This window comes from Strix uralensis, chromosome Z, assembly GCF_047716275.1.
Source record: "Strix uralensis isolate ZFMK-TIS-50842 chromosome Z, bStrUra1, whole genome shotgun sequence".
In the NCBI taxonomy this organism is placed as follows: domain Eukaryota; kingdom Metazoa; phylum Chordata; class Aves; order Strigiformes; family Strigidae; genus Strix; species Strix uralensis.
In genome coordinates, this window is record NC_134012.1 from 46,058,080 (window position 1) to 46,120,203 (window position 62,124).

Below are 62,124 nucleotides of genomic sequence, written 5' to 3' on the forward strand. Positions count from 1 at the left end.
CTGTTGAGGCTCATGAAACAATTAACAGAGTAGAAGGTTGTTTAAAAAAGGCAGCTGTTTGACAAGGGTGGACGGCGTGGGGGCGGGGGGGGGGGGGAATAGGGAACAGGAAGTATTAAAACTTAAGTGCAAACACCAGTATATCTTCCTTGGCAATGAATAAGAATGTAGGTGCAGAGTCTTTCAGATCCCACTTCCTGCTGCCCCACTTGGGGACTGATACATATTCCTAACATAAATGGCTAACTCCCATGGTACTGCCAGTCACAGTCAGTTTTAATACAGTGGAATTAAAATGCTTTGAGACAAAGAGTCCATCTTCTATAATGTCTAAATACAAGCCATTCATAAAGCTGCTGTCATTTGCTCTTTCAGTTTAAAGTGACAGAGCTACAAATAGTATACCTGTCTTCCAAGAAAGAAACATGATTTCTTCACATGACACTGATCCTCATTTAATGTTTGGTTGTTAGACAGAGATGTTCTTAAACTGTTCTGGGAAGAGTGTTCCTCTGTCTTGAACAAGTTTACCAGGTGATGTGGACTTTCTTTAGTTAGGGAACAAAAAGGAACATACAAATGAGTAAATGCAAGCTGCTAGGTGATTAAAAACTTTGGTAATCTTCAATCTGTGAAATACTTGCCGAGCTAGTGTTATGGTTGTGCAATACTATGTTCTACAGGACTCTGTGCAAACTTCTGACAGCCATTAGCTGTTGAACTTGAAATCTGGAGTATAATGATCTTTCTGTGGTGTTTCCAACCTGTTGCTGTCAGGCTGATGACTTGGTTGGTTGTGGTGCATAAGGATGCCATGGGGTTAAGAAGCCCTCACTATCTTCCTGGTACTTAGTCCTTTGAAAACTTGCTTCTGATAATTAATTACTCTGCCACATGTTTTGGAAGATCATTATTTGAAAGTGTAAGGGCATGTCTTAGACATCTGCTTGTATTTGTCATGTCTCTTAGTCTCAAGTCAATCAAAGGATACTTAAGGATTTGACTCATGTCCGATGCCTATAATGCATCTGTTAGTTTCTCGGTGTTCCTAAGCAGCTCTACAGTATCATCCAGTACATATGCTTGAAGGAGGAAATGCACAGCAAATAAGGAAATTAGTTTGTTTCAGGTATCCAGGTGTATTAGGTAGCAATGATTCAGTAAGAAAAGGAACTTTGCCCTCTGTATAGATGTGTGGTTTTTAAGTTTGTTTTATTAGTTTCTCAGCCAGCCAAACAATGAAAATGCATTTTCCCACAAATGACCTATTACTGACTCCCTTGATCATTCTCATAATTAAACACCCAGGAAATTTGATGGACTGTGTTCTGATTCAGGAAACACAAAGGGATCTGATAGTACACCTGAAAGTACCTGGATGCCATTGGAATTATTAATAAATAAACAGTTAACTGAGGGGAGCAGTTAGAAAACCTGAGCTGGAAAAATAATGAGAGTGACAACCTGTGGAAGTGTTAAAACATAGTCCGGGAGCAAAGTTCTCTCTGTGAGTGTGGTGAGGGTTAGTTATCACCCCAGTGAGGTCAATATCTAAGAAGACAAGTTTTAAATGCCATTTCACAGCCCTGATCTACTGTAAACACTTCAGCAGAATGTGCTTCAGCCTTTAAATTGCCTGTTGTAGTAGTAATTTAGTGATGGCCAAAGAAGAAGAGGGGTTGGTTGGGGTTTTTTTGCTAGACTGAAGAAAATACAGAGCCTGTTCCTGGTTGAAAGGGCACATCAGCACAACGAAACAGAACCAAGGACCAGATATATAAAGAACTGAATTCAGCAGAAGAAGCAAGTCTTGGCATGTGGGATGCAAAAGAGCAGAGTATCAGCAGCCTATGATTTACATGAAATGAAAATAGAGGTGTAAAACTGTTAAAGATGGCAGTACTGAAATAAATGCAAGAATCAACGCCTACAATGGCAACCCAAAACACTGGCTTGACTGCTTATTTGTGTAGATACAGATCTGTACCATTAAAAAAAAAAGTGTTGATTATTGAAAGGACTAGAGTCACAGCTTCCTGAAGAAGCTGTGTCTCACTCTTGCCTTTTGTACTAGATGGTAAGATGTAGATGACAGATTTTTTTTTTTTAATGCCAATTTGCTTTCAGTGTATATTTCTCTCCTATAAGCTCATGGCTTGTATTGTAGCAATGTTGGAAGTTGGGTTTGTCATGGCAATGTTATTTTGGCTCGAGCCCCCTAAGTAAGATACCTGTATCTTTACTAAACCTACTTGTAGTCCTAGCTTTTTTCTCCCTGTATCTACAACCAGCTCGCAGGATTTATTCCCAAGTAGCAATAAGCCTGGTTATCACAAGCTGAGGTTTATTCATAATGGAGAGGAAATTCAAATAGGATAATTACATCTGGTCTTGCACCTGTGCATAAGCATGCAGGGTGGACTATATTGTATAACTAGTTCTGACCCAAGGCAGGCTAAATCTTGCACTTAACTGACCATATAGGCACCTGAGAGGGTTGTAGGGTGAAGTGCCCCCTTCTCTGCGGGTGTTTCAGTGAGATTACTCATGGTGCATGCCAAGTGAAGGTATTACCAGAGCCCCCTTCCTCCTTCTGAGTTCCCATTCGGATGCCTGTAATGCTAAATGACTACCATTGCAGCATGATGCTATTTTTAATCCATACACAGGTGACAACATTTCTCAATTACGTTACCGTGACTGTGGAGCAAGTTCTTACTGTGTTTTGTTTGCTTTTTTAATTGTTGTGCATGTATTATTTTTTTTTATGTATGTATAGGGCATTGTGTATGTATCAAGGAATTTTATATATAAAATATAAAATGCATTCATATTTTTAATTTTTGTTCCAGTTAACATTCTGCATTTGAAAGGATTCAACTGAACACAAGTCTGATGTTTGCAATGTCCTATACTGTAGCTATAAAGTGACCATCTCTGTATAAGACCAGCACGAATATCAGCGTAAGATGACCTTCCCTCATGTAGACCAGGGACGTGTTTTCTAAATGAACCACCAAGGCTCTGTTGCTAATGAAAAATGTTTAAATCCAAGAGAAGAGTTAAGTCACTGACTGTGTAATAGCTACTTAATGTAAATGTACTTACCTAACTGAACTCAAGACACTTCAGCTGCCTGTGGCTTCATTTGCTAAGCTGCTAAAATGCAACTGCATCTGAATTGGTTTTACTCTCGTCCATACGCACAGCCAGCCAGCCTCACCATGATTTGGTTTGCTGTTAGGGAAAAGCCAACAGTTTTAAACTGCTTTGTTTGGGGGTTTTGTTAGGTTTTTGAGGTTATTTTGACAGAGCTGTGAGCACTATTATGGTAAGTCACTTTCAACCTGCTCTTCCTGGTTCATGTGTTTCCAGGTTCTTCCTATAGCTCATTCTGATGGTACAATAATAAAATCAGTATAAATAGAGGCAACATGACCTAAAGGATAAACTGAAGCCACAGTTCAGTATGAGGTCCTGCTCGCAGCAGAACTGTTCTCCCAGCTTCATTTTCCTCACTGCAACCATAGGTATCTCAGTCCCTTTATCCAGTGTCTGAAAGTTGACATTAACTGTTAGCCAGGCATATTTAGAGGTGTGTGTTTGGATTTCTCTATATTGGTTAATATTATTTTCAGGTTTCATTGACAGTGGTCTTCATGTGTAGTTAATTTGTTTTCTGAATGCATTTTGGTGGTGATGTTTATCAGCTTGTTGGTGTACTTTTTTGTGAGAGAGGTGTTAGAAGCACAAGGTGTTTGCCAAGCCTAGTGCATGGCAAACATGTAGGTAGAAAACTGCTCCCTACAGCTCAGACCTTTCATCTTCAGAGACATACAGTGCCCCTCTCTAATATTTTTGCCTGATTGGTGATTTTGCGATATAGCAAGACAGGATGAAGTTCTGCTTCAGTGGAATCTGCACTTGTAATCACCAAGATTGTAGCACAGATCAGAGGAAAAGCACTGTTTATCTACTCTTTGCCATAGTGTATGTTGATATTTATATTATTTAAAATCCACCCAACCTGCCTCATTTGCTGATGAGGATTTTCCTTGAGTGGACAGCATTTTTACTGCAGATTTGACTGAAGTTACTTTAGTAGGTCAGCGAGAAGTTGGGCATATGATGAGTATGGCCTGAGTTCCCTAGGGAGCCTGTGAAACGGTTTGCACACAGGACTGTTTGACTTTGATAATGCTCTGGGAGACCAGGTCAGACTAGGTTTAAACAGGATTAGGCTAAAGTAGATTATCTTTGGTTGTATTTTAAGTAGCATGGGATTTATGAGGGGAAAGTAGGTTTATGACCCTGGAAAAATCTTGATCCCTTTCAGTCTATTTACACTCTTCAGAGTGAGACTGAGCTGGCTCTTTTGGTTGCTATACTGGACTCATCTGACAGGTAATATCCATACAGATTTGTGTATTTCTACTAGAAGCTCACCTTTTCATTGACCTTATAGGACCAAAGACTTGGATATTTTGCTGCCAGTTCAGCTGCCACAGCAGCTCATGGAAAGTTCACCAAGTACAGGATTTAGTGAAAGAAGGAGGCAGGGACAGGGAGGAGAGGTGAGACCACCACACACAGATTTGCACAGGCTGCTGAGGAATTGCAGTTTTAGTCGTGGTGCCAAGACTAATTAGCTGGTAGCTTCAAGCATGCAGCAGTGATGCAAAGGTTGGCATTTGCCATCACAGCTTCAAAGTTTGCTTGCTGAGTCTGACCCCTTAACCTGCAGGTTGTAGAAATAAATTTACATTTGATTTAAGGTGATATTAGTAATTTAGTCTCTAACATGTAAGCACCTGGCAATAAAGGACCAGCAGTGGCTGTGACCAGTTCACTGGCTCCTCAGTAAGATTTTCTAAGTCAGAGTTTGGAAATCATACTATGTTAGGAAATTGTCTTGAGGTACAAGTTAATTTACTCAGTGTTTCATGTAAGCAGAGGTTGTTAATGGTTTGTCATCCGGTGAGGGTGAATCACAGGTCAGCACATGAGTCATTTCTGTGTCAACCTGCCTTCAGTAAATAGAGGCATTTAACACTCATCTGCAAATAGCTGCTGGAGACCAAAGGTTGTATCAGTGAATAATAACATTAGGACTTTTACAGCCCTCTTCCTCTTTGTTTCCCAGAGCCCTTCATGATGGTGGTGAGGGTTGCTCTTCCCAATGCACAGACACGAGGATGAAGTGTAGAAGGGGTCAGCAAGGACACAAACCTGCAGTCCTGCCTCCAGCTAAGCCATATTACCAGGCTACTGCCACCAGCTGCTTGACTCTCCTACAGCCCTAGTTTTTCACCCCCTTCACCCTAACATAGGCAATTGCTCCCTGCTTTTTGTCCAAGTGATCCAAGTTAAAAAGCCACATTTTAAAGAGCAATACCACAGATCACAGTGAGGGTGGGTGAGTTACACTGCTGGGAGCAGAGGTACAACATCTGGGGATGCCCCAAGTGCAGACCAAACCCATCTTTCAGCAAGAGGAAGCACATCATCCATGTCCTAAACTGCCCCTGGATGCATAAAGCAGCAGTGACAGTGCCAGGTTCCAGACACAGTTCTTGCTTCTTCAAGAGTGCCTCTGCCGCATCCCTGCTTCCCCTGAGCTCTGGGGAGGCAACAGCTTCTCCCCCTCCCCGAGGGCAGGAAGGACTAGGGGAGGTGCAGCAGCCCTTTGGTTGGGGCCTGAGCAGGCACAACATAAGCCACTCCATCACGTTGTGCTAGTAGGCAAAAACAGACAAAGCCCAAAGGTAACCATTCCTATTTTTACCCTACGGCAAACACTGCCCCAAAATATCTATGTACTCCAGTATGCTTCTATGAAGGCTAAAATCCACCCACCACCACATTTTGTCCTCATTTAGGCTATTAAAAATCTTCAATTGCTGGCACTTCAGCTCACGAAATAACTGTGTCGCACCCATGCCAAACAATAAAAGGAGCAATAGGCAAGTATACCCTTACCCTGTTGCACTTCTGCTCTCAGACCTCAGGAAAACCCTTATTCCATAACTAACTCCTGCAGCAGCTTCGTTTGGCCTTTGCTTTCCTCTTTCATTTCATCCCCCTCCTGGTAGCACTTTAACACTGAAGCAAACCTGTCTGTGATTTTCTTAAAGCAGTTCACATAATTTGGAAAGCTGCGGACAGGGTGTTATTTTTTAACTAACCATGGTAAAAGGTTATACCAAGAACATATCTTTGCAGAGCTTACTAGTACTGGAGAAAGAAAGTTAATATATGCACAGCCTGCTTCTGAATATAAGTAGTATGCTGTTTTCGGCTACAAATAGAGGGCTATTTTTAAAAAAGCTGACACAAGAATGTCACTATTGACTGCAAATCCTAAGCAGTCAGGGTAACTTCCACTTTATTTCTGCTAACTATGCCTTTTTTTAGGGAATGTTTTACTAGCATCAATTAAGTTGCTGACTTCTGCTTATTTTTTTAACCAAATACAATTTAGTTAGATGGAATACAGGCAAAGGGATAGTATGAAATCCTGTGTTTTCCCAAACCTGGTCATTGTGGGTTTTTTAAAAGTCTGTTGTTCAAACACACCTCGTTGGTGCACAGCTCTCTTCTAGATGAGAGCTGGATCTGAAAATCCCTGCCCCTCTCTCCCACCCAAGTTGTCTGAGTGCTGTGTGTAGAGAAGCAAAATCTTGTGTTTTTCATCAATCAGATGCATGCTTTTACTTTTTTAAAACCTTTTGTGTATGCAGGGTTACATCATGAGCATTGTGTATAGCTTTTTTGTTTCCAACTTCAAGGAAAGAGCTGTTCTCAGCCCACAAAGGTAGTAACACAACAAGCTCAGGAGTCTGATGCAGCTTAAAATAACCTCTGGCTAACCACCATCTTCCCTGTGCCTCAGCTCCCTGCTGACATGGCCAAAAGTGATTGGAGGGTAGGTCCCAGCACTTCACAAAATCTGCTGGAGAGAAAGAGTGGCCAGGACAGCCCAGCAACATCTCCCTGCTGCAGGTTGAGCCCTGACACTGCCATCCCTGTGTGAGTGGGAGTCCCAGCTGCCATCCCTCACAACAGCCCAGTTTGGGCTGCCCATGCCCCTCCAGCAGTCCCTGGCTGGCTGGCAGGGCAGTGGGAGTCCTAGCCATACCTGCTGCCATGCCACCCCCAGCCTATTCTGTCCCATCCTGGCAATGACTTCTCCTGCCACAGCAAGACTCACTTCAGTGACTCAGCATCTGAATAACAGCCTTTTTTTTTTTGCTCCCCCCCATGCATTTACAAGAAATTTCAATATAAGGAAGTTGCATTCAGAAGAAAATTAAAAGAAACTATCTGGCATCTTAAGGGTTCCCCTTTCCCAGGGCTACAAACTAAGGACAAAGCTACCCCATTTGTTCAGTTAAAGAAATCAGGCACATCAGCTACCCCATTTGCTTAGTTAAATAAATCATCAGGCACATCATCTAGTCCCAGAACAAGGCTTCAGGGCTAAGTAAATATTTTGGGCAGGCATGTTTATTTTATCTGTGCTGATAGCACCAAGCTCCAGCACCATGAAATGGGACAGTTTTGACCAGATGCTGCTGAGCACTACTAGAGTTCAGAGGGACTTTGAGTAGCCCAAAAGGCTATCCAAAGGGCAAGGTTTTTCACAGCACCGCAGGGGCCATCTATACCACACCACCATTGTGATGCTGGATGCAGAGTTTCAGCAGTGTGTGGGTGCCATGAGCTGCCAGGCCCTGCCTAGACCAATCCAGACCCTGGCAGGTGCACCACATGTGTCTCACTGCCTCTGCTGGTCCAGAATGCTGGGGAAAGTGACTAAAAGAGAAAAATGCTTGAAGTCAGCCAGGCATAGCTGAGCCTGCAAAGGGGCAGGACAGTATCCCATCCACCAGCATTGCTCCAGCAAAAGTAGTCTCATACCCTGCCACTTGCTGCAAGTGCCAGGGAAGCTTGAATTTCCCCAAGGGATGCTGACCTCACTTTTACTTGTGCTCAGAGGCAAGGCACAAAAGTGCCATCAAAGCTCAGAAAAGCTTTGCAAGCTGCTATGTGAATCACTCCAGAGAAGGAGTGTTGTGTCTCAGGTCCCTTTTTTGATTTTCAAAGTGCTGTTTTTCCTTTAAAAGTGTTGAAGATGGAATTTCTGCAATATGGAACTGTCCTTTATAGGGCCTCCACATTAATTTTACCCATACCTGACCTCACTTGTGAGATTTTACAGCAAAGGTTTTGCTGATTGCCCATGCAAACTGCAAGGAAACACCATCAAAAAATAAGGGAAAATGAAAATGAAATTATTTCTTGGCAGGAAAAGGGGGGAGTAGTATTTTTTCCTTTCTGTTTTATGATTTTGTAGATGTTTGGAACCAGGAATTTGATGTCATGCTTAGGTCATCTGACATGGAAGCAGCAATAAATAAATGCATTTATTCTATTTTTACAATGATACAATAACATGACAAAATAAGAGTCTCAAAGTCCAGTGTACAAATATTGTAACTTCTGGTGTCATGTTCAAGTGTTATTTTAGTATTGAAAAGGCCGTGGTTCCCTACAGGTGATCAGTCTCCGCACAGTAAGTGGACCAAGGGAAATACAGAGGGGAATGTGGGAGCTATTTATGACAGTGAGAGACACCACATAAATCATGCTCATACTTAATTTTGACTGATTATTAGTATGCATTTCTGTGGGCAGTGGAAGAATCTGCTTATTAAATACCTCTTTGAAAACCATTATCTCAGCTCCTGTATTTTAGAGTTAAGCACGTAGAGATTTAGTGAACTCAGTGAGTTCCCATCTCAGCAAATGCAAAAGACAGTTCAGTACATTTAGCACTGATATCACATATACAATTAACACTACAGAAGCCTGGCAAAATAACAGAACCACCCAAATCAGTTATTTAGGTAATATTAGTAACTAGGGTGCAGCATTCTTTGTGAACAGGCAAGAGTCTCCTTTATAAACATCTTCCCATGAGGCTGGAAGTAGTCTGTAAAATTACGCCTGCAGAAAGGTTTAACTCTCCCAAAGCAGCATGAACATTACAGAGGGGAGCAATATGACGCAATCTTACACTGCCTATCAGAGCAGGTTGCTTAGACCTTTACAACAGCAGTGGCTTTCTTTTATCCAGAGAGGGATGGAACTTGCAGGTGAATCCTAGAGGGCAAGGGAAATGCACGTCGTTATATCCCCTCTCTTCGCAGAGAAGCAGCAGAGTCCAGCTGGTATTTCCTGGGCTCTGCTAAAGATAGAAAAAGCAATGTGCCCATGCTGATTTTCTTGCCCTCTAGTGTAAAACGATGAGTAAGTCTTATTAAAGGACTGTCATGGTTATTACAAAGTAATTCTTGATAATGTCTAGGACCCTGGGTTTGTAACCTTCTTCCACAAGAGAAGGCCAGCTGAAATTTTCATGGTCTTTGTATCTATAAGAAAGCTGGGGTTGTGTCTTGGGTTTAGAAAACAAGTTACAAATGCTTATCCTTGCTATATAGTAATATTGTGCAGTTCACTCATCTGTTCCACATTTGTCACTGTGATATCTGAATGTTTACCTAATTGTAATTGGAGGACAATTTAGAAAACAAAATGTAATTGGTCTGAGTGCTCATGTGAATATGAATAATGATCCAAAAGGACATTTTGCACTTTGTGCATCTATTTGCAGTCAAGCTATTTTAACTTTGAATTTTCTGGGGTCAGAGCTCAAGTATGTCTGTAGTTTGATGCAGATTTTTAAACTTGTCCCAGAACATAAAGTTTTGGTAGTGCTCACAAATTGCACATCAGCAGGAACTCGCAAAACATCTCTGGAAGGAGTTGTGAAGGGTGATGCTGCTGCCAGCTATGGTGCCTGTCGCTCTTCTGTCCTCAGTAGGAAGGTAAAATAACCATGTTCTTATTGTACACCTTTTCTGTCAGAAAGGATCTCTTTTAAGAATTAGGTTTTATGTAAGTAAGGGCCAGTGGAGAGGAAGAAAATACCCTCCTCTTGCCTCTCTCATCTCTTTCTATGCCTTGGCATACAGTTACTGCTCTCTTCTTTGTAGCAGTTCTCATCCCACACACCATGTTTGTACAGGGAGGAAGAAACTGTGGACACTTGATACTGGTTAACATAATGAGTCTTGGATCAAGACAAGGACATTAGCTGTACAATATTTTTTCTAAAGTCTGGCCAACCCTGAATCTGATATCGTCCTTCAGCAATGCCCAACACAACATGTCTATCAGCCTTGGTACAGAGACACCAGATATTTCCGTGGCAGCAGACAAATCCCAATCTGTTTTTCCTTTGCACAACATGTACAAAACGTTCTGTTGCTTCCAGCTCTATGAAATGGTGTGTTTTCGGGGGGGGATATGTAGGACTGGATGTTACTCCATGCTTTCTCTGAAACCAGTCCAGTCCACTTCATGTGTAACTTGATGTCCATCCCTAAGCTTTCTCTGTCAAACCAAATTGCAAAACAAATACATGAAAACACCCTTTTGATAAATCCAAGCCAAAATACTAAGAACCACAAAACATTCCTATTTTTCCTTGAAACTGATTTTAAGGACAGAGATGCTAATGGAGAAGATGACACTATATTATTCACTACAGCTTGTAGTCTGGGAAGAAGGGATGTGTTTAGGCAGCCAGCTTAAAACAAACAGAATTGTGCCACCTAACACAAAATGAACAGGTACAACTCACAGGAACTGGATGTTACAGAGAGCAAAAATGTAAATGTTTCAGAAAGGATTAGACAAACTAAGGAGCTAAACCAAACTTCCCTGATGTAATGTTGGCTTTAAACATCTTTGACTTGTTGGCTGAAAGCAGGGAAGGCTAAGAGGGAAGGCTCATGCTGTGTCCTGTTGTCCTGCACATCCATGTTTATCAACCTTACTAGAAATAGGACAAATGTGCTAGATAAACCCTTGATCTGACCCAGCTCAGTCCTTTTTACATCCTTGCATAAAGAAGAGCACAGTTATCCCTGCAGGAGGACAGATGTGGTGAGCAGTGGCTGGTGTGCCATTAAGGACATAACCACTCTCCACATGAAGAATGTAACTGTCAACAGAACCCCAGAGCAGAGTCACTACCCTTTGCTGTATTTTTTTCCAAATCAATTATTTTAAATAAATGAGAAAGGGGTTGAGGTTTTTTTGGTCTGAAGATGGAAGGGCCAGGGTCATCAGTGTGAAAACTGAAGTCCTCTGTGGATTCACAGAAGGGGTATTGTGTTGGAGCAAGAGTTGCTCAAGCCACCTTAATGCCTAGTTAGTCCCACAACAGCCTAATATGCCCAGCAGGATTTACAGATAACATTTGCCAGGAGAAAATCAATTCTATTTGCAATGAGTAAAATTTTACTTTCTTGGTTGTTTTTCTCTCTTTTTTCTTTTCATTCAGTTGTATTTCGGTTAGCAGAGGCCACTAAACAGCCATTAGCTTGCAGCAACTTCCTGCTGCTCACAGCCTAAGCTGGTTTTAGTGGATACCCTAGAAGTGATGCTTCATGAACTATTTATAGGAGCAGCTGTTTTTCAACATCCCAGAAAAATTATTCCAGATTGACACAGGGATCCAGAAAACCACTGCTCCCATGATCTCTCAGCTGAGCACTTACCTCACTTGGCTGCTCAGAGATACGAACTATTTCACTTGAAGCCCATGCTGGATACATCTTGCCAGTTGCAAAAATTCCCACCAAAGAACATTTTACCTAAATGATGGATAAATTCCACTGGAACTGATGAAATATTGGTAACAACTCTTTTATCAAAAGACATTTTTCCACCAGAAAATGTTTCACATGAAATTTTACAAGCAGCTCTATGCTGAATGTTTCAAGCAGGGCGATTACCTGTCTCTTTTTGCAGGAAAAAGCTGAGCTGATGTTTCTGACTGTGAGGAAGAGTCATTTTGCATCTTTGCTGTTTGTATTTAGGATAACCAGTGGTAGGTGGCCACATGTTTGGTGTGAAGCTGATCAGTTTCTGCAGTGCCATCTCCCTGGAGAACGCTTCATCTGTGAATCCACACCATCATTTCAGGTGACGCCAAGCCCAGCCTGTGCCTTGGTGAGAAGCAGGAAGGGTGCCTGGGACCCCAGTGTCCCAGTGGTTTATGTGCTGCCTTCATGGCCTCCATACCAGAAATCACCCATCAGTTTAATGAGGTGATGTGGTAATGAGGTAAAGCCATTTACTTTCCTGTGTTTCACAAAGTTTTGTTTTTTACTGTACGGAAGGTGTGTCTCGCTCTTTCTGCTCAGTCAGTTGTGACTGAATACTTGCATCTCTCATTACAGTTTACCTTCCTGGCTAGAAACGAAAGCCACCCTTGCCAGCATTAACAACAGATGCTCTTTACCCAAGCAGGGATTAAAAATGCTCCTAAAAGCGCATATAAAATAAATTCTGTTGTAATCCATTCTTCTTGGGTGACTTTATCTTTCTTGTTTGGGGTTAAAAATAAGAAAAAATGCCAGAACATTCCTATAAAAAAAGGCCTTCTTGGAGACCACAGTTGCACTGAATAAAAGAAGAGCTGGTTGACGATTCCTCCCATGAGGAAAACTAGTGTTTTCTTCCTTAAGCTTCCCCTTTACAGAAGGAGAAAGAAGTCCATTGCTCACAGAGGGCACACCGTTGTATCAGTGCAGTGTCAGGTCCTGCTGCGCCCCTCCAGACAGTCTGAGAAGAGCAGGCATGGCAGGCAGGCTGCCAGCACGCAGGACTCGAGACTGGGCAGGTGCCAGCCCACCAGGGACATCTATTTCAAAGGAAATTTTCTACCTGGTCATATTTCCATGCTCTTAGCAGCTTACATCAAAGTTCACCCTTGGTTTTCCTCTTAGAAATCCACTATATTAACTTTTCTGAAAGGGACTAATCTGGGAGAGAGTTACCACTATTGACCTGGTGCTGCTGTGACCCTGTAAAGGACTTCCTTGAGCTCACAGGCCATCATTAAGCAGTCCTTCAAGGGAAAAATAATCTAGAATAAGAGTCCCTGAGGCTGCATTAAAGGTGAACTGCACTTATGCTGTGCACAGGTCAGGAACAGGAGGAGGCAGAAAGGTAGAAATGGGCTTTACAATTCCCTCTCCCATCCCACAGCTCTTACTGCGTGCTTCTTTGTTCATCACCTTAAAATTGCATCTACTTTCACTCAGCAGCACTTCTCTTTGTGGGAAAAGTTTACCAAACTAATTTCAGGCACTTTAAATTATATCACATTTTTACAGTAAAGCCTAGAAAATTATAAAAAGGGTCAGCTCCAAGCACAAGCACACTGGAGCTTACTGCTATGTGTCCTGTAAGGGCAACTCAGCCACAAAGCCTGGCACAGATCCTGCAGCCAGACACATACAATGGTGACATGCATGAGTTTGCATGGGTTTAGTCACTTCACAGGCTGTAGCCATCAGCATTGCAACCCATTTAGCATCCACTCTTTGGACCATCAGGAAACTCCACAAATCCTAGAGGGTCCACATTACTGGGGTTTTTTTTGTTGTTGTAGTGGTTTTAATTTCAATCAAATTTTCATGGCCTAAACACCAAGGAACTGAGTGTTTCTCTGGGCAGGTTGTGTGCTCTTCTCCAGTGCAGATCTCAACATTGCAAGAAGGCTGGAGGACTGTTCAAAGAAGTGCAATTGTCAGACAGTGTAGCACCTAAGACTCTCATACCTTTGCCTACCCTGGATTTCAGCTATTACTCCAAATATCTGCACAAGTCAGACTTTTTTAATAGAAGGTTTATATGTCACTGGAGTCAAAAGTGAGAAATGGCAGTAAGCATGTACAGCAATGGCTGCATGTTGCTTGCAAACAGTTGCTTCTGTAGGTGATGCACTGTACTTTGAAGGTGTGGAGGTGCTCACAAAAGGTGATTGCACGTGCCAATGTGAGGGAACATTATCAGAGGTCTGCAGCTCATCAGGGGGCTAGGAAGACTGTAGATGCCCTGGCAGCCCAGCCTTGAGGAGATATGCTTCAGGAGAAGAGGCAGGGGGTCTATGCAGGGATAGGGGGAGAGCAGCGCAGGCAGGTGCCACACTCCACTTACAGCCTGTCCCACGCCACTCCTACCCCTGGGCAGCTCCCACTGGTCCGAAACACCTTGGTAAGATACAGCCTTGGAAATACAGTAGGGAAACGCAGGAGGGAAAATCTTGTGTCTTCCTTCTTTTCCCATCCCACTCTTCCATTCACTATTTCTTTTGTTCTTGTCTTCCTTTTTCTCTCTCACTTTCTTCCCTTTCCCCTGCAACTCCTCAAAGGGTTTTACAAAGCAGGAGTAATATTACCAACCACTATTTTTTTTAAAGAGAGAAAAAAACTGAAGTGAAGGGGTTTATGAAGGTTGCTCATGCCATGTCCCACCTCCCACTGTCTCACCTTGTCTCAGTTCCACATCAGTACCTCTAGCCAGTTGCGGCAGCTGCTACAGGGCAGCAGCAGCTCCCAAACCAGGCAGAGGTGCAGCCAAGAGCTGTCTGTGCATGTGAACTGCTTTGAGATGGCTTTTGTATCAGAAGAAGTGCAAGCATAGCAATTTGAATTTCATTTTATTCTTGACAGTTTGAGATGGCATTGAGGTGAGGATGCCTGAGATGGTGTTGAGCTGAGGATGCCCTAGTGATCGGGGCACCAGCCCAAGAGTGCAGGAAACTGTGCTCAGCTCCCCGCTCTCTGACAGGCCTCCAGTGAGAGTTTGGGCTGCTTGTGTAGGCTGTCTAAGTGATGGAGTGTCCAAGTGACCTCCCAGACTGTTTGCACAGAGTTCAGCACAGCACCACACTTGGGGAACAAGCCCCCGTAATAAGCCGAGACAGCGAGCGTTTAGCACATGTGTGGTGTCATGCTGCTCTTACCTACTGTGCCTGGAACAAATCTAGCCCTTGTCACTCCAACCCACTCTGTGCATATCCTGACTTTCACTGAGACTTTCAGCCCCACAGGTGGGTACATGATGAAGGCATGGCCTCATTGGATGCCTCAGCCTCCTCTCTCTCAGGGCCTGGAGAGGTCAGAACAGAGGATTGCAACAGTTCATTTCTTTATAGGTTTACGCTTAAAATCTGTGAATCTCTCTTTCTGTAACAGCATCTTCTGCACACAGTTCAAACTCTTCTCTCCCTCAATTATCCCTCAGAGCGTGTGAATCTTCATGTAACAATGCTGGAAATGCCCCCAACATATGCAGCCCTTCAGTTGGGGTAGGGAGGATTGCTCAGCGCTGGCTGGTGTGTGCTGCAAGACAGCACTGTTCTCATTTGGCACATCTGTTTGCTGTTTCACAAGCCATAAAAATACAACAATAGTGACTCCTCCTCAAAAATAAAAGCTCAGGGAACAATTTTTATGGCACCAAGTTAATACAACAAGCATTAGCACTGCCCACAGCTAGCTGGTATTGATATTTTGTATGAATTAATAGAGGACTTGGGTTTCTTATGTCTGTGAACCTTCAGTGTGCTGGGAGGTTGAGATTTGTTTAAGTGGGGGCTGAAATTAAGCTTTAGCTACCGTTCTAATGCTTTCAGGTTCTAAGAAGCAAAATACCTTTTATATTTTGAGATGGTACCTCTAGAGCAAAATATGAAAGGAAGAGGCACCGCTCATATCTCGTCTGGATTTCATGGCATTTCTGGCCATATTTTTAGGTTAATTCCTAAAGGGCACTTTTAATCAGAATTAATGCAAGAGGGCAGTCACAAAGTCTTTACTTTGGAATGAAGACAGCTAATTACAGATTACAAGCATAGGGTAAGCAACTTTTGTTTTTCATTTTAACTATGCTCCTAACTTATGAACTATAAACCTATAAAGCTCAGTTATAAATGATCCAGTATCTGATCCCAAACCAAGAAGAGTCTTTGTATTCTTCTTAATAGCTGTGGGAGAAGACTGATGAAAATTACACTGGTAATGTGTTCATGATTATTCAACGGCTTTTTTTTAAGCTTGCAAATTCTGTGTTCACTTCTGCACACTGTGCCTGCATCAACTCATTGTAGTGAAACAGGTAATTGTAACCTCAGATTTACTAACAACATACTCAAAGGCTCTCAAATTTTCAAACTGGTTCATAAACACTCTATAACATAACAACTGCGCTCACATCTGGGGTTTATACTGCTTTAAATAGGTAAGTCTCAACACAGTACTCTAGCAAAATGTTGCAAAAGCGTTTCTTACTCTTATTTTCCAAAATAAAATATTAAATAGCAGGATTCCTATGCTGAAAGCCTAAATGGGCCATTCTATTAAGAACAGTAGTCTATAAAGAAGTTTTCTTTCATTTATCTTTTCTCTGTAGTTTGCATGACTTGTGCTGATAAGTTGGTTGATGAAAATACAGAACAGCTTTATGTCTTGAGCACATAATTTTGCATAAATTGGTAACAACTTGCACATAATTCTCAAAATTTCAGCATACAATTCTTCACTGTGTAATTAGTCATTCTCCTATGGTAGTTTTTGTTTTAAGGAAATCCACTTCTGATGAGTTTCAGAGCTGCTTAGATGGGGCATATTTTTATGCCTAAACTTTGAAAAGGAGGGAAGTGAAGAAAAACACATTAAAGGAGATGTGACTTTGTATGCTTGCTGCCAAACATAAGAAGAAAGCATTTCAGGATAGTCTTCTTAGAAACAAAATAATAAAAAGGTTCTTGAAGCACTAGCTTTGATTTATCAAGCCAACAAATCTGGTAATAAAGACTCATCAAAAGCTGTAAGAGTTTTGAATCTGGAAAAAGATCACCTAAAATAACATTATGCATACTAAGCAGAACTTGCAGACCCCTGTGATGGGTGTGCCCAAGTTCCCCAGGGAACAGGTAAGTTCTGTGCATGTCTGTCCTGGTTTTGGCTGGGATAGAGTTAATTTTTCTTCTTAGTAGCTAGAACAGTGCCACGTTTCAGATTAAGTATGGGATTTGGTATGAGAATGTTGATAATACACTGATGTTTTCAGTTGTTGCTAAGAAATCAAGGACTTTCCATCTTCCCATGTCCTACCCGTTTGCAGGTGTACAAGAAGCTGGGAGGGAGTATGGCCAGAGCACCCAACCCAAATTGGTCAGTGGAATATTCCATATCATGTAACATCATGCTCTGTATATAGAGGAGGGCTAGCCAGGAAGGAGGGGGGTTCTCTCTCACTGCTGGGATTGCGGTTTCAGGATCTTGGCTTCCCCTGGATTGCTAGGCAGGAATGGGCTGGGTATCAGTCAGCAGGTGCTGACCAACTGCATTGTGCACTATCCGTTTGTACTTTCTATTATTGTTATTATTGTTTCATTTTGTTTCAATTATTAAGCTGTTTTTATCTCAACCTTGAGTCTCCCTACTTTTACCCCTCTGATTCTATCCCCCATGATGAGCGGGTGGCTGCATGGTGTTTGGCTGCCAGCCGGGTTAAAACCATGACAATCTCCAACACTTTGCTGCATATTCTGGTCTTCATTGTAAATCATTAGTCAGGCTGTCACCTTTCCCTCTCTCCTCCAAAGTCAAACACAAAGAGATGAGGATCGCTGTAAACACAAGGCCTCTTTATTTTGTTTCAACAGTACATGGCTTCCCATTTAGCATGATCAAAACCAAGCAGAACAGTGGAAATTGCATATACCATTTTTCCTAATACATTGCTCTTCCTTGAAACTACACAAGTACAACAGGAAGGATAAGTTCAACATTAACTCCAGTTAGGTATTTTTCACAAACAAAAGAATGAGAGCCTACGCACAACAGGTGAAGAGCAGACAAAACCAAGGACCAGAATCAGAAAAGCCTACTCCAATGAGATGTGAGCTCTCCTTTGGGGAAAGAAGGTTCTTGTATCAAGGGCTGCAAACTTGCCCAGGCAAGAAGTATGTGCAACCGCTTTTTAAAAGATTCATCAGCAAAAGCTGTTAAAGGAACACACAACTCAGCTCCAAAGCCACAAGGCCAGATAGGACACAGAGATCAAAGCCTTCGCTTGTCACTAACACCAGTCCCTCCTACTAAAGGTTTATCTCCAGGGAGTTTTTGTACCTAACTGTGCCTAGGAGCATTTGGCTAAGCAAAGCCTTTGGAGCTTAAGTGAGATCAAGGTAAAAAATTTTTATATTTTTGTCAGCTGCTCACAGTTAATGTCCTGGTCTTGGCTGGGTTTAATTGTTAAATCACTGTCTAAGAGCTGCGCACACATAATACATCTACCTGATGGGACAAATATTTTGAGTTGAAGCATTAGGTGGGCAGGTGTAAGATTGCCTTTTAGCCCTATCCTTCTCCCAGCTCCACTCATTCACCATAGTTATCTTCAAACTAAAACCAAGTGTATGAAAAACCACAAACTAAAGCCAGAATTAAAGTGAATGCAACTTCTGAGTCCTGATGGGAGGAGGAAATAAGAGTCTAGGACGACTATTGCATTCACTTCTACAGAAGTGACTGCCTCTGCAGAAGCCACAGGGGACTTCATTGGTTGGAGCACACTCTGATTCAGAGCATTTTCCATGAAAAAATTTCCACTGAAATTTCCAGGAAACTGACCTCCAAAAACATTGCTCAGCCTTTCAAGAAAAACTGACAGTTCTATTAACTTTACACAACAGATTGTTGTCAATGTTGCTGATGTCCTTTTCGCTTCCCAAAAATTGTTTTTGTTGCTGTTGTTATTGGTTTTTGTACAGAAAGCCTTGCAGATGTAATTTGCTGGCTTCTCTGTTGTGAGAAGTCATTGCACATACAGTACAAGGGCTCAAAAAAACCGCCAAAACTTAAGCCAAAGTTCCTAGTACCTAGAAGTTCACTATTAGGTATATGCTCATGTAATTTAAAACATTCTGTGCTCTCTGCAGTGTGCTTAACTTCAAAATGATCTGATTTTTAAAACAGCCTATTTTCAGACACTCTAGTCACACCAGATGCTTGTCTTCCTGTGTCAGACTCAGTCAACACTGTGCCACCTGTGCCACAAGGGATGATGTTTAGGGCATGCAGGAGCAAAGATTCTTCCCCAGGACCAGACTAGTTCAGTCTCCGACCTGGCCAATGCCAAATATTTCATAGGACACATGGAGATAAAGCATAATTGCCCTTGCATTAGGTTTCTTTGGAGTTGTTACAGGTAATCTTGATTTAAATCTTGAAGCAGAGGTTGAAAAGTGTTATATAATCATGTTATGATTAGCTACAATTATTTGGGCTTGTATTATTAAGCATGTAAGTAATTGCTTTGGACATCTGCTCAGTTGTTGAGCCTCAATGACTTTCAGAAGGAATGAGGTCTATGATTCAACAGAACATTGGCTGAAAATGTACCTTCTTTTCTGAGCGTTTCCCACCTGAAACTTTACTGACGTCATCTTGCTTTTATGAGTCCCTCTGATCTAGCTTCTTTCTACATTGCATTATTTTGTATTCTGCTACCACCCTTTCCAAATCTCTTCTCCAGTCCTTTCTCAAATTTCCAAATCTCCTTTTCTCCAGTCCTTTCTCAAATTTCAAAAATCCCTTGGCTTTTTTTTTTAAATACCTTCTACTAGTACACTGTAATTTTAGAGACGAGTTCATCACTGCTATACACAGGACTGCACTGCTTATCCATACAAACCCAGTATTTTAAAAGCTGTCCACCTTATCATTTGTTAAGTATTGTTCCTGGAAATGCTTTAAACTGCTTGTCTGAGCAATGTTGTTAATATATTTTCCTTTTAATGCTGGGATATTCTCTGAAAGAACTTGGGCTTTTTATTTTTCACGACTTGCATATTCTTTTTAAATGCATGATCAAAAATAGTTACATTCTCCTTTGCTCAGTAGAACAGTACATGTTTACCAAGAATTATTACCTTTTGCTAATATGCATTGCATAATCACTATTAAAATTGAAAAAATCTACTTCTCTGTAAATATTTTTAAATTAAAACATTACTATTCATGTCAGCCTTCATAAAACCATTATAATCTTTTCATTCATGAGTGTATAATCAGGCACAGACTTTTCAACAGGGTAATTTTAACATTTCTTCTTCTAATGGGACGTTCACTTGCTATACTGAAAATGTTCAGTACAGTGAACAAATACACATTTTTTCCCCATACAAAGCTTTCTGATTGCACAAGAAACACAGAATAAATATAAACATTAGGCCAAGGCAACATTTTAAACTGTAGAACTCCACTTGCCACACATGAATAATTCAAATAATGCTGCATAATGCATAGGCGATACTTACTAGCACTCATTAATAATCAAAACCTAAAGTGACACAATGAGATCAACATATAACAGTAATTCAAATACACTCCATTTATAACAAATAAGTGCTCCTCTGAACATAGAACACATTAAGCATATTGTCCCAACAAGCAAGCTTTCCACAAACTATCCTTTTTTTTCTTTGCCTGAATGGTGTGCTAACATTGAACACAAAGACACATTAAGAAACAAAGATCCCATCCACAATCTGGCAAGAGAAGTAATGGGGAGTGACATCTGGAAACAGTTGCATGTACATTTTTCCAGAGGTTTTATCTTAAGTCAGTAGCACTGTGCAGTCAATTTATACTGACTGAAAATTATCCCTTTCTTTCACCTACTCATCTCCCCTTAGTGTTTGGTTGCTTGTTACCTTTTTTTTTTTTTTCTTTTTTTCTTTTTTTTGAGGGTGGGAAGGGGGAAGGAGGTTGCTTTAATTTGTCTTCAGCTACTAAGTTCTGAGAATGGAGCAGGAATAATCCAAGTCCCAGCCTCCATTAGCATTTTGGTTTGGGACAGTAGTGCTGTTCTGAACTGAATTCCCAATCATCCTCCCTTATTGTGCCTTGGTTCAGTTTGCAGGGTGGTTCTGGTACACAAGGATTACACTTATTTTAGAGGAAACTACACTGGAGGTTCAGCTACATGCTGAATATACTCCAGTCTCTAAAAGAGACATTAAAAGTCTGAACCAATTATTTGGCCTGCTTCAAACTGCATATGCAGCAGGGACATTTACCCAAGGGAAGAGACTATATGTAGTCTTAAACTGCACATAGTGTAGATGTATGAGTCTCAGCAGTAACTGCTTTCATCTACTGATCCTCCCCTACTGCACCAAGTATCTTGGCAATCTACACATAGCCAGAGAGTCTCAAGGATTGAAACTTCACAGTGGGATCATCACTGACTTTCCCAAAATTGTTTCAGAGAAGTTTGGCTTCTACATCCTCTGTATCTCCTACAACCTTAAAATTTATGTGTATAAGCCACCTGTAACTGAACAAGATTTTGGGACTACCTCAGAGGATCCCACTTCAACTTTTTTTTCTGGCATTACAGTCTTCCTCCATTCAATTCTATTTAAGATGCTGCTGTTGAAAGTGCCTCCCAGTTTATTTGTTATATTAATTCCTCCACTGGCTTCCTCTCACATCAAATTCAGGCTTCTTTCCTTTACCCCTAAGTATCTCAGCATTTAGTGTAATGCTATCCATCTTGGTCCTCACTCCTCCCAGTCTTAGGCATTGCATGGTGGTACAGGCAGCCCATGGCACTACCTGCAGGCAGAACTTGTTCTCCAGCTGAGATCCTTAAAAAGTTGATCTTCTGTTTCTAAGTCTGGGGAGTATCTGGCTACTAGACACTAGTAAAGCTATAATCAAAAGGCTGTGTTCCTACCTTGTGCCTGAATTTAACAAAAATCAAACTGCTCATGACACAGCCAACATTCAGATACAAAGCTCATTGGCAGCAGTTATCCTAGGGAGTCCCTTTGTGACTGGGCCAGCAGTATAGTGTCAAACTTGTTAAAGATCTTCTGTATTTCCAGTTTGCAAATAAGCAACCCCTTGTCCCCTGCAAATCTTTTAGGAAGAAATGTTGAATCTCATTCTTAACAACACTACAAAATAGTGGGAAAACAATGAAGTCAGTGACAGTTAAGACTACCACTAAAATAAAAGCACTGATTTAATTAGTAGCTCTGGAAACAAAGAAGTAGGGCACAAACATACATTGTACACAAGGCTGTGTAACCCTTCTCTGCCCCAGAAAACATTCTTGCAGAAAAGCCAAAGCTGAAAACCATGTAACTCCCTAAAAATAGTTCCAAACAGTAACTGGGAGAATTAAAACATATGTCTCACAGATCTTTGGTTTTGGAACGTGAAATTTGGTCAATTAAATTCATGTCAAAACCCATGAGGAAAAGTGTTCCCTGAATCAAGAAATCAAGTTAAAGAGCTGCAGACTGTATTTGCCAAACAAGTGTGCTACTGTGTAGGTGACTGGGCGACATGCAAAACAAAATGGTTAGGAAAACACCGTGATGGAATGTGGAAATCTTAACCTTTAATCTTGACTCCTAAAGCCTTAGGAATCATTGAACATAATGGATACGAAGGCTGTACCTCCCCAAGCACACAGCACAGTGCAGTGCCCTGTGAAGATACCAGAGCATTGGGTGGCGTCTGCAAGCCACTATCCCCTGCTGCTCAGTGGGGCTATTCAGCTTCGGAAAAAAAAAAAAACCCACACTGAAAAGGCTATACTGCTTTAAGTGCCCAAGCTAGCTTTTAAACTTCTACTTGACAATAGACTGTCTCATGTAGGTGTAAGCATAAGCTCTGAAAATGCTTTTAAAATCAGAAAGTTATCAGCAATGTTGGGACAAGCACTCTCTCAGAAGTAGACACGAAGAGAGACTTCGGTGCAGTGACATCCCTTGTTTTGTGAACAGAGGGAAGTCCTGTGCCTTTATATTGCCGGGCAGTGAGATAAAAGTGTGAAACAAAGCTTAGTGAAATCAAAGGAGTTTGAAGCAGGCCTCAAAACCATATTCCACACATGTTTATAGTACTTCATTATCTCCATTGACACTGAAATTGAAGTTTACATCCTTTGTGTTGCAAAAACATAATAAAGAAACAAGAAGCAACCCTCTCCGCAAACTAATCTCACCAAAAAAAAAAAAAAAAAAAAAAAAAGAGAAGTATCTGATAAGAAGTAGGAAAATATACTTTTCAAGAAAGGAAGTCACACAGATTTCCAAAACAAAAAGGGCATATTTTTTACCTGGAATTATACAGGGCTGGAATTATGGTTGCCACATTGAAATACATAAAAGAGCATGTTAAAGCTGACCTGCTTTTTCCAGTAACAATTTCTACCTCAAGTCAAAGGTGGTAATGGCCAGAAACAGCCCATTTCTCTTGGATTTTTTTTTTTTAAACCCTCTCACTTCCCTTACAGAAAGGAGAAGGGACAACGTATCATCCTGCCTGAACAGTCAGGAGCAAATGAGCTTGGGAAGGAGGCTGAACTAAATGAAGCACTCCCCCTAGTCCAGAAAGATCTCCTCATTCATTTGCCATAGAGTAGACTGCTCAGATATCTTAGGGACTGCTTCTAAATTAACACAAATTCCATTCAGCTGTCGCTCAGCTGAAGGTTAATTCAATGGAGTGGCTGGAAGATCAGGCTGACCACTTCTAGACTTGGGAAAGAAATCTGTGGAAATGTAGTTTCAGCTGACAGCATCACAGAACAATGGAGCCCTTCCACTCTTCCAGCCCATCTCCCTGTGACTAATGTCTCATTTCTTATTTGGTTCTTTCACCAGTTCTCTTCTGTCTGACTATGTCTGACAGATCTGAACTCTTTGATAATAGGGACCCTTATTTACTTATAAATACATACTTCTTATCTAATTTATCTTAAAAAAAAAATTTAAATGACATTATTACTTTAAAAAAAATAAGTGCCTAAAGAAAACTGAAAAATGTTCTAAGTGCCCCAAAATGTCACTGATTTTTCCATACTTGGTGATAATAATATGGAAATTGCATTCTGCTGGGATATTCATTATCTGCAAAATCAATTTACTAGCAGTGGGGTTTTTTTAATTCGGATGCATTATAGACAATGAGAGTCTCATTGCTCTTCATAATGCTTCCCACACTATTATTAAAAGGAATAGCAGGTGTCCTCTTTAATTAAGATATTTACCAAATCCCTTATCAATGCACATGTTATTTTTACACAGAAATTTAAATATCCATTTCCTCTAGAACTGTGACAATATTGGTACAGCAACTCTTGAAAGGTCTAAATGTTCGCAAGTTTTAAAACATTAAACAAAAATGAGGTGTCATTTCTGATAATTAGGCACTGTTTAACCAATCTTTTCCAAATCAGCTGCAGAATGATCAACCGAGTATTTTGCAAAAGGGAAATGGTTTATACTGAACTTGAAAAAGGAACCACTTGCCTTCCAGCCACATAAACTTCAGAAATATTCCGATCATCACCTGAAATAACATGGTCAAAACAGACATTTGCATATAAATCTATGCACCAATTTAATTAATGAAAATTATGCAATCCACAAAATCAGTTTTGAAATACATCATTTGCAGTGACCATTTCCCTAGGACTGACAAAGTTTACTCAGCTAGAGGGCTAGTCAGGGCTACCACAAAGATCAATGGATGTTTAAACAATCCACACTTTTTTTAGACAAATAAACACAGCATTCAGCTATGGTTTCATGGAGTTTCTATATATTTAACAGATTCAAACCATGAAAATATTATATATCTGTACAGAAAACACATTGTTGCACAGTATCTGAACTAAGTCAGGTACCAGGCAGTAGTAAAGCTGGTTTGCCTCAGCCAGCTTCTCAAAAAGGCAAAAGCTTCATTAGAGAATGACACAGACATGGCCAGAGCTAACACCAGTTACTTCTACATAACAACATAATGGGCAGCGCAGCTCTTGGTCCAGACAATGCGCTATAAAGAATATCTATCGTCTTAGGGAGGTGGGATTGTTTGGGTCAGGTTTTGCTTGTTTTAAAGACCATCTTTTTTGTTTGGGAGTAAAAAAAACACAGTGACAACTGGTCTGCAGAAGTTCTTTGGAGCTGAACTGGTTCTGAACTGGTGATTAGCATGTCAGTTCTATTTTACTGTGAAATATGATTATCTCACACTGTAGATAAAGATAGGTGTGGTAATAAATCTGACAAATTCAGTGCATCTGATCACGTTACACTGACTATTTAACTATGTCCCAAAAAACAAAAGTTAAACCATTTAATTCTTACACAGTATTTTTTAAAAAAAACTAATAAATATAAGTAAATTTATATTTAATTAATGTAAATAAATACTAGCATTAACAAAGTGGCATATTAATGTTTATATACAATGTAAATAAATATATTTAACTATTCTAAACAAATGCATATTTAATTTAGTATAAATAAATTTATTATTACCCTTCACATTAATTTAGGCAATTTTTGATGTATGAAACAAGAGAATTTTATGTGGGCTGAGAATCAGAACATACCTAGATACAGGAACTTCTCGACAGCGTCCTATAAAAAAATGGGAGAAAACCAAATTCAGAAAGCAGTATTTGCTATCCCAGATCATAATTATTTGAAGTTTGAAAGAACTGATAAAAAGTTTTCCCAAATATTCCTACTAAAAGTAAAATCAAAACTTAACTTGCACATTTTCTCATAAATAACTTTCACTAAGGAGGCTATATGTCTCAGGAAGAAAATACTGCACAAATTTGACAGTATAAACAAATATATGCCTAAAACACAATAGTTCCCCTTCCTCTTTTTATTGTTCTCAAATTCATTTACTTATTGAAAAATAAGACAAAATTGTAACCATTTTGAAAGTCCTAAGAACTGCTAACTTAGCTAAAAAGGTTTAGACTTAAACTGAAAAATATTTTTTTTCCAGAATTATTTGAATTAGGAAGAAGATAAAAAATTTAAAGAATTTAATCTAATCCAGATTATCATGTCTGAAACATATTAAGGAACAATTACCTCAAGATTTATGGCTGTATTTCTAAGTAAATGGTGACATTCAGAATAGAGACAGCAATAGACAGTCTGGCCACATCAGTAAATTCAAGTAACTGTTGTTCATTACCTTTTTTAATCATAAGTTTTTTTGTGAGAAGGTGTGCCATTGCATAATGCCAATACTGCTTATATGTTTGCATAAAAACTGTGCTTTCAACGCAAATTAGCTGTCGCAAGTTCTTGCTGAAATTTACAATAACAGTGCAGTCAAGGCAACCTAGCCTTTATCTGGGCACAGGTTGCCATTTTTGAGTTTGAACAAAGTGTTAACTAAAACAAAATTTCTTTTTCTTGGCTGCCATTTGTCACTGCAAATAGCTAACTCTAATTGTCAGCTTGTGCTAATAAAATGTGCGTTAAAAAATGTTACATGCATTTTTGCTCATGGGCATATGGGGCTGTCACTGAAGACAGCAAGATTCTAAACAAAATCAACCAGTGAACCTCTTGGGCTGAAACAGAGACAGCAGTGGTATAGTACACCCGATTCTTGTTACTGGAGTAAGTCTCAAGAGACTTATTCTGGCTGTATCATGGACCTTCCCCACACAATTTCCAGTGATTTTTTGGATCATTAATCCTGTTCAGATTACCTCAAAACTGTCGGTGGAGAACAAGTCAAAAGGGCTGTCTGAAGCCTTTGTGTTGATTAGCAGTGCATCAAATTCTTTGCCGACCTCAAAGTTTCCAATCACATCATCTAGTCCTAGAGCTGAGGAAGAAAATAAACTCACAAAGAGATCTTCAACGTAAGCTTCTTTCCACCATGCAGAAGCACCTGGCAACTTACTTGAGATGTTCATAAGAAAAACTACAAGAATTTAGATTATTACAAGGAAAAACATGAAAGCAAGTTCAACAGTGAGTGTGTTAGCATCTGAGTTCTTAAGTAACTTCTCAGTAAAAACATGTATATTTTGGTGATTTTCTAAAGGCATCTGTTAAGGGTAAAAGAAATCTGAAAAAGAATTTGAACCCCTCTTTTGATTTTTGTTCTTTGAATGTCCTCCATTGATTTTGTGTCATTGCAGACTTGATATATAGACCACTAACTGCTTAAAGTGGAATAACAATTGTTTACATTGCAAAAACGTTAAAGCTCCAAAAGGGGCAATGAAATGAAGTCAGAGAAGCAGTAAAGTATATAATAATACTCACCTTGCTAGGGCAGTATTAGACTTAATTGTTTACAGTTTAAGCAACTTGACAAGTTGTATAGATCTATTACAATAGTAACATATAATAATATGATAATAAAATAGATGTGCAGAGAGGATAACTAAGGGTAATTAGCAGGAAGAAGGAACAATATGGTATGGAAAAAAAGCTATATCCAGATCTGAAGGTCTTATATCCACCTGTAAGGCTTGTCTTGTGGTCTGTTATTCAGCTTTGTTATTTCAAAGCTTCATTACAACCTCTGGTTCTCAGGTCCACAGAGATCTAGTTTCATTAGATCTGTGAAATCTAGTTTCATGTTCAGCGACTGGGTGCTTGCAGGTACTTGTAATACCTAAAGGGAGGCCTTTGTGTCTCCTTGCTATGATTTAGGGTAGTTTTAAATTGTACAAAGTATCTGTGTATTAAATCAACTTGTCCAATACTAAACTAAGTTACCAAAGGGGATAACATCTACAAATAATTTGTTCACTTGTTTTCAGATTGCTCCTGTCCAACAAAGGAACTTCAGCCTTCAGTTGAGTTTGTATGTGGCAGGAACTTCACAATACCTTAAAGATGTCTGAACTCCTACAAATGGTGAAATGTTTTGACTATCTACCAGTTTCAACTAAAATGATCTCATATTCCTTCAGGCTTCTAAGCAGAATGCAATTTTTAGATTAAACACAAGAGGGCAACAATTGTTTAGCAGTCTCAGCAAAGCAAATTATTGCAGCAAAGACTCAGTCATTTAAATTTCTGCAAACTGTACTTGTCCAGGCTACTGGAAGGTTGTACGAGTAATTTATATTCTGTCCTTGAAAGTGATTCAGTAAGGATAAACCAGCTCAAAATCAATATATAAAATAAATGCATTACTAGGTAAACCTAAGAACCCAGATAAAACAAGTAGCTGTGAAGGGAAACCATGTATGAGTTTGTGATTTTTATGAGTTTTCCTTTATGTATCTCAGCTAATTTATTCTCATCTTTGATGAGAACAGTATATATTGTTGGAAAAAGATCTCTTCTTGGAACCAGTTCTTTAGCAGGTAGTGAGCTCATTTCTGCTAACTGAAATAGTAATAAATTTTTACTTACATGTGGATTTGCTCTCTGCTAAATCATACAAGTTCCACTAAAACTCTGCTAATTGTATAAATCAGTATGTGCATACTGCTCATGACAAAACATGCCGGTGAACCAGAATAACTGATATACTATATGACTATATTCTGCAGATGCGACTGTGTCTTAAACAACCACGGTGCATATCCTGTTTAAATGTTGTGCTTTTCTTTGACTGAGGAGTGATCTGCATGTTTTAATTTGCTGGAAAGACAGTGACAAACTGCCTCACTGAGAGCTCAAAAAGCAGAAACAAAATTAGAAACTGATGACAAACAGGATGCTTGATTTTACAGTAATTGCACAGCTTTTCCTCTAAGTGTTGATTTCTGAGAAAACAAAGTCTTTCCAAATGGTGTGATAAACGTACAAACACTAATGATTAAGCAGTCTGAGGCTCTTTGCAAAGAAAATGTACAACCCTGAAAAATCATTAAGATTCTATTATTAAAGTCTCACCATCAACGTGAACACCCTTCTATAATAAGCCTAGTTATGGGTGTTGAGAGACTGAAGGATATCTCTACCCATCAGATATAATTTTAGACTTCACTCTGGCACCAGAAAATCTGTGAATCCAGCCACCTTTTAAAGACAGGGAGACATAATACCAAAAAGAGCTATAGTTCTCTGTGTACATCCTAAAGAAGTTTCCTCTTACCTTGGCTTCCTCCTAGAGTGGCTAGTTGAAAAGCTTCTTCAACAGTTAGCCCCGTTTCATTCACTTTATTGATCTGAAGGCTATTAGATGCCATAATTGCTTTCCTGATGGCATCAAGCATAGAAGCTGAATATCCACCAGCAACATCTAGAACGGATCAGACTCTTAGAAACAAACTTTGGGAATAACTTTCTGCATTAAATTTCTATGATCTTTAAATAAATGTTATGAAGTGGCAGATATGGTAAGCACTACAAGTTTTACTGCTAAGCACTGAATGTATAATTCCTAGTAAAGGTGCTCTCACATACAAAGTCAGGTAAATAGAACACAACACAGAGTAACAGAAACCTGAAAAGCTGTTGTTCAAGCCCTGTTTACTCTCACAACAGGAACAAAACTTTCTTCATTCATTTCTAGTTTTCTTTTCAAACGCTGTTGGACCAGCTCTAGATTTCCATACTCTAGACTTAGTTACTCTAGAAGTAGTGGGGAACAAAAAGACAGTCCATAAGTTGGAGACGTGCTGACTTTTAAATACGAGTAAGTAGGCATGCTTTTGCATCTCCCAATGGTTTCCAAAAGAATTCATTTTTCTAGCAAACTACTAACCTGTCCCAAGACCAAGTTTCACATTGTGTTTCAGGACCTTTTGCACATTTAAGACACCGCTGCGCAACCTGTATTGGAAAAAGAAATATGTTTGGTGTGATACATGCAGAGAAAGTTCAGGAAGAGTAGGGCTACAGAGATGTTTCATGACAAAGGCTCTCAGAATGTGTGCAATAGATTGGGTTTATTAAACTTGGATGGAGCATTTGCATTCACACATCTCAAAGATGGGGTTTAATCACCAAAAATAAAGGTAGTTTTTCTCAGTTAAAAACTCCCAGTTTTATAGTTATCTACTGAAAACAAGCTCTCAGTATAACCGTGAAAAAATTCAAATACGATGTATATTACAGCAGATAGATCATTTCATGAGCTCCAGTAAGTCATCACAAACAAGATTATGTTAAAGGCAAAATGACTGTTAACATTTAGTACAGGAACCTGGCTGGATACCACACAGTATCTCATTTCTGCTCAATAGAAAGAGCACTATTCTGCTTAATAGAAAGAACACTATATAACTCACTCCCATTTCCCCAAAGCATATACATACCTTAGGGGGAAGGGAGATGGCCTGAATCTGCCATTAATAAAACAGTCAAAAGAAATAAATTTTTAAAAAAGAAATATATATATATATACACACGTATGACTATTCTGAAAGATAGTCAGTCCAGAGCATACCATGTAGAAGTAGAGATGAATAGTCACGCTCAATCCAGTATGTAACTTCTGGAGGAATGGGGTATCATATACATAGCCTTGTAACGGTAGGCTGGACTCAGTGTGAACAACAGTTTTAATTAATTGTACACCGTTTATTTTTTTTTTTAACTTACGAAAAATTGGAATTGGGGCAATGTGAAATTGCAGCTCCACGAAGATTAAAAAGTTTCAGCTCTTCTTCAGAAAGGTAACAGGCATGAGCCATCACTGTCTAAAGAAAAACAAAATCACCCATTTACTCAATATTGCATTTACTTCAGTGCCTCTGATTTTTGCTGCACTGCTTTTAATAGCCAAAAGGACACTTGTTACCATCAAGGGAAATTAATGCACTTCTTGAAGGAAGCTCTTGAAATCAACAGAGGAAAAACCCTCATTAACTTCAGTATGCCTGACATATCACTCCCTCAGCTTTTTTTCATGTATTAATGTAAGAAGATAGGGTGCTGACTCTTGCAGTGACTGCTGTGACCTAAGAGCTTCCAGGAATAAAGCAAGAACTCCCCAGTAGCCGTAGCACTGTTGTAACCTTATGATTTATATTTCATAGCTAACACAAAGATTAAGTACTGGGGCTAGGAGTATATCAGATACGATGGAAGATACATGTACTCTTAGCATGTTTCCCACTGTCTCTCTAAAGGTTTGCACCAGGTAGATATAAATATATCTGGAATATTCTTCAATTAAAATAAACTGTTATGCAAATGGTTAATGACTTTTCTTTCTTGGCCTATATAACTGACTTTAAAAATAAGTTCACAAGCAGTATACAGAAAACATAGAAATATAGGATAGTATCATTTAATAGGACATAAACCAATTATTCCCAGACAAATCTAACTGGAATTACCTCATATGCTAAATGCCCACTCAAGAGCTCTGTTAGGCCTTGTAATCTGCTGATAAAAATGAGAACGGCACAGGGACTGTTTCCACTGAGCATCTCCTAATAGCACTGTACCCTTGCCATCTCTACTCATCAAGCTCAAACATAACTGAAAATGCAATGAGAATAGCCACATCTTAAGTTAAGGACATACATATGGTAGCTGCTGAACCATATCTCTGCTGATCCATTCTTCTTTTTAGAAAGAAGGAAATATTTCAGCCACAGCTCTGAAAAGCCTATTTTTAAAACATTAAAAAAAAAATTAATTTGGTGTTTTAGTTTTGGTGGTTGGAGAGGGGGGAATGTCTATGGTTCTGTTATGCTTGTGTTTAATAAAACGCTTCCCCAGCCAACCAGGAGCCTGGCACCAGAAAGCACCAGTAACCCTGATTTTCAGTGACCATTTTCACTGCTGTGCATATAAAAGTATGACAGAATTAAGACCTATTTTTTCAGCACTAATATTCTCTTTAGTACACTGACGCAACAAATCAGCACGCATAGGACTATGAGAGAACAAAAGTTAATACTGTGTACATACTATAGTAGTCCATATTGATTTCTCAGTTAAAAAGGACAGCAATGGGAGTTCAATAGCGAATTCTCAGGGAGTTCCCAGCTCCACTTTGTGCCTCTGAAAATTCTCTCCTAAAATTTTAAATCATTTTGACTGATGTTTAAGCACTCTGACTGTAGCTAGGCTGTTCATATTCACTCTTGCATGGGCTTTCCACTATCTAGTTAGGCACTCCAACCTGTACTTAATGTGGACTGATATCAGATCTGCTTGCATTTATCTTGACGGCATAAAGCTTTAATGAATTTCAACTCTTCAGGCCACTGTGCCTCTCAATACTTGGTAAAATCAGCTAATGAGATGAGTGGTTTTGGATAGTTGGGACAGTAAAGTGTACCTGTCTGCATGGGAGGTTCACACACAGAACAAGCTGGTTTTCTGTAGGAAACTGCCAAAAAATGAAGTCAGTCCTACCATAACACCATAGAACAAATCTTCAGGCAAAACCAGTGTGCAAGAACATTGTAGGGATAACTGGGTACTGCCTAAGAATTACCAGCTCCTACAGTACAAGCTTTACCTAGCCTCCTGATCCCACTGCCCCAATTCTCTTTGGAGCCCTTGGAAAATGGATCAGGAAGCATCAAATACCTTTATTGTACATCTCTTCTAAAATGGTTAGGAAAAGTGTGGGCTTGTCTAAAGTTCCAATACCTTGACCAACACCTGTGCAACAGAGAACATAAAACCAATTTACTTTCCACCAGATGTCACTGACTTTGACAAGACAATACAAACTTTTCAGGTAACTACAGTTAACCATCATATTCTCTACATGGGTAAGTCTAAGCTCTGCTGTGGAAGTTTTTATGCAGCTACCTTGCTGGTAAGCAGCTTGTTTTTATCATACAATTCAGTGTAATTCTGGTAGGCAGGAAACATGTCCTCCACAAGTTTGAGTTCTTCTTCATTCTCACTTATGTGACTCTGCAATAAGAAAATATATAGCAATAAGTGCTTTAAATAGATTAAACCTGACATTACAACCTTCTGAGCAATCCACTGGTGTTAAACATATAATGACAGAAACTAGTATTTGTAAAGCCTATAGTTAGATCTAGACCTTGGGTTTCTCTTTTCATCTGAAACGTCTGGGACCCCAAAAAGTAGCTCCATTTGTTCCTTTAAAAGTGGTATGAGATGATACACCTGGATAGTCCTTCCCAGAAGCTTGGTGACATAACAGCCCCCTTTTTATTTGGCAAATATTAAAATAATAAATGAAATAATACATATGACTGTGAGGTAAAAGAGAGAATCAGCCTACCACAGTGGACCCTGGCATCAGGGCAACATACAGGTAGCTGTTCCATGTATCTTCAGATGGGCTGATTAATTCCTGGTCTCAGATAAAAATCTAATCCTCCTGTACTCCCGTTGGAGCATATACTTTCAAAATGACATACACTTTCACAATGACAAAAAATCCTAATGCAGGATAGCTTTACAAAAGTATATGCTTAGAACTGTGTAACCGAAAAAGAAACATCTCAAAGTTTCAACAGACCTGTAAGCTCTAAAATATGTCTTTTTTAAACACAGAAACTTCATCACACTGGAAATCCTACAGCTATGTTAACAATGTTAAATAAGATACAAAGATGAGTAATTCTTTTATGTACTGAAATCTGCTCTGCACAGAAACAGCAGAAGGTAGAGAGACAGATGTAACAACCTTGGACTAGGGAAAGCAACCTTTACTAACCCAAGGGCTCCTCTAACCTACAATACTGGGTGCCCATCTCCTAGTGACCATGCGCTGGGGTTTACTGAGTTGTGCATCCTTCTAGCTATGAGCCTTCTCATTTCCTGTGCAGGTCACAGTGTTCTTGCAGAGTACCATTAATCATTTCAGAGGAATTTAAAAAGCTCCAAGGTAAGGATATGGTTTAACTGTTTTGATGCAATTATGAAAACTCCCTGGTCTCTATGCTATCTATCCAAACTATTTAAATTGTGTACAGAGCTCTCAGAGCTTACCTGCACATGGAGATCACAAGCCTGTGCTAAATCGCCAAGGGCACATAGCAAATCCTCTGAGCAGGAAGGGCCGAAGCGGGGGGTTATTACAGGCTGTACCCTTGGATACTGAAAATATTAAAAAGACATGCTTGGGATTCTACATCTGTATATCAGCAACCATAATTAAGACAAGCAATTACATTTTGTCTCCCTTGTTTATTGCTTACTGCATCCTTGCCAACTCAAATTAAGCCTTACAGTCATTTCCTTATTTTCATTAGAAATTTCACTACAGAAATAGAGAATCAAAGTTTTTCCTGAAAACAGTTGTAATGAAACTTAGTAAAGAAGTTATTTTCATTAGAGCTCTTCGATCAAGTCACTGAGATTTTACCAGACTTCAGGAGAAGCACTGCATGCTCTTTCATATTTGCTGACAATCCAGGATGCATTACAAGAAATAAGTCAGATAAATGACTTTTTGAGATGGCTTTTTGAATCCCACTTCTGTGAATATCAAAGACATAACAATGAAAAACTGCAGAGTTCTGTAAAACCAAAGCCGCCTTCTTGTTCGATCTTCTCCACTCATGATAGCAACAAACCCTCGCTATACTCCTTAGATAGGAATATTAGTGGTGGCACCAGATAGACATCCTACACAGTAGGAAACAGTGGAGAAGACACCAAGACTAGCGCTACATATGTTTACACCTTGCACTTCTGGATTAAAATTTTCATAAAAAACAGACAATGGCATTACAACTCTGCCTTCAGTCACAGGCAAGTGTCGTGCATGTGGCACCACCAGAACACAGTATACGATACTTGCGATAGAAATACAAGCTCAGGACTTCTGCAGCTGACTTACTCTACTAATACATATGATTTAGGCACTACACTCTAGGCATCTGTTCTTGATTATTTTGAGAAACAAATGTCAACAAACTAAGTCATTGAAAACAAAAGGCTAATAAGAAAAGTATCCCTGCTTGTAATAATGGAGTGTAAATCTCTATCTTTACTTCAGGAGTGTAAACCTGAATTTCTTTAGAAACATACTGGAAGACATGTGCTGACCCAAAATACTAATTTGGTAATGAATTAGTAACTGTGCTGTAAAAACACCAATTTCTGCTGGTGAGAACTTCTTTTAATAGTATATTTACATACCACAGAGCGATGGACTGACCTCCACCTTTCTTTAACAGAAGATTATCCTTTCTACAAAGCCCAGGATTTTAAAGTCAATAGAGAACACACACAGAACATTTTTCTGCTGTGCTCTGATCACATGAAACTGAATTTACACTGCTACAAGTCCATTTCTCAACAACATAGCTAGCAGAACATTTTTCAGACTGATATCTGCCTACTACACAGAAATATGTATATTTACTGATATGTCACTAAGCCAGCAGTTTGTCAGTGGGATTAACTATTTTGTATATTCACACAGCATCTCCTGAATACAGAAGTGAATACAAAGGAGAACTCTACTTACTTTCTTTTCCAGTAGTTCTTTAACAAACCTGAAAAAGAGTAGGAAAAAATCTGTTATAAATCTTTCATCTGTGTTATAAATTACGAAAATATAGAAAACATTTACTTAGATACCCTGTTAAGCATTTCAGACATAGATTAATTTTTTTAAGAAAGTTGGGCCAGATCCTCAGATGAAATAAAAAGAAGCATTACAATGAAGTCAGGGTAGTTACACCAAATTATACTAGTTGTGAATTTGATATGCAGAATCTTTTTCACTTGGAATAATTAACATTAGACACATGGTAATTAATCCAAGTTCTCACTGAAAACCAAATACATGTTACATTGAATTGATTGAAAACATAATTATAAGCTACAGCTGCAACATTAGAGAAAAAAAACACTTAAATTTGTCTATTAATTTAAATTATATCATTAAATATATTTTATTATTAAAATCCTATTTTTAAAAGATGCTGCAATATTTCATATCTATAGTAGTTGCATATGTCCTTGTTCATTTAAAGGACCCTTGATTTTCTGGAAATGCTTGTACTAATTTTAGTGTATAGATTATCTACCTTATGGAAAAAAATACAGTATAGATTTACTTACTTTGTTAAATAAAAGAAGCTACCTCAGGAACCTCTACAAAAAATCCCAAACAGTCAATATAGATGATGCAGATGAGTAAATAAAACTTCATCTGACTTTGCAGGGAAGAAATTATTTGAAAACTCATACGCACAGTGTACACAAATAATTTCCAAAAGCCAGTTTGAGATAGGTTCTGGACAGGATCTCTGTGAATTTTTGTGTCATAGTTTATGTTCAGAAAAACCCGTAATTTTGGTCACAACAAACACTGAATCAAATTTGTCAAATATCTTCAGATGGAAAAGAAAATAATGCTGGGGGCTAGATTCACAACACTGGAGCTGGTGCTAGATCACCAGCTGGAAGTGAGATACCTAAGTTCAACTTCTGCAATGACCAAAGGAGTTTGAGCCCACCACTGTCTAACTTTGAGAGCCAAAATGTGATTAGGTATTGTCTGTCTGTCTCTTCTCTTACATATTCACCTGATATAATAATAAAATATTCATTGGAGCAGAAACTGTAACACAGGTATAACTCTCAGGCGATAATCCAAAACTTCCAGATGGCTGTTTTCATTCCTTCTCAAATTCTTTGAACAGTGTCAGCACTGTTTCAAAACTGAAATACCTTTCTCAAAATACCCTATACTTTGTTGGCTTATTGTACTTCTCTATGAGGAAAGAAGCTCAGGTTCAAACCACTGTCTTCTGTAGCAGAAGAAGAGATTTCAACATGGGTCCTCCTCTTTCCAGATGACAACTATTAGTAGCATATAACCTATTTAGATTTCAGTTCCCTAACTTTTTATTCAACCCTCTTTGCAGAAGGGTAGATTCAAATTCTTGACTTGAATTTAGATTTAATATATGAAGCACTTGGAATTGTATATTATTTCCATGCATACAATATAAATATTTCCAGAGGTTAACGGTAAAGAACTGAAATCGGTGTAATCCACGTTTTGACAGTGTGACAGATCACATTTCTTAGGTTCTTTAAAAAAAAAAAAAGTTTGCCCTTTTAAAGGAAAAGCTTTTTCATCCTTCTGCAATTGTATTGCTGCAATTCAGGCCGGATGCGGTAAGCAGTTCTGATCCATGACAACAAGAACACAGCCCTCTTCTCCAGACAGGTCTGGAGTACTTGTGGCAGACTCTCATTCAAACCTGAGAAACATTTGTCATTAACACAATCACACAAGAAGGAGTTGGGGGCACAAGATAAGTATTTAAGAGGGCTATTTAGATCATTCTGAAACTTTAAAACATATCAGAACTGGAAATTCTGCCACTTTCAGGCCCATTCAGCAGGACTCATGTTGCATCACAAAAACTGGAGATTTACATGAAGGAAAACAAATATTAGTAGAGTGCAAATGACTAATACTACATGTTTTTAAAATGTCTTTAAATATAAACACCATTAGAAATCCATGACCATTTCTAACTTTTACTGGCGTTCTTCCAGCATGATTTGCAAAAATGAGGTAGCAACTTCACACAAGTGCCATATCATGTTTACATTAAGTATTTTCTTTTTCAGCATGATATTTGAAACACTTATACAAAGTAAATAAATAGTCCTGTAAGAAAAGCTGTTCTTCTGCTTAAACATTTTCTGAACATAGATGCGAAAGACAAGGGAAACCCAAGACAACAGGCTGTCATACTCCAGTCTTGGGTCCCCTTTGCCATGTACATTTGCTTTGATTTGATTCTCCTTTGTTCTCTCAGCTGCAAGTTAGAGTAATATCACTGGTGCTATGCTGGAGGAGAGGGGAACCACAGTATGTTTAAAATGGAGCATATGAAAGCTGACTCCTCCAGCCTGAATAAAGCTTTATCCTAAATGAGGGAAGGAAATGGCTCAGAAGTTAATGGGGATGAAGCAACTTAGTGACACCCCACATTCCCATGTCAGGTCACATCACCTCCACACACAGGGCTGTGAAGGGAAAAGAGGAGGCAGAATACAGACAATAACATCCACATAGTCCCTCCAAACCCTAGAGCTGTAGCTTCTCCCTTTCTTTGGAAGAGCAAGAGAGAAACTGCTTGGGCTATACAGCAACTGGGTATGCAGGAATTGCCAGAAATCTAGGAAAAAATACTGTCAGAAGAAAAAAAAACCTGTTCCTAATGAATTTAAACTGTAAGTTCTTAGTCAGCTTCACATTCACTTTTCAGATGTATGAAAAAGTCTTATTTCTAAAGGTTGTGCCATCAATATAATCACCTTACCTTTCTGTCTCTTGGATAGAGTTAGCAGTAATCTCTTTGTATTGTGGCACAGTGTCATTCATATCCATGCAGACTTTTCCAACAAATGCTCGTTGCCCGAATTTATCTGTTGAGATGCATAAGAATATAAAATTTAGAATCACTGGTTCTCAAAAGCTGCTATCAAAACCTGTACTGAAATCAAAATAGCAAATTCCACCCCTCCCAGCTTCATTTAAGATGAACAGAATTTATGATCTTTTCTTCTCTTTAAGTTGGGACCATCCATGTGACTTTTAAGGCTAAAAAGGAAAGAGGAAAAAAAACCAAAACATTTAAATGGGAGTTCTCTTCCACATTAGTACCCAACTTTAAAAATATTATAATTGAGTACTAGATTACTGTAGTTTAACCACAAGCAGAATTTATAATGGTAGTATATGAAGAAAGCTGCTGTGAAGTAGAGAATGAGAAACATAGCAACAAAGTACAGTAGCTGTAGTAGGTGGTTACCTGAGCTGAGAAAAGGCACAAAGATCTCAGCCAAACATCTCTGCCTAAGAGAAAGGAATGAGGCTCCTAACATGCCTCCCACATGCAATTGGACAGAGAAAATTACCAGAGCTACTTCTAGCCTCTTGAGATTTATCCATGCTAGGACTCAGAACTCATGTGTAAGACTTAAAAGAAATGCATATAATATTAATTTCTAAGCTTTTAAACATGTTTCTAAATTAGATCTCTTTTATCCACTTTTACTTTCTGAGTTGTTGAATACAACAGCTTCAAAGTTTTAGGTTTTCCTACAAAATCAGAAAGACTAGGGAATTTTTGATGAAAACTGAGATTCTCATTATACTGCTCTGTTTTGGAAGCTGGCTGAGCCTTGAGAAATCCTGCAAAAATCACAACACTTTCTAGCAGCAGGTATTTGCTATGGTGAACAGAAGGGAGGGATAAGATCCTGACCCAACTCCCACTGTTCTGGTTTCAGAGGGTGTGTGGACATTTTAGATGCTGTTTCTCATCTGAAACTTCAGAATATCAGGAAATTAATGCACTGACTGCATCTCTTGTCATTCAGCCCTTTAATCCTCAAACAGCAAAAGGCTAGAAAGAGCAGAGAACTGCAGCTGAAGAGCAACTCCAGCAGACCTAATTCATGTTCAGCTGATTTGGGAATGAAGAGACTGGCAGAAACAACAGTAGGAGAGAGGCAGTTAAGTGAACAAGGGTAACTAGGGTGGATTTTGAGGACACAGCATGACAGATACAATGAATAAAAAACAAATTAGTAGAAAGACAGATAGATCCCTAGCTAGTCTAAAATGCCTAAACTCTGTTTCCTTCAACTATGGATGCGCAACATCCTTCAAAACTCACTGTTAGTCTTACCTATGATTTCAGCAAGAAGAAGAGAAGTGTCTGTGTAAATGGTTGCAAAGTAGCAAGCTGTAGTCGTGCCATTCTTTAGAGTTCGTCTCTATAAAAAGAAATAATTTTCAACTGTCTGGGAAAAAAAAAAATCAAGCTGCCAAAATGCAGAACAGGCAGTCTGATTTCAAACTGCGAGAACATTTAGTTATTGTGAAATTGTGCAGTGAAGTGGGGAGGTAAAATACAGATTTTTAATTTCATAGTACCTTTTTAAGTCTCAGTGTTAATAAATATAAAAATTCCTCTTCCAAATCCATACAGGATTTTAACAGTGGCTAAACCCTTAGAAACCTATCTGTATTTCCTTCACTCAAACTAGAAATAAATTCTGACTTATATTTAGAAATACAAACAACCAGTCATTTATGTTATTTCCTAGTTTTTAAAGGCTCTCCAATTTTCAGTGAAGCACTGCTTACCCAACATTAGCAAAGCAAGGCTTTTGGGAAAATAGTGGGTTTCATTTGGCCACCTGATGTGGCTGGGGAAAATAGCCAGGCTTTCATGTATAATAATCCTTTGCTATCCTTGAGTACAAAGTAACAAACTTCAAGGTAAAAGTAAACTGAAAACTGCTCAGAGCATAATTTAATTATTTATTTAATTATACCATTTGAAAGGAGAGGGTGGTTGATATCTGTTCACTTATGTTTGGAGGACATAACAGTAAATGAAGAGCCATTTAAAGCTAGATTAACTCGTGAACAAATGTGTAGCTTCACTTGACCTTGGGACTAATGCATACTATATTGACTACCCATCCAATACACAGGCTTAAGTTACATTTTTGGATTCTAGATACAATGTAAATTGAGAATTTTATTTTATTTTTTTAATGAGATAGAAGGTGGGACATCCGACATAACTTTTGAGAATGGCTAGACCTAATTATCTGACAAACATGAAGCCAAGTTCTGTCTTTTCCTTAAAATATTCAAATTAAAGAAAATAATTACAAGAATGTCTTTAAGAGTTCCTAAAATGAGTCTCAGAAATAACAATGTCATTACGGAGACAGACTACGGCTGTCTTTCTCAGCTTTAAACCCCAGAATTCTCTACTTCTGGATTCCTGACATCATTGTAAAATTAAATCTTAAAACATTATGTTTCCAAAACATCAGCATGAAGAATTGGCTTTCCTAAAATTTGAGGGACCAGAGGAGGTTCAAGCTGAAATCTGGCAAATTTCACCTAATTTGTTTCTTTCACCAAGTATAGAAAGTGTTTATTTGAAACAGAATTTTGATTGAAAAAGATCACTGTTTTCATTACAACTCCAAAAGTGCAAAGATGCATATGAAACAGTATCTGCCCTCTGCAGGTTTACTCCTGTTTCTAACAGTTGAAGGTTACTATCAGCCCCATCAAAGACTGCAGAACGACTGGTATTCTGCGGCATTTTGGGGGTGAAGAAATTTTCCTGACCTTGTCCTATTTGATACACCTAGGGAGAGTCTAACCATTGTGTTGAAGCTCCTACAACTAACTTCCATCACCTGGCAGTTCTTTTCTGGGTGATGTAATTAAACACCTTGCACAACGAGCACTTTAGCTGTGCTGATGTCACCCTATCTGAACTGATGGAGACAGTAACAGTATGTTGAGGCACACAGCTGGGAGGTGACATCAACTCTACATTTTAAGTAGCTGAAGGCAAGTGTGCTTGTGAGTAGAGTTTATGACCAAGCTGCTCCTACATGTTTTTATGATGGTAGATAGCAGAAAGTAATTTTTTTAAAAAATTGTGTGGCATGGGCAGTATAACTATTTATTCCAGATCCACTATGTTATTATTTTGACAACACATGTTGTCACAGTATTAGACAAATGCAAGGCAAATTATGCTGGCCAAATAATTTAATCTCTCAAAGACATTTCAGTCCACATATTAAAGGATACATTTCAGTTATAGTACAGAATCAGTACTCTGCAATGTGACATAGGTGCTTATTGTTCATCAAGTGGAATTTGAACTTAAAACATTTATATTGCTCAGAATCAGTCTAGTTCAAACACAGACTCTCTCTTTGTGCCACAATACCATTGACAGATTTCATCTAAAGCCCCTGAAGTGAAAGATATTCCTGCTACAAGGACCTCAGCTGTAGAAACATCTTCCTTAATTACTTCAAAACACCCCAGATTTGTTGTCTGTGAGCAGTATCTTCTCTTTCATGTAGTCCTTGCAGAAGACAGTTTCATATTAGAGGCTTTTTGTGCAGAAATGGAAATATCCTCTGATTTTTTTTTTACCATGGTTGGTTCTCTCTGCATTGAGGTTGTCTACACCTGCTGGCTATACCAGCTCTGAGAGTACTCTTAAATGTTGGTGATTGTACTTAGATATGAGAAAAGATGATAAACAAGTTCGTTGTTAACCATGTGATTAAATGAACTGTCTTATCAGCAAGAACAAAACAAGACTGGAACTAGTATGGGACAATCTTGGCTGGCAAATAGAACAGTGGCTACTCTTAATTTTAACTGCTCTGCTATTTCTGCTGACCTGAAAACATACATATATTTCACAAATATAAATGTTGTCAAGTAGGTAAATGACATTTGCAGTACTTACAACAACTCTGGTGTATACTTCTTCCGCAAAATTGCTGTCTTTGTATTTGTCTTCTGTTGGAAACGTGTAGGTAGTCAACCACTGCAAAAGTGGTAGATCTACTCTTGTACCAGTAAATGAATACTGAGGGGCATGAATGTGTGTATCAACCATTCCTGGCATGAAGAATTCACTAGGGAAAGAAAAGAAAATTATAATAGTCCAAACAGGAAGTAGTTTTGCTTTAAACAGTATGTTTGAGCAGAATCCACCAGAGTAAATGGCAAGTACAGATTAACCTTCCTCTTTCAGCTTCAGATCTATCAACTCCAACTGTATGTCTACCCATACTCCTTTTACGGTATGAAGCAGCTGAATAATAACTTTTACACAGACTTATAAATAACTAACTGAGAGAAAAACAATGTAAGAGCATGTTGAATCCAACTATCTTTAATAATTACTCAGAGTAAATACCAACAAATTAAGCCAAACTGATTTCACAATAACTAAAATTACTCCACCATAGAATCCACCTGAAAAAGAGAAGATTTGGGCACAGTCTTGCTTTCTAGTATGAATACATTTGGAATGCCTCTTGCTGCCAGACCATTGTATTTACAAAAATGTATGCTTCCACATCCCAGTTTTCCTCTACATTATATATGTGTGTATATATATATATATTCAATCAATTAATTTCAAGGTTTAGTGCAAGAACAGCCACTGTGTCTACAAATGCAGACAAAGACACTGGTGAAAAATATCTCTGCTCAATATCTTGACAGGAAAAGCATATTTACAATGGAACTGTAATATTGTTTGTTGTCATGTAGTGTTCATGCAATCACAGGGATGAATATATCAACATTACCAGGAAGTTGCTATAATTATTTTGGTTTGTGCTGGAACTCCTTACAGTATAAAATTTCTCTCATTCCTCTTCCCTTCTCCCTGACTACTGAATGAACAGTGATTTCATCTCTTTGTAGTTCCCCTTCTTCCTGTTTTCCTGAATGCTAGAAATGCTGAAAGATCTTTCTCAACCTGTTCCATACTCCTAGCACCTTCCATTTTCCTCAGGCTATTTCAAGTGAAGAAAATATCTGATGACTTATGTATACTGTATGATTAGCCTTCCAACAAAGCATAGAGATTTTTTAACAACTGAATACTAAAACAATGCTGCAGCTCTAGATTCCAAGCCACAAGTCATTCACAGTTGTGCTACTACACGCAAAGCATAGCAGGTGCAATCCAAACCTATTTCACTTCACCAGAAAGGTGGGGTATTTCACTGGGTGAAGAAAAAAGAAATGCTCTAGCTGCAATACAGTTAGAAATCCAAGGCTCTGCGTTTAGAAGGTTTAAATCTTCTAATTTTAATAGTTTTTATTAGGGACTGTGTCAAAGCCCAAGCAATTGAGTTTTGTATCTGCAGTGTTAGTGTTACCAACATTTATTAAGTCTACAATTTCAAGCTAGTTAGGCACAGACTGCTGCTAACAAAATGGATATAAAAAATGCAATCTCAGGAAAGAACATCATTTAATTCTGTAAGCACAGGTCATGTATGAAAGCTAAATACAGCATTTGGTTCTGTGCAGTGTAAATCAGCCAGCACAATTCAGTCACAGCTGTAGTCCTAAACCAAGGAATGCAAAAGGCACACAGACCATGCACCCTCCATGCCCCATCCAGGACACAGGCAGCTCTTGGGTTAAGAGCTCTCACACAGCTGAAAGGGAGTTTTGCCCCTGAAAGCGAGACGTGCTCCCCGAAAAAATGCATTCACAGACACTCGCATTACTTCACTCAGAGAATAAACTGCATTTGCTGAAATTAATTAAACAAAACACATACTGGTTACTCAGTTCTCTTATGTCAGACTTTTTGAACCCCCACGTCTTAGACAGTTGCTCTTGCTGATCAGTTTGTTCCAAAAACACAATCTAAAAGAAAGAAAACATAGTTAGATACTTTAAACCTGTATCCCACATCAGCTTCACATAAAGGCAAAACAAGACATATCTTAAAACAGATTTTACACACTTACTACAAAGGTGATGGGTTTTCACTGAAATACTTGTTATTCCTGACTACCAAGCATGATTTTGAAATACCTGCTCACAATCCAGTGAATAACTGCACCCACTTTGTAACTTGTAAGAAGACAATTAATTAATTCTCAAGTAATACACAGGCAGAACCACACAGACTTCAGTGTCCACTGGCATTCCTGTAACGTGCCACCATGCTAGCAGTATGGTTGTTTATTGTGGAGGTGTGCAACAGTCTTAGAGGAATGCAATTACAGTATTCAAAACCAGAGGGGTCAAATTAATTGCTTTGCCTAGGACTGACTGGCACTGAGATAACTATTTTCTAATTTTCTGCTCGCATCATTAATGTTGGTTTTGGGGTTCTTTTAAATGCTTAGGAAGAGAAACGAAATTGAGGGGAAAAAAATGCAGTTGATCTTTCATTTTCCAGAACCGACTAAAAGTATGCCTAAGATCTTTGTTTATTTCAAAAATCTAGAACCTAACTCAGCTCCATTTGACTTCTAGAGGACATCAACTCTACTGATGCTGAGTTTCTGTTGCCAAATCAGAATTTTAGCAACTCTCAACTCTTTAATTCTCTGATCTGGCAATAATAGGCAGGACAACTCTCCAAGAAACAAAGAACAGGGAGTCTAGGAACTGCAATGCCTGCTACAGGCTCCAAGCAGGATCTAGATTTCCACAACACTTGACAGAGTACAGGACTTTGCTGCCTCCCCGAGCCAAAGACTGTCTATCCTAGGCTTTCAGGAATCATAGAATCATAGAGTACCAGGTTGGAAGGGACTTCAAGGATCATCTGGTCCAACCTTTCTTGGCAAAAGCATGGTCTAAACATGATGGTCCAGCACCCTGTCCAGCTGAATGTTAAAAGTGTCCAATGTTGGGGAATCCACCACTTCCCTGGGGAGATTATTCCAATGTCTGATTGTTCTCATTGTGAAAAATTTTCCTCTTCTGTCCAATCGGAATCTTCCCAGGAGTAACTTATACCCATTAACCCTCATCTTTTCCATGTGACTCCTTATAAAAAGGGAGTCTTCATCTTCTTTGTAGCCACCCTTTAAAAACAGGAACATGGTGATAAGGTCTCCCCTAAGCCTTCCTTTCTCAAGGCTGAACAAACCCAGTTCTCTCACCCTTTCCTCACATGGCAGGCTTCCCAGTTCTTTGATCATCTTTGTGGCCCTTCTCTGGACCCTCTCCAGCCTGTCCACACCTTCTTCTGAACAGTGGGGACCAAAACTGAACACAGTATTCTAGGTGTGGCCTGACAAGCACTAAGTAGAGGGGGATAATGACTTCTTTATCTCTGCTGGTGATGCTCTGGTTGATGCAAGCCAGCATCCTGTTGCCTTGCTTTGCTGCTGCAGCACACTGTTCACTCATATTGAGCTTGTTGTCCAGCACCCCCAGGTCCCTTTCCACAGAGCTGCTCCCCAGCCAGGTAGATCCCAGCCTGTGCTGCACTCCTGGATTCTGTTTTCCCAGGTGCAAGACCTTACACTTGACTTGAACTTCATAAGGTTCTTGTTAGTCCACTCTTCCAGCCTATCCTGTTCCTGCAGGATGGTTCTCCCTTCCAAACTGTCCACTTTCCCGTCCAATTTTGTATCATTGGCAAACTTAATCAGGGTATGCTTGATCCCATCATCCAGAACACTTATGAAGATATTAAACAGCATTGGGCCCAATATTGACCTCTGGGGGACCCCACTTGTGACAGGTTACCAGTTTGAAAGGAAGCTATTTCCCACCACCCTCTGGGTGCGGCCTCTCAGCCAGTTCCCAACCCACCACACAGACCACTTGTCTAGACCATAACACATCAGTTTCTCTAGGAGGAGACTGTGGGAAACCATATCAAAATCTTTGGAGAAATCCATGTAGACAATGTCCACCGCTCGCCCATCAACCAAGCAGGTTACTTCATAGTAGAAGGCAATGAGGCTTGTCAGGCATGATTTGCCTTTGGTGAATCTGTGCTGGCTTTTCCAAATCACATGCTTCATTTGACTTGTGACAGCCCCTGGGAGGATTCATTCTGTAACTTTCACAAGGACTGAAGTAAAACTGATGGGCCTATAATTTCCAGGATCCTCCTTTAAGCTGTTCTTGTAGATGGGCATGACATCAGCCTTCTTCCAGTCTTCTGGGATGTTCCCAGACCTCCATGACTTCTCAAAGATTATGGAGAGCCGCCTCACAATGGACGCCAGTCAGGTCTCTTAACACCACCGGGTGGATATTGTTGGGGTCCACCAATTTGTAGGGGTCAAGCTCCTGTAATAGTTCACATACCAACTCTTCCTTCACTGACGGTGGGTCTGTGTTTGCATCAGCCTGGATTTTTGCTCCCAAGGCCTGGGGCCCAACAGTGCCGGTAAAGACAGAGGTGAATGAAGTGTTGAGAACCACTGCCTTTTCAGCATTGTTGGTGACTAATTCACCTCTCCTGTTTAACAGTGAGCCAGTATTTTCCTTCTGTTTCTGCTTGTTGTTTATGCACCTGAAGAACCCGTTCTTGTAGTTTTTGACATCTATGGCCAATTTCAATCCAAACTGAGCTTTTGCTTTTCTAACTGCATCTCTGTACACCCTGATGATGCCCCTGTAGTTCTCAACAGGCGTTTGTCTGCTTTTCTATCCCTGGTACACTTCTCTTTTGGTTTTGAGCAGACTCAGAAGCTTCCAGTCAAGCCAAGGGGGTGTCTTGCTCTGCCTGTTTCCCTTACCTTTAAAGGGGATGAACTGTCTTTGTGCTTTCAGGAGATCATTCTTGAAATCCTCCAAGGAAGCTTCCCATGGAATCCCTCCCAGCTGAGCTCTGAGTGAGATGAAGTTTGCTCTTCTAAAACCTAAAGACTTTGTCTTAGTACTAACCTTCAGCATGCTCAGCAAGATCCCAAACTCCACAATAATGTGATCACCGCAGCCAAGGCTATTGCTAATTAAGGTATTACAAGGCACGTTTTCTTGGTTTGTGAGTGGCAAGTCATTCCTGATTGGCACATCTAACATTTGATCAAGGAATTCTTGTGTAAACACAGTTTCTGCCAGAAACACTCATCGTGTTCTAACTCCCTTGGTATAAGAGCTCATTCCTCTAAGTTCAAGGGAATATTCTTACTGCTGTCAGCATCCTTCTGCTCCTGTGAAGAGTCTCACACTGAGGGCCTGTATCACCCTCATGACAGCAGTTTCTAAGGCAGCAATTAAAAAAACATGCAAGGGCAAGATCAAATATTGTAAAAAGGCAATAGGAAGGAACTTAGGAGGAAGATCAAGAAGACCAAAAGAGCACTGTTTAGCAGTTATTTGCACGCCTATTTTTTTATGTGTATGACATTAACTTCTGCATTTTCTATTTTTTCTATAGCGAAAAATAAGCAGAGGCTGCTAAACTGTAGACAAGAAGTTTCTGGGTGCCTAGTATTTTAAATGCACATATGGCTTCTATGATTTACACTGTCTAAAGAGCAGATGTTTTAAATTTTTAATCAGAAAAAAAAAACCTCTTAAAATCATACCGTATGAATAAATACCACACTAGCAAAAATTGCAAAAATACTGTAGTCCATTAATACTTCACATGAAGCAGCATCTCCATCCTTCTGAAGAGGAATATAGCCAGTTTAATTAGCTATGTATCTGCAGAGGGCTTAGAATACAGACCTAGTGAAATTTCTGATGAGCAATAAAGAAAATGTGACTCAGATGCTGAAGTCAAAATGGATGCAGAATGAGTAATGTTAGAGTTGCTGGAAAAAAAAAAAAAAAAAAAAGGAGGAAAGCAAGAAACATGAAACACCAGATGGCAAATTCTGGAAACAGGCGTTGCCATGGAAAAGAAGTGGCTATTATATTCTCTTAGGGTGCAGATAAATAAAACACTTAAATCATGGAATAATAAAAAGAATATGTTTCAAGGGAGGTGGACACATGAAATCAACCCTAAACCTGACACCTGGTCCATTATTGTCGAATGTGGCTATGGATGAGTAAGCAAAACATCTATATACTCTTTTCAAACTTCCCAACAGAACTCCTTGGTCACCCAAGAGATGTTCCCCATTGCTTTAGGATGCATTTGCTCTAGCCAGCTTTCTAACACTGAATGCTTTAAGGTCTCTGAGGTCCCATGTTTGGACATTTGCTTGAATATTGGCTTGTACATCAAGGTAACCAACCTAGTACACTGATCCTTTAAATTAGTTCTGGACCTTAATACTGTAAAAGCAAGAAAAACCTCTATGGCAGAGTCACTACAGAGTCAAGAGATGTGCACAAGCAAGGCTAAGACTTTCAGCTTGTAAAGAAGGAAGTCAAAGACAATAACCAGCACTTTGGGAACGGTGTATCATGAAAAGCAAGACCAACAGCTGCTAACACCAATGCCCAAACACTTTGATCAGTTCTGATGTGTCACCCATGTGATGGGGCTAAAGGACCCAAAGATGAGCAGCTGAGACCTCCCTATCCTCATGCCTAGCTCAAGCCTTTTTTATTCCAAGAGATGCCCAAAGCTCCTCCATCAACACATAGCTGGTCCACTAAACTATTCATCAACCCTGATGCGGTCAACCCTGACTGCCTCCATGCACCGCAGTGCAAGTAACTTTGCTACCAAAAGAATGGAAGGTGAATGATATTGGCTGAAGGAACACAGGTTTTTCTGGTCCAGCAGTGCCTGTGTTGTTTCTGGCTGTGACATGCATAGATGAACATGAGTAAGGGGTCCATCCTTCTTTTCCCTGCCACATACTTCTCTTTCCTCACTGTTCCCACAATGATTAGCTGTCTTTTACAATTAGAGACATGATGTCTATTGCTTGCCTAGTTCCCAAAACTAGAATGTGAAGCTAGATGAGAGACAGGAGCACTTACTAGACCCAGCTCCTGAACAAACAGCCCAACCTGCTGACAAAAGTTAAGCAATGAACTCCAGATGGATGTTGGTGCCTTGGTACATTCCTCCTTGTAGCTAACACACGTCACTTGCTATCCCAGCTGGCTTAATTCAAACACTTATGTTTGGCAGTACTTAACAATATTAATTCTTATTTCACAACTCTTGCTCTTTTCAAGCCTTCAACAGGAGCTTTTAGCTTCTATTTACTTAATATTCTACACAGCTAAGCTAATTGCACCAACATTTCAATCATAACTCACATTTCACAACTGTCTCCACTTTCTTTACTCTGAGGAATACTACTCTTTCTATTTGCCGTTCCTCAAGCACCACACTGCTCTGCAAACCATTCAGTTAAACACAGCCCTTGTTTTGCTAACTTAATGATAACTTGGGTCTTCATACCCGACAGCATGATTTTTCCTTGATAAAGCTCCCTTTTCATCTACAGGCAAAGCACAGAGAGCTGACATTTCATCTGTGGCCTTTACCAGCCAAGTATCCTCACCTGCAGTGGGGGTCTGGGCAGTGTTTCTGTGGGGCTGGTTGTATGCTCCTGTCCCTTGGAGGACAGGACATTGCTGTTCACAAAAGCTCATCTGTTCACCCTGTCAGAGACTGTGCAAGATTTTTCCATGATGGAGTCAGCAACATGAGGCAAAAGAAGAACCTATTTAGTTTAACTTATTTCTTTGAGAGTAATGCTGAAACAGTTACAGTGTAAATCTGGACAATAAAGGTAAGCAATTTTCTAACCACCACGTCCTTCTTGAAAAGTCAACTCTTCTGTGATTCCAGTGTTAGTTCTGCATGAGGTTAAATTATGAGAAATAGGCTGAAGAGTTCCCAAACTCACTGTATCAGACCCTGGAATAGTAAAATGCCAAGAATTTGTATGAAAAAGAGAAGAAAATTAAAGTCCTTGTTACTGTACTCTGGTGGGAATTTTCTTTTCGGACAACAGTGTTTTACTAGAAAATTTTTTTTTAAAAGAAATAACTGCATGAAAATGTGCCAATTTATGCAAGGAAAACAATATCCAGTGAATCCTTGTTCACTAGGAAAAGGGAAGAGAGTGACTGAGAGCACAAATCCCTAGGTATAGCTTATTAAGGTACCTGATTTTCAAAAAAATCACTTAAAGGCCTTGATTTCCTAAGGATACCAAGTGGGGACCCTTTTCTGGAAACTGCCATTAGAGAGAGCAGGATGGGATATAAGTTTCTGCCTCCTGCACCTGAGTTACACAAACCAAACCATTTTTCACTCAGACCTATTGTTTTTAGCTGACATCAGACAATACACAGTTATATAAGTCTTTATTCCCCTTCTGTACATCAAAATACAGCTTCTCATAGACCTTGCTATGCCTTGCACCAGAGTCCCCAAGAGCTGTAAGAGGGCTGTCTTGAAACAGGCCCTCACGGACCTGTATGAACAGAGAAAATAAACAGTGTAAGGGCTCAAAGTGTGCTTTGCACAGATTTCAAGTGCTACTGAAGTCTGTTATTTAGCAGCAAGAAAGAAAATTACTTCTCTTTATTATATATAGGGTACCTATATATATTATTGAGTCTATAAGAAATTACCAGTTTACCTACACAATGTGCACTGTGAAACTCAGTTTCACCTGTGATATTGTTAAAGGAAAGATACAGTTTCCCAGCCAGAATCGATCCTGCATGGTCAGTAAGTGCAATGCTTGTTTTGAACTTGGCTTGTAACACTAACATGCCCGACGTCACCATCTTCCTAACTCTTTGTGGGTATATGCCATGTTTTCTCTTGTGACAAGAAAACAAAAGCCCTTACTCAGAAGGCTGTGCATGAGTACAGGGGGTACACCGTAATTAATCACAATCATTATTTTGACACTTTTGAGAATGAAAACCCCCTTTGTGAAACTGAAAGAAAACTGAGAGTATTTGAAAGAATAGTGCCTGGTCCAGGCGCGCTGCTGTTTTGGAAACGCTTAGCACACTTCAAAACCAGATATAGGCTGCTTGAAGGCTCGTGCTAAGGCGATATACATACCACCCCAGTTACCTCCCTCACCTGCAGGCATGAAATCCCTTCTCTGCGGCTCTTCTTTCTTGCCGACAGACACCCAGCACGTCGAGTGCAAAAATTTTCCACTTTCTCCCTACAGACGGGCGGAGGCGGCCCTGCCCCTCACCACCCCCGGACCAGGACTCAGGACCGAAAAGGCTCCTTTTCACCCCGAGCTAGGGGGGCACTAAGGACAGCGGGACAGCCCGAGATCACCGCTCGGCGGCGCGGAGCGGGTCGGGACGGGACGGCGGCATCTCCCCGCGCCTCCCCCGGCCGCCCGGACCGGCCGTCCCCACAACGCCCATCCCTTCCCCCGTCGCCCGCGCTCACCGTCCCGCTCTCGTCCACCCCCAGCAGGTGTCTGTGGAGGATCTCCATGGGCGCGGAGGGGCCGGAGTGCACGAAGGTCCCCTTGAAGACGTGAGCGAGCGGACGGCGCTGCGGGGAGCCCATGGCGGCGGCGGCGGCGGCCGGCGGGGCTCGCCTCGCCGCGGCGGAGGCGGCTGGGAGCTGCTAGCCAGCGGACTGCCGCCCCTCCGTGTCTCCCGGTGCCGCCGCCGGCTTCCTGGAGCTGTCACCATTTCCCCACCCCTTGGTGACTTTTTCTCTTCGGGGAGTGGTTTCGGGGAGTGGTTTCGACAGAGGGAGGGCGGGAGGGCGGGCCGCCCCTTTCCCTTTCCCCTTCCCCTTCCCCTTCCCTCGGGAGGCGGGAGGTGCCCGCGGACGGCCGGGAGGCGGCCGAGAGGTGCGCGGGGTGCCCCCCCCCCGCCCTAAACCGTCAGCCACACACACCCCCCCCGACCCCCCCGCTGGCATGGGGCCGCGATGTAAGAGGCGCAAAAGCCTGGAACGAAGCCCAGTGGGTTTTGGGGTCCCAGTTACTTTCTGAGAAGTGGTGAGAGATCACCCCAGGTGTCTGGCACTACTTGGCGAGTGTCCGGCAACTAACTTTTGCAACCAGTCTCTAGGTTGTAGCCACTTTTTAAAGTTTAATTTACAGCTTGAGTTTGTCAGTTTGCACTGCAACAAGCTGTCAGCAGCTTGTAACCTGTTGTTCTGTGCCTGGAGCACTAGGAAACATACTGTAATTTAAAAATATTACAGACTTTAGACATGAATTTTGAGGCGACAGTTACTGCTTTATTTCACCTCTTCTGTTGTACTCAGTGCTCCAAGATAATTCTGTCTCCTTAGTCCTCAGCCTGTGTATGCGCATTAGTAGGATATAGGAATAGAAAATAGATGCCAGCTGAGGTATCAGAACTACCAGAAGAAAGCAGCCAAATGCCTCATTCAGTGGAGGCGGTCTACAGAAAAAGTGAAAACAGCATCAGGAAAATTAAAGGTAGAGAAAAATTAATTTTGTTAACCCAGAGAACCTGCACTTCCAGGACCATATTCTGCTCCAACAACCTAAGTCAAAGGACATCATGAACACATGCTAGGAGGATCACTAGTGAGAATATTGGGATAGGACTTCATAGGGCCAGAATGATGTACGCCAAGGATAACACCATGAGTGTCCTCTGAATTTCCATAAGACACCTTTCTTCATTAAGTGACGGATGAACTTGGTACCCAGGGCACTGACGTAGTCATTCTCAAAGCTGGATTGTGAAGTTCATAGTTTATCATTAAAAGACCTTTGCACTTCCCACTGTGCTGACGCTATACAAATGCATAGCAGATTATCTTTCCTACAAGCTCTCCAGATCAATGGTGGGAGGAGAGAAAGACACAGTGGGAAAGCACAGAATGAATTTAATTTTATTCTGCTATGGGCAAATCACAAGCCTTTATCTTGCTTTCTTTGCATAAGAATGCTTTAGATTGCTGTGAAGGAAGTTTAAAAAATAGTGGACTTACTAATGCCAACTAAATGATCTTACCTGGACTTTGCTGTCAGCTTGGTCAGACCACAAAGAGCGTCCGAAATTAAATGGACATGTGAAAGGGACTCTTACATGCGAGTTGTTAATTTCTTGTGAGAGGTCTTGTAGTTTACGACTTGCAATGAGATAACATGGATTTTTTTAAGACACATGGCAGTTTTTTATTGTATTTCTAATCTCTTTGACATGAGAAGCTAGCAAACAAAACACAAATTGATCTTGCAGGTTAATCTGGTTTGGAGAAGAAACTGTCATGAGAATCCTTCATGCAATTCAGTTCATCTACTGTAATACTTCCTGCTTCCTTGAACAGCAGAGTAATAAATTTTTTAAAATAACACCAAAAGTCTTTTAAATTAGCACTTGCAAAAACCCTCTTTCAAAGGTGTTTCTCAGGGTGGTACTGCTGTGTTTATTAAGGCTGCAGCTGAAATGAGCAGTATTCCAAGCTGTGATCCCAAGCGAGGAAAATTATCTTTTGCTCTATGAAGGATAAGGAGTGAGAGAGAGGCTGGTTTTGCCACTGAACAACAAAAGGGAGCAGGGCTGAGAAATAGCATGAACAGAGATCAAGCCCTGCAGAGGTAAACTCACTTGCTCCTCTGTGAACAGAGGAGTGAAAACAATTTTCCCCAGCAATAGCTACTGCTCCATACAACTTGCCTCTGCCCTCGTGGCAGCAGCTAGCCTGATTTTCCAAGGTAGCTGGTTCCCACTGTATGTTGTCCTCTCCAGTATGGTGCCCTGTATATCTGTGTGCTTCACTTACATCAGGCTATACACAGCTTTTGGTTTGAAATCCTGAGCTCTTGTGCTGGCTGCTGCCCAGACACACTACACTACTGTCCAAAGAAATATTCAGCAGAGCTCACTGTTCCTGAGAAACCCTCTGCTTGCATTTGGTGGGGATGTGGGCCGCTCCTGAGAACGTGAGACTGCTTCAACCCTGGTTTTCCATTAAAAATCTCAGGGATTTCCTCCAGCTACTCTTACATAAAGGGTGATACTTACGCTGGTGATTTCAGTGAGATTTAATCCAGCCTGTATTTATCCATGAGAAGAAAACCAAAACCACTGACAGTTTCTTCCTTTAGCACTTTTAGGGAGAAATGTCAATAACAAACACAGTTAGTGATAAATTTATTGCCATAAATAGGTTCCAAATACTCTGAAGTTGGGTAATTTCACTGCTAAAAGAACAAGAGTTCTCTTCTGCTTTTTCCAGCTCTCATGTGGTAGAGTGTGGAAGCCCCTGAAGAGGGCTAGTGGAAGCATGGTTAACAACCTTCCCTTCTCCCAAAGTTTCTTTGATTATCAGCTTGCAACGGTACACATGTATACTCTAGATATTGACATGGCTCAAGATGAGACCTTGGCCAGCTGTGAAAAACTAAGTCATTCTTCCAAGATACTGTAAGAGGATTACACTGATGCATGATTAGTTTTGCTGGGATACACTGGGCTAGGCATTTTACCTCCTTGGATAGAAATGTAATGCTCAGTTGTGACTGTTAACTGCTAATTAAAGAGTGAATGAAATAACTTGCTCTTTTTTACAAAACAATTGAGGGTCTGGAGAAAGCAATTTAGCTTCTTACAAATTACACAGTGTTTTGTCTGAATAACATTTTTAAATTCATTTTAGCTTTAGAAACTCCTTGAAATCATCATACCTGGATTAACACCTTTACATTAAAGTACATAATCACTGTACTTTGATCTACTGCTGCTAAAAAAACCAGTCTGTCTCACCATTCAGTAGCTTTGCAGACTCTTTTTCTTCTAAAGCATTGTCTTCTAGTCAGTGATAGAAATGAGTCTTTGGTCCAAATCCTGAAGCCAAACAGCTTCAGGACTAGAAGAATAATCAGTCGATGTACTCCTAGGAGCACGGGGACAGATTTTAGCAAGATTAGTGTCTTCATTCTCATTAACACTTTCTGATCTTTTTCTTCACTTGGTATACTATACAAAGCAAGAATTCAATGCCTCGTTTCAAAGTTTCAGAGCACTTAAGCTGATCCTGCAACATCTGAGATATATAAGAAAAAGGAACTTGTTTCTCTCCCTGCTTTCAAAAAATAGTTGATGGAGTACCTGCCACTACACAGAAGCTCCTATCATCAGAACTTTGATGAGCTATGTGCCTGCAGAACCTGAACATCAGGGCACAATAATTATTATTCTGATATAGAAGTGAATGTTCTTATTGCATTTTGTGGTCAAAATGTACCTTGTATACAATTTGTAACATAGCAACTAAATCAGTGGAGAGAAAAAATATAATTGATTTACCTGCTATTGAGTGACTTTTGTCTCCAGAAGAAAGAGTTGAGTACTCAGCAAATACTTGGAATTCATAAAAAGAAAGCGAAGCATGATAAATATCTAATCATCTCGAGTGTGAAATTAAGTTAGGAGCTAGAGTTAATCCAGCACAGGCTACTTCAAGTACCTCATTTTCCCTGAAACTTTTATGTCATCAACATCTGTTTACAATACTTTTTTTTTTTCCAACTCTATGTAAAACTGAAGATTACCCCACTCGAAAAGAGTAAGAAGCAATGACCATACATACAAGCTCCATTTCACTTACCACCATGGACATTCACTCTGCAGGTCCCAGACAGAGCTTTCAACCTTTGATTCCCAAGTCTACAATGGTTTGGGAGGCAAGGCTCGGATATCTCCAAGGGAGGCTGGAGTTACCTTCTGATGCTTTCCACCTCCAAAGGGGCCAGTACTGGCATAGTACTGTCATAAAATATCCCATCATTAGAATTTAAAGATAGTACGTCCTACTTTTTCACTGATAACATAATTACCTGAAGCTCAGATTAGCTGATGTTAGTTTTAACACTGACAAAGATTTTCTGTTTTACTGCCAAGGCTTGTTCCTAACAGGAATTGTAGTAACTAAGCTGGAGGAGTTCTTAAGAAGAGACAGGAAATACTACACAAATATTGGTAAAACTCATCTCTCACTAGAAGTACAAGCATGAATGGGTGAAACATCCCAAAAGATGTTGTTGGCAGACTTGTTTTCAGTTTCAAGACACAAAGGATGAATCAATACACTTGCTAGACTTGACCTCTGCTCGTGCTAAGAGAGAATAGAGCAGAACGAGGGTGTCTGCTGTTGTTAACAGAGGCTTGTGGGGAACAAATTGAACCAGGACTCGGTGTAGTTGCCTGAGCTCTTTCACTGAGAAAACTTTGTGCAATTACATTACATGGTGAATGCAACACATGTAATAGTACAGTGTCCTGATTTCAGCTGGGACAGAGTTAATTTTCTTCCTAGCAGCTGGTACAGTGCTGTGCTTTAGATTTAGTGTCAGAATAATGTTGATAACACAGTGATGTTTTAGTTGTTGCTAAATAGCACTTACACTAATTAAGGATTTTTCGGTTTCTCGTGCTCCGCCAGCAAGCAGGTGCACAAGAAGCTGGGAAGGAGCATGGCCAGGACATCTGGCCCAAACTAACCAAAGGGACATTCTATACCATGGAATGTCATGCTCAGTGTATAAACTGTGGGGAGTTGGCTGATTGGGGTGGGTCACTGCTTGGGCATTAGTCAGTGGGTGGTGAATGTTTTCACTGTGCATCACTTGTCTTTTCTTGGGTTTTATTTCTCTCTTTTTGTTATATTCCTTTTCATTGTTATTATTGTTGTTTTATTTTATTATTGTTGCTAATATATTTTATTTTAGTTAAACTGTTCTTATCTCAACCCATGAGTTTGACTTTTCTTTGATTCTCCTCCCCTTACCACTGGGAGAGGGGAGGAGTGAGTGAGTGACTGCATGGTGTCTAGCTGCAGGCTGGGGTTAAATCATGACAAACAGGATCAGTTGGTTTCTAGTCATGAGATCATCATAAACCACTGTACTTAACTGTTGCAAAAAACTGTTTTGTTTCATTTTCAAGCTCAAAACCCATAAAACCAAATAATATATTGCAACATATTACCAGTGACTAGACATTTATCTACCTTTGCATTGTCAGCAGAAGATAAAACCCTTAAGACATGCAGACAAAAATAACTTGTCATAGGGAATTAAAGTGAGCAGTTACTATTGATTTCCTCTTTAATGCTGTCCACACATGAACACTTTTCCTGCTTTAAAGGGGAGCAAATGACTGCTTCTTCCTCCTTTAGCCTTGCCTGACAGTGGTGACTGATAATCCTGATGAGCTAAGCTGTCCAATGTGCTTCCACTTATACTGGAATTAATTTTCTACTCAAGTGATTTGTGAACCCTGAACCATGATGAATAATCTAACTTGCAAAAGTAATTAATAATGCATGCATCAAAACCTACTCCTGTAAATTAGCTTAATAATTGCAATGTATTAACCAACAGTTGCATTTCTAAGCTGTACAAAGGACCTCTTCGTTCATGCTAGCGTTCAGTCAAGTAGTAAAATCATTGTGAAAGGTTTTGTGATCGGGTTGGTGGACGCCTACTAGAAATATAAAAGTAATATCACAGTATTATTATTTCATCACTTTATTCCAGAAGATATTAAAACATAAATATATATACTGTGAGAATTTAAAAAAAAATTCACTTACTGAATTCGAATGGTAATAGTAATGTGTGTAAGCTGAATTAACTAATTTATTTATTCACAGGTATGTAGTTTTATGGATTACCAGCTCTGGAATTGAAAAGGAGTTTATTTCTATGACCTCTTGACAGAAAGTTTCTTCTATCTATCCAAAACCAGGTATCTAAGATGTCTAAAAGTGGCAGTCTCTTATTTGAGGTATACATTTCCAACTTCTCCATAGTTCCTCTTAGAGAAGAAGAGGGAGAGGGAAGGGTTGGGAAGAGCGGGGTGGTGGAGAGAAAAGAAGGAAGTTATCAATGATAATCATTATGTAGATGTGTGTGTCAGTATTATTTACCCAAGTTCAATCTGAGAAGCTGATGAAAGCCCCCTTACCTCCCCAGAAGGCAAATACGTACAATGAATGGAAAAAAGTGGAATTTTCACCATTTAAAGGTTGATCAAAATATTCATTGTTTCATAAATGCTTCCCAGCCTCACCCCTTTCCTAACAGGCTTTTATGGGATGCTGCCTACTGGCTAAGAAGCCCTATAACCTAGAGTACTGGTCAGTATCCTCTGTAGGGACCATGTGGACAGGTCAAAAAATATGATTTTCTAAGGCTGCAAAAGAACAGGTGTTGATGGGCCTTAATTTTTCCTGTATCCATTTCCTTAGTCCTAGTTTTTGTTTATGTTTTGCTTGTGTTTTCCAGGAGGCTTTCAGTAGTGTGAGTTTCCCTCATAAAATTACTGTTTTATCTTGCTTGCTGACTCTCAAACACTCAGTGGTATAACTCCAAAGTACTACATGTGTGTGCCATATTGTCACCCAATAAATGTGTTTACGTTAGCAATTTACTGTGCTGGACATGCAAATTTCCCAGATGAGATTTTTTTTTTTGGGTGCAGATTTGTCTTGTGTCTACATTTAGAGTCATGCAGTGCACCACTTGTGTGCTTGGCATGGTTTCCCTCTTGGTCAGAGGGAACCCATGATGACATTAAACCACATAGAGGTCCCCACCTGCAATGTGTCTGCAAGGTCCTTCAGTAGTTTGCTCTTTACATGTGCCCAGGTTTCTGTTAGTAAAGACTAGGTAGTCTGGGATGTTTCTACAGAAATCTGGTTTCACTTATCAGCTGTGGACATATTCATCTGGGGATCGCTTATTAGGTGTGGACACATGGTGTGTACTAAAGACCAGCAACTAGCATGAACTCCATCGCTGGTAAACACAGCTTGGGTATATAATCCTAGAGCCATAACAGATAGCATCAAATCAAACTGCTATCCCTTTGAATCACACCAGTGAGTAAAATGGGATCCTTAAGCCATTAAGGACACCATCCCACACAACATCCTTGTCACTAAATTAGAGAGAGATGTGTTTGATGGATGAACTATTAGATGGGTCAGGAACTGGCTGGATGACTCTATCCAAAGAATCAATGCCTCAGTACCAAATAGACTGGGACTGGTACTCGTCAGTATCTTTATTAATGACATATAAACCGCGGATTGAGTGCATCCTCAGCAAGTTTGTGGATGACACCAGTCTGAGTGGTGCAGCTGATATGCTTGAGGGAAGGGATGCTATCCAGAGGGACCTTGACAGGCTTGAGGAGTGGGCCCATGTGAACCTCATGAAGATCAAAAAGGCTAAGTGCAAAGTCCTGTACCTAGGTTGGGGCAATCACCAGCATCAGTAGAGGCTGGGTGATGAATGGATTGAGAGCAGTCCTGCAGAGAAGGACTTGGGGATACTGGTAGATGAAAAATTAGATATGAATCAGCAATGTGCTCTTGCAGCCCAGAAAGCCAATTATATGCTGGACTCCATAAAAGGAAGTGTGACCAACAGGTCAAGGGAGGTGATTTTCGCCCTGTATTCTGCTCTTGTGAGACTCCATCTGGAGTACTGCATGCAGTTCTGGGGTCCCCAGCACAAGAAAGACATGGAACTGTTAGAGCAGGTCCAGAGGAGGGCCATGAAAATGATCAGAGGGTTGGAACACATATCCTGTGAGAGAGCTGGAGTTGTTCAGGCTAGAGAAGAGACAGCTCCAAGGGAGACGTTCCAATATATATCCTTTCTTATATATATATCTTATATAATTATTTCTTATATGAAAGACAAAGAAAGGGCCTTTACCAGGGCCTTTAGTGATAGGACAAGAGGTCACAGTTTTAAACTGAAAGAGGGTGGATTAAGATTGAACGTAAGAAAGAAATCCTTTACTATAAGGCTGGTGAGGCACTGGAACAGGTTGCCCAGACAAACTGTGGCTGCCCCCTCCCTGGAAGTGTTCAAGGCCAGGTTGGATGGGGCTTTGAGCAACCTGGTCTAGTAGAAGGTGTCCCTGCTTATGGCAGGGGGTTGGACTAGATGAACTTTAAAGGTCAAAAAACCCCCAAACTTTCTGTGATTCTAAGTATCAGCCTGCTTCTGAAAAAAAACAATCTCTTTTTTTTCCAAAGGTAGTAACAGTGTTCAGAATTTTATAGTGTGCTATTTTTCTTGAATCTCGAGTTGACATCTGGGAAACACAGTCACACATCCCATGCTGTTGTTGACACCTCCAGAAAGAAATTCTGACAGAATTTACAAAAGCATCACAGGGCTTCTCTCAACACCAATGGCAAGGCAAAATTGTTCTGCTGGAAATGTGCCTGCAAAAGCCGTGGAGAAACTATACTGACTGGAGCATTCTGAACATATACAAAGACAGCATACTGCCATAAAGCAGAACACTGTGACATGGAGACATGTTGTAGAGGCATTGTGTTAGTGGTAAGAGGCATTGGATCAGTTCTCATTTTCAGACAAGTGTTGTCCACAGACATTGTCTCATCATGATTGTCATTCTTTATTTCTTCATCTCAATTTATTGACTAGCATCATAACTAACAGCTCTTTTTCAGTTCTGTTTTTATGTGACTCCTATTTATGCTGCAGTCTTTCTGCTGTTTATGAATACTGTCAGACTCAGGTTTGTTTTCAGATGTTTTTGTTGTCCTGCAGCATTCAAGGATTGCCATAGTTTGTACAATGTTTTCTTCAGACTTCCTTGAAACTTTAAGTAAAATTCCAAATTTTTTTTTAAAAGTGCTTTGCAGTTTTTCACATTAGTGATATTAATATATATTATATAATATATATTATGTGTATGTTATATATATAATATATATATTAACATATAGGTATATTAATACACCTGAGATTGTTAAGCTGTGATGTATTCCATGGCTGTTCCCTTCATCCAGCTACATTTATATAAAGGAGAAGGGACAACTGTGATCCTGTAGTCTAATCATCTATGTAATATGCACCATTGGCTATGCCTGAGGTTATGCATTTGGGTGTAGCTCTAGGAAGATCTTGATACATAATTTGCCAGTAATGGAGAATTCATTATGGCCTTTAATAAGATATGCCAATTTATTTTTATGGATAACTAACTTTCCTGGCAAAAAAAGGACGAAAGACACCTTATTTATAATTTGAATTTGTTTACCTTGGATTTTCAGACTCAAAGTATTTTTATATTGAGTAGAAGAAACTCTTATGAAAGCTGTGCTTTCTGAGATCAAGCAGATTCCTTCACTCTCTCTTTGACAAGCTAAATAGATTGTGCTCTTTTTCTTTCAATGTACAGTTTGTTTTCCCAGCCTTAGATGTTCCTTATGGCTCTTTTCTGGATCTTGTCTAATTTCAGCGTCTTTCATGGACATTGAGAACTGGACATGATATGCCAGAAGCAGTCATGCCAAATGCAGAAGTTATGTAACATCCCTATTTATACAGCTGAAACCAACATATTTGCCATTTTGCTTGTGCTGTTGCACTGAGAAGTCATATTCTCTTGATTATCAATCACAGCCAATCCCATGGCACAGTTAGCTACTGAATAAATACACCCTACATTCTTTATTCCTAAGCATACACCTTATATTCATTTTTGTTGAAATATGTCCTCTTTGTTTGACACAATGCAGTTAAGCTGTCCAGATCACAGAACTGTACTCACTATTTACTACTCTCCTTACCTCCATGTCTTTTTGCAAATTTTACCAATGACATGACAGCTTTGTATTTTCTTCCAAATGGCTGGTAAAAATAGTGTAGAGCCAAGCAGTGGTATCTGCACAATTCTAGTAGAGACACACCATAATGTACTTGCACATTTATAGTATGCCTAGAGATCTGTCTGCTTTCTCATATGAGTTGGTGGGGTGGTCAACAGCAGACTGTCTATGGTACCCCATCTTGTGTTTCATCTGATAAAATACATTTGCTAAACATTCGGTGTGAAGTTTTTTCTGAATTTTCAGTATTTTGAAAACAGAATTACTTTTTTTTAATTTTACCACTTTGTTATAGCAGAAAATTCTTATTTAAAAAAAAAAAAAAAAAAGAAAAAGGCAATCAGAAACACTGGGGTAATTGCTTTCTGTGTTTTTGTTTTTTCTCATCACTTCTTTTAATGCTTGCAAAAAAGAGCAGTAGGATCTCCACTCCAAAGCATCCGCATGCATCAGCTGGCACACGTTAGCAAATGTCAGCTCTGAAATGCTTTCAAAATTAGTTAAAAAAATGTATGAAGCAACCTGTCAAGCTGTCACAGATGAGGCAGATTGAATGACAACCCACCAAGGATCTGGGTACTGGGGTTTGTTTAAGAGCCAACAGGATTAAGGTTTCTTCATGCACTCACTTCCTCGCTTCCC

At 39.8% G+C, this 62,124-nt stretch overlaps 1 protein-coding gene across 1 annotated transcript; it reads right to left on the reverse strand.

The window, feature by feature from the left end:
• Positions 1–19,740: 19,740 nt before the first annotated feature.
• Positions 19,741–51,521, reverse strand: GDA (guanine deaminase). The gene is given in 15 exon segments (XM_074856438.1): positions 19,741–24,305; positions 25,354–25,381; positions 26,485–26,603; positions 28,842–28,988; positions 29,454–29,521; positions 30,293–30,390; positions 32,468–32,575; positions 33,629–33,736; positions 35,115–35,142; positions 37,939–38,044; positions 39,313–39,400; positions 41,932–42,103; positions 43,774–43,862; positions 51,271–51,438; positions 51,441–51,521. Coding segments are annotated over 15 exon segments (1,479 nt in total). The 3' UTR covers positions 19,741–24,234.
• Between the last annotated feature and the right edge of the window lie 10,603 nt (positions 51,522–62,124).